This window comes from Haematobia irritans, chromosome 2, assembly GCF_050003625.1.
Source record: "Haematobia irritans isolate KBUSLIRL chromosome 2, ASM5000362v1, whole genome shotgun sequence".
Lineage (NCBI taxonomy): Eukaryota > Metazoa > Arthropoda > Insecta > Diptera > Muscidae > Haematobia > Haematobia irritans.
The window spans coordinates 223,261,626-223,333,714 of NC_134398.1; the positions used below are offsets into that span (position 1 = coordinate 223,261,626).

General features: G+C 31.9%; 1 protein-coding gene and 1 long non-coding RNA gene across 2 annotated transcripts; one reads left to right on the forward strand and one right to left on the reverse strand.

The window, feature by feature from the left end:
- Positions 1–8,680: 8,680 nt before the first annotated feature.
- Positions 8,681–19,895, forward strand: LOC142225299 (uncharacterized). Its single transcript, XM_075295076.1, has 4 exons — positions 8,681–8,804; positions 9,129–9,240; positions 18,710–19,546; positions 19,610–19,895. The coding sequence occupies exons 1-4, from the start codon at positions 8,681–8,683 to the stop codon at positions 19,893–19,895; spliced, it is 1,359 nt and encodes a 452-aa protein (XP_075151191.1).
- Positions 19,896–36,776: 16,881 nt separating this feature from the next.
- On the reverse strand, positions 36,777–37,667 carry LOC142225341 (uncharacterized). The gene is made up of 3 exons (XR_012719229.1): positions 37,334–37,667; positions 37,173–37,278; positions 36,777–37,107 (listed from the first exon to the last, which is right to left on the reverse strand). It is a non-coding gene; the product is annotated as an uncharacterized LOC142225341 (long non-coding RNA).
- Positions 37,668–72,089: the final 34,422 nt, after the last annotated feature.

A 72,089-nucleotide genomic window follows, 5' to 3' on the forward strand; every position in this document is an offset into this window, starting at 1 on the left:
ACCGCACACTAGATATGCTAGTGTTCTCGAGATGACAGATATCACTCCTGATATCTGCTATAACGGGTCGCTGCCTGATAGGCGATTTTGCAAAAACTATTGGTGCGAAGCATAATGACTATTGTATGAGCTGTCATGAAGCGGAGGAAAAGGAATCAATAAAACACCTCTTGTGTGAGTGTCCTGCATTTTGTGTAAGGCGTAAGCAAATTTTAGGGGCATATAGCTTCAGATTACTGGCGGACCTGGTAAACGTTAACTTAAGCAGTCTGCTAATGTTTTTGGAACAATCTGGTTGGTTCAACAGAAGAAAATAATCGAGAAGGTTCAACGGTTAAAACTAAAGGGTGATTTGTTAAGAGCTTGATAACTTTTAAAAAAACAAAAACGCATAAAATTTGCAAAATCTCATCGGTTCTTTATTTGAAACGTTAGATTGGTCCATGACATTTACTTTTTGAAGATAATTTCATTTAAATGTTGACCGCGGCTGCGTCTTAGGTGGTCCATTCGGAAAGTCCAATTTTGGGCAACTTTTTCGAGCATTTCGGCCGGAATAGCCCGAATTTCTTCGGAAATGTTGTCTTCCAAAGCTGGAATAGTTGCTGGCTTATTTCTGTAGACTTTAGACTTGAAGTAGCAAAAAAAATAGTCTAAAGGCGTCAAATCGCATGATCTTGGTGGCCAACTTACCGGTCCATTTCTTGAGATGAATTGTTCTCCGAAGTTTTCCCTCAAAATGGCCATAGAATCGCGAGCTGTGTGGCATGTAGCGCCATCTTGTTGAAACCACATGTCAACCAAGTTCAGTTCTTCCATTTTTGGCAACAAAAAGTTTGTTAGCATCGAACGATAGCGATCGCCATTCACCGTAACGTTGCGTCCAACAGCATCTTTGAAAAAATACGGTCCAATGATTCCACCAGCGTACAAACCACACCAAACAGTGCATTTTTCGGGATGCATGGGCAGTTCTTGAACGGCTTCTGGTTGCTCTTCACTCCAAATGCGGCAATTTTGCTTATTTACGTAGCCATTCAACCAGAAATGAGCCTCATCGCTGAACAAAATTTGTCGATAAAAAAGCGGATTTTCTGCCAACTTTTCTAGGGCCCATTCACTGAAAATTCGACGTTGTGGCAGATCGTTCGGCTATTCATGATGAAATGTCAAAGCATACTGAGCATCTTTCTCTTTGACACCATGTCTGAAATCCCACGTGATCTGTCAAATACTAATGCATGAAAATCCTAACCTCAAAAGAATCACCCTTTAGAAGTGCCCATATGTAATAGGTACTTTTAGTTAATGTGGTATCACAATGGACTGAATAGTCTAAGTGAGCCTGAATTTTAATCGGGCTGCCACTTTAACCTAACCTAACCTAATAAGATTGAAGATTTGTTTCCAATTTTGCAAGACAAATTGACATCAGTGCAATAGAATTTTCTTTTAAGTAAAGATACCCCTTCAAGAGTTGAAAATCTTAACTCTTAAAACAAAACGCATTTTTTGAAAAGCTTATTACGAATTGTCCTTTAATTATAGTTTCTTCAGTTTAAAGAAATTTTTCCTTGATATTGTGTAAATTTCGTAACCCAAAATTTAGGTTGCAATTTCTTCCATATTAGATCAAATTTGTTTCAGTGTGCAAGCCATGGTATAAGATGCATAAGATTAGGCCGATCATTCCATACTGTTTACATGTGTTTTCCCACCAATTTAATTATTTTTATACCCACCACCATAGAATGGTGACGGGGGTATAATAAGTTTGTCATTCCGTTTGTAACACATCGAAATATCGATTTCCGACTATATAAAGTATATATATTCTTGATCAGAGAGAAATTCTAAGACGATATAACGATGTCCGTCTGTCTGTTGTAATCACGCTACAGTCTTCAATAATGAAGCAATCGTGCTGAAATTTTGCACAAACTCGTCTTTTGTCTGCAGGCAGGCCAAGTTCGAAGATGGGCTATATCGGTCCAGGTTTTTATATAGTCCCCATATAAACCGACCTCCCGATTTGGGGTCTTGGGCTTATAGAAATCGTAGTTTTTATCCTATTTGCCTGAAATTTAAAATTTAGAGGTATTTTATGACCATAAAGAGGTGTGCCAAAAATGGTGAGTATCGGTCCATGTTTTGGTATAGCCCCCATATAGACCGATCTGCCGATTTTACTTCTTGGGCTTATAGAAACCGCAGTTTTTATTCAATTTATCTAGAGGTATTGTTGTGCCAAAAATTGTGAGTATCGGTCCATGTTTTGGTATGGTCCCCATATAAAATGACCTCCCGATTTGGGGTCTTCGGCTTATAGAAACCGTAGTTTTTATCCAATTTATCTGAAATTGGAAATCTAGAGGTATTTTAGGACCATAAAGAGGTGTCCATATTTTGGTATAGCCCCCATATAGACCGGTTTCCCGATTTTACTTCTTGGGCTTCTAGAATCCGAAGTTTTTATCCTATTTGCCTGAAATTGGAAATCTAGACGTCTTTTCGGGCCATAAAGAGGTGTGCCGAAAACGGTGAGTATTAGTCCATACTTTAGTATAGCCCCCATAAGAAAGATCTCCCGATTTAACGCCTTGGGTTTCTAGAAACCGTAGTTTTTATCTGATTTGCCTGAAATTGTAAATATTCTGGTATTTTAGGCTCACAAAAACGTGTATCGGATTAAGTTTTTATCGGTCCATTTGGTAATGCCTCCATATTGACCGACTTCACTTCTTGAGGGTGTAGAAGGCGCACTGATCATGAAAATTGCTTGAAACTCAATGTAAAATTTCCAGATTTTACTTCTCGGGTGAAAATCTACAGATTTAAGATTTCAAATCAAGAGGTTATTTTATAATTTTCTTGCACACTTACAAGAGATGTTAATGATTCCTCTAAAACTCAAACAAAAATGGTTCTTATAAATCCAGAATCTGATATAGTCCTCATAGGTGAAATCTTTAAATTTATCTTCGGGAAGTGTCCTCAAGTCCTCAAGCCCTCCTGAAATTTCAAAGGGAACCCTAATATTTGGTTCATGGTGGTGGGTATTTAAGATTCGGCCCGGCCGAACTTAGTGCTGTATATACTTGTTAATTTTGTTTTTACCAAATTTACCACTTTTAATTACATATGCACTCTTCAGAAGATAACCCTAATAAATTTTTAATTGTTTACGACAAACATTTGGCAACATCCAATTCTCATGTCATTTAACTAAAACGAAATTAATTGAAAAAATATATTTAAAACAGACTCATTTTTCACTGCCATCAAAAAGCACGTGATGATAAAACCAAAAATAAAGTTTAAGGTTGTAATTAATTTTGCATTAAACTAAACAAAAAAAAAGCAACATCAAACGATTTATATGCTGTTTCCTTCTTTTATGCTAAATTTGTGTATATATATCAACAAAGAAATGCATATAGTCAAAAGTTATTGCACATGTTTACAAAAGAAATCATCTCTCGCTCTCAATAGCTCTTTTGTAAAGGAAAAATGTTTTGCTCTCACATGCACCTGACCTACAACTAAAAATTTAGGTTGTATGTGTTTCCCCCAAGAAAACGGAAAACTTTTCAGTTTTCTCTTGTGCAAAAAAATGCTTATTTGTCTTTTTTTTTTTGTTTGCTACTAACAATAATTCCTTGCCACCATCACCGCCATGGTATAAGCATTTGTAGTGTGTTATGTGGTCTTGTAAAAACTTGTAGGCTAAACAATTATGAGTACAATGACTTTTAGCTTTTCACATGGCTACATGCGTGTGTGTGTGTGAGTAGAATATGTTATCCATATATATGTGTGTTTATGCCTTATCACTGTGACCATTATTTGGTTACTATCTACATTACAGACACATTTAGATTCCCCCAATTGAGAATCAATTTTGCCCACCCAACAAAAATGTCTGTCTTTGTTTACGAGCTATCTCTTTTTCTAGAGTGAGACAACAATATTAGCATTCCACATGTGACATATGTCAAAGCCCTCGGTAAAAATGCATTTGTTTATGATTTATTTTGAAACTGAGAGAAAATAATCATATGGCGGTGTTTGGTTACGATGCATCCCATTCTAACTTGTTGTACATTCTTATGCATCACTCAGCTGAGCTGTATACTAATGTGCAAAATTTCTCTTGAAAAGAGAGTTCAAATTTCTCTCATAGAGGGTATTTGCGCATTTGAAATTTCGCTCAATCCACAGATTCTCTGAGATGCCAAACTGTTCGAATATATTTTATAGCAAAATGCCTTAAGTAAATTTATTTGCTATAAATGGTGGTCGTGGTGGTGAACATAAATAAATGTGAATTTTTTTGGTAGATGTTAAAAAGTGTGCATTAATTTTTTTGATAATTTTTACCAAAGAAATTATTGACATGTTCAGAAAAAATGAAAATTGTTTTATGGGAAAAATAACAAATTGATCTGAATTATACTCAGGGTTGATAAAGTTGACACTTTTTACTTTTTTTGATACATTTCGACTGCCAAAGGCACCGTGGCACCACCGCGAGCCATTTGGTACTTTTTCATCACAATTAAAGTTATTTTGCCCTAAATGTGAACGTTTCTCAGATATCAACTCAACTCTAATAATTATAATAATTATAATATATAAATATAAAATATAAATAATTATAATATAATTATAAACAGGGTATTTTAGATTTTATTACAGGATCTCAACATTTTTGAGAGGAATATTGTCTATACCACATTCGTCCATAAATGTGAAATATGATTTTTTTCCGCCACACGCCCAAAGGAGACGAAATACACATATATAAATTTTGACTAAATTTTCTATAGAAATAAAATTTTGACAAAATGTATTATAGTACTAAAATTTTGACAACATTTTCTATAGAAATAATATTTTGATAAGATTTTCTACAGAAATAAAATTTTGACAAAATTTTCTAGAGAAATAAAATTTTTACAAAATTTTCTGCAGAAATAACATTTTTACAAAATTTTCTATAGAAATAAAATTTTGGCAAAATTTTCTATACAAACGAAGTTTTGATAAAATTTCCTATAGAAATAAAATGTTGACAAAATTTTCTATACAAATAAAATTTTGATAAAATTTTCTATAGAAATAAAATTTTGACAAAATTTTCTATACAAATGAAATTTTGATAAAATTTCCTATAGAAATAAAATTTTGAAAAATATTCTATAGAAATAAAATGTTCCACATTAATAAAAATTTTTACAAAATTTTCTATACAAATAAAATTTTGCAAAATATTTTTTTTTTTGCAAATCTAAAAAAATGTCCAAATCGGTCTAGATTTAAATATACACATAATTTTACAATGGCCTTTAAATTTGATATTATATAATTTTAGCACTTTTTGGCACTTTTGGGACATTTTTTGACACATTTGTAGTACTTTTTCGTCAACATCATCCCTGATTATAATACTCTTTTTGAAAAAAAACCAGAAAAATGTAATTATCTGGTATACTTTTTAAATGCATTTTATATGTCTTTGGAGTAAGGCAAATTTTCTTTAATCTAAAGATAAAATTTTTCGATTTAGATAAATAATCATTAAATTAACTAAGGATTAAATGTAAAAACCTTCAAATTACTCCTTGAGAGCATAAGACCTTAGTTATCAGACCATTAAAGTTATCAATTTTTATTGTAACTTAATAATGAATAAAAAACAAGTATATACGTCCGTAAGTTCGGCCAGGCCGAAGCTTATGTACCCTCCACCATGGATTGCGTAGAAACTTCTACTGAAGACTGTCATCGACAATCGAATTACTTGGGTTGCGGTAAATTTTGCCGATGACAAGGTATCTTAAAACTTCCTAATACCGTAATATATACCACGTAGTCCATACGTGGTATATATTAAACTTAAAATGGCCGATTAAATACGTATATAATTAAGTTTGACAAAATTTTCTATAGAAACAAAATGTTGACAAAATAAAATTTTGACAACATTTTCTATAGAAGTAAAATTTGGGCAAAATTTTCGATAGAAATACGATTTTCACAAAATTTTCTAAAGAAATAACATTTTGACAAAATTTTCTATAGAAATAAAATTTTTACAAAATTTTCAAAAGATTTAAAATTTTGACAACATTCTCTATAGAATTAAAATGTTTACAATATTTTCTACAAAAATAAAATTTTGCCAAAATTTTCTATAGAAATAAAATTTGACAAAATTTTCTATAGGAATAAAATTTCGACAAAATTTTCTATAGAAATAAAATTTTGACAAAATTTTCTATAGAAATAAAATGTTGCTAGATTATTTTTGCTCGAGTGGCAAGCATGATTATGAACCGATATTGACCAATTTTTTGTTTGATTGGGGATCGGCTATATATAACTATAGACCGATATGGACCAATTATGGCATGGTTATTAGCGGCCATATATTAACACCACGTTGCAAATTTCAACCGGATCGGATGAATTTTGCTCGTCCAAGTGGCTCCCGAGTTCAAATCTGGGGATCGGTTTATATAGGGGCTATATATAATTATGGACTGATATGGACCAATTTTTGAATGGTTCTTAGAGACTATATACTAATACCATATACCAAATTTCAGCCGAATCGGATGAAATTTGCTTCTCTTAGAGCAATCGCAAGCCAAATTTGGGGGTCCGTTTATATGGGGGCTATACGTAAAAGTGGGGTGATATTGACCAATTTTTGCGTGGTTGTTAGAGACCTATACTTACACCATGTACCAAATTTCAGCCGGATCGGATGAAATTTGCTTCTCTTAGAGCAATCGCAAGCCAAATTTGGGGGTCCGTTTACATGGGGGCTATACGTAAAAGTGGACCAATATGGCCCATTTGCAATACCATTCGACCTACATCAATAACAACTACTTGTGCCAAGTTTCAAGTAGATAGCTTGCTTCGTTCGGAAGTTAGCGTGATTTCAACAGACGGACGGACATGCTCAGATCGACTCAGAATTTCACCACGACCCAGAATATATATACTTTATGCTATCTTAGAGCAATATTTCGAGGTGTTACAAACGGAATGACAAAGTTAATATACCCCCATCCTATGGTGGAGGGTATAATAAATAAAATAAAACCTTCAAATATAGACTAATTCTTATTTTAAAGATTTTTATACCCTGCTCCACACTGTGTATTATAAGTTAGTGCATATGTTTGCAACACCCAGAAGGAGACGAGATAGACACATGGTGTCTTTGGCAAAAATGCTCAGGGTGGGCTCTTGAGTCGATATAGCGATGTCCGTCTGTCCGTCTGTCCGTGAACACATTTTTGTAATCAAAGTCTAGGTCGCAGTTTTAGTCCAATCGACTTCAAATTTGGCACAAGTATGTGTTTTGACTCAGAATAGATCCCTATTGATTTTGGAACAAATCGGTTCAGATTTAGATATAGCTCCCATATATATATTTCGCCCGATATGGACTTATATGGCCCCAGAAGCCAGAGTTTTACCCTAATTTACTTAAAATTTTGCACAAGAAGAACAATTAGTACTATAGTCAAGTGTGACAAATTTTATTGAAATCGGTTCAGATTTAGATATAGCTCCCATATATATCTTTCGCCCGATATGGACTAATACGGTCCCAGAAGCCAGAGTTTTACCCCAATTTGGTTGAAATTTTGCACAGGGAGTAGAATTAGCATTGTAGCTATGTGTGCAAAATTTGGTTGAAAGCGTTTCGGATTTAGATATAGCTCCAATATATAGCTTTCGGCCGATTTACACTCATATGACCACAGAGGCCAATTTTTAACTCCGATTTAGTTGAAATTTTGCACAGGGAGTAGAATTAGCATTGTTGCTATGCGTGCCAAATTTGGTTGAAATCGGTTCAGATTTAGATATAGCTCCCATATATATGTTTTTCTGATTTCGACAAAAATTGTCAAAATATCAACATTTTCCTTGTAAAATCGCCACTGCTTAGTCGAAAAGTTGTAAAAATGACTCTAATTTTCCTATACTTCTAATACATATATACCGAGCGATAAATCATAAATAAACTTTTTCGAAGTTTCCTTAAAAATGCTTCAGATTTAAATATTTCCCATATTTTTTTACTAACATTGTGTTCCACCCTAGTGCATTCATTAGCCGACTTAAATTTTGAGTCGATAGATTTTGTAGAAGTCTATCAAATTCTATCCAGATCGAGTGATATTTAAATGTATGTATTTGGGACTAACCTTTATATATAGCCCCCAACACATTTGACGGATATGATATGGTATCCAAAATTTAGATCTACCAAGTGGTGCAGGGTATAATATAGTCGGCCCCGCCCGACTTTAGACTTTCCTTACTGGTTTTTTACTAACATTGTGTTCCACCCTAGTCCATTATCCGACTTAAATTTTGAGTCTATAGATTTTGTAGAAGTCAAATTCTGTCCAGATCGTGTGATATTTAAATGTATGTATTTGGGACAAACCTTTATATATAGCCCCCAACACATTTAACGGATATGATATGGTATCCAAAATTTAGATCTACCAAGTGGTGCAGGGTATAATATAGTCGGCCCCGCCCGACTTTAGACTTTCCTTACTGGTTTTATAATGTGAATTGTTTAACTAACTTTTATTTATATATGAATAGCGTTGTTAATAAATCGCCAATAAGGGCATGAAAAATGGGTTTCATCGAGGACCTTTATACCATCATTAACGCTTCAACTCATTCGATTTTCGAATGGCGGGAAAAATCAGTCTCTCGTAAGTTGATAACTCCCAAATATGGAAAATGTGTAGGTGCCGGTGGGATTTCAGTCTCTAAGAGGTTTCACTGTATTAGAGTTTTCATCTCGTTAAGGACAAATTTTATTTTTAAATTTTTTTAGGGAAATCCATATTTGGGACGTGATAAACAATTTCATGTTCAATCTGTTTTTCATTTATTCTTTCCTTGGCGAGCTTATTCATTTTCTAATTTATTTATAGAGCAAATTATTTATGGTCTTTAAATTTTCATTAGGCTATTTTATCACAGCCTCATCAATATGCATTGTGTGCTTTCCCCTCTTTAATAGCTATAGAGTGTGATTCTATTTTTTTGGTTAAATATACATGCAAATTTCGAAGACATTCAAACAATAACAAAAGGAATCCATTTTCTGGCTTACCAGTTCTATTCCATGGAATTGGAGATAATGTCACGGAACATTGAACGCACGATGTCTCATTTATTTGAATTGTAAATTCTGATAAAAACGCCAATTTAGTAGCTTTACAATGCTGGTCGCCTTTAACTAAAATAACAAAGTCCACCGCTAATAGAGATTATCCACGATTCCATGGCTCATCATGACAAACAGTGCCAGTCAGATTCACCAGTAACTAGTTATGTAAAAATAATAATTGTATAAAAGAAAAAAAAAATAATTAGCATAAAATTTAACACAGACCAGTACTACAAAAGGATATAAAATCTACTGAATAAATAAAAATAATGGCAGTGAATAACACAATTTTACAGAGAATTCAATGAAACAAAAAAGTGAAACTGATCCTGTCATTATAACAAACTACACCAGTCTGGGGTAAACTTTGCATTTGAACGCTTGGAATTTGGGAAAAATACTCAGAAAACAAATATGTATTAAATGTGGCTGATACACTGAACAAATATTGTAGTGAGGCCACAGATTTCATGTCATTCAAATACGAATGCGAATTTTGCTTAGCATAGAAGACACAATGGATGGAATTTTTAATTTTTTGGGGGTGGTCAAGATTTAACCTTCTTTTCGCTCTAGGACACTTAGTGTAGGAGATATGAGCAAAAAAAGTTTTTTATATAAAAATTTGATTTTTTTTTAGATTTCGATGGAACTTTTGATTTTTTGGAGGTGGTCACGAATTAACCTCCTTTTTGGTCTGGGACGCTTAGTTAAGGAGATATGAGCAAATTAAATTTTTCATATAAAGTTTAATTTTTTTATGAGCGAAAAAAGTTTTTTATATAAAAATTTGATTTTTTTTAAGATTTAGATGGAACTTTTGATTTTTTGGAGGTGGTCACGAATTAACATCCTTTTTGGTCTGGGACGCTTAGTTAAGGAGATATGAGCAAAATAAATTTTTCATATAAAGTTTAATTTTTTTTGGATTTCGATGGAAATTTTGATTTTTTGGGGGTGGTCACGAATTAACCTCCTTTTCGCTCTAGGTCGCTTAGTTTAGGAGATATGAGCAAAAGAAGTTTTTCATATAAAAATTTGAAATTTTTTAAAATTTCGATGGAAATTTTGATTTTATGGGGGTGGTCACGAATTAACCTCCTTTTCGCCTTAGGACGCTTAGTTTAGGAGATATGAGCAAACGAAGTTTTTCATATAAAAATATGTTTTTTTCTAGGATTTCGATGGAAATTTTGATTTTTTGGGGGTGGTCACGAATTAACCTCCTTTTCGCCTTAGGACGCTTAGTTTAGGAGATATGAGCAAAAGAAGTTTTTCATATAAAAATTTGAATTTTTTTAGGATTTCGATGGAAATTTTGATTTTTAGGGAGTGGTCACGAATTAACCTCCTTTTCGCTCTAGGACGCTTAGTTTAGGAGATATGAGCAAAATAAGTTTTTCATATCAAAATTTCATTTTTTTTAGGATTTCGATGGAAAATTTTATTTTTTGGGGGTGGTCACGAATTAACCTCCTTTTCGCTCTAGGCCGTTTTTTAGGAGATATGAGCAAAAGAAGTTTTTCATATAAAAATTTTAATTTTTTTAGGATGTCGATGGAAATTTTGATTTTTTGGGGGTGGTCACGAATTAACCTCCTTTTCGGTCTAGGCCGCTTTTTTAAGAGATATGAGCAAAAGAAGTTTTTCATATAAAAATTTGAATTTTTTTAGGATTTCGATGGAAATTTTGATTTTTTGGGGGTGGTCACGAATTAACCTCCTTTTCGCTCTAGGACGCTTAGATTAGGAGATATGAGAAACAGAAGTTTTTCATATAAAAATTTCATTTTTTTAGGATTTGGATGGAAATTTTGATTTGTAGGGAGTGGTCACGAATCAACCACCTTTTCGCTCTAGGACGCTTAGTTTAGGAGATATGAGCAAAAGAAGTTTTTCATATAAAAATTTAATTTTTTTCAGGATTTCGATGGAAATTTTGATTTTTTGGGGGTGGTCACGAATTAACCTCCTTTTCGCTCTAGGACGCTTAGTTTAGGAGATATGAGCAAAAGAAGTTTTTCATATAAAAATTTCATTTTTTTTTAGAATTTCGATGCAAATTTTAATTTTTTGGGGGTGGTCACGAATTAATCTCCTTTTCGCTCTAGGACGCTTAGTTTAGGAGATATGAGCAAAAGAAGTTTTTCATATAAAAATTTGAAATTTTTTAAAATTTCGATGCAAATTTTAATTTTTTGGGGGTGGTCACGAATTAATCTCCTTTTCGCTCTAGGACGCTTAGTTTAGGAGATATGAGCAAAAGAAGTTTTTCATATAAAAATTTGAAATTTTTTAGAATTTCGATGCAAATTTTAATTTTTTGGGGGTGGTCACGAATTAATCTCCTTTTCGCTCTAGGACGCTTAGTTTAGGACATATGAGCAAAAGAAGTTTTTCATATAAAAATTTGAATTTTTTTTAAAATTTCGATGGAAATTTTTTAGGAAATTTTTTAGGATTTCGATGGAAATTTTGATTTTTAGGGAGTGGTCACGAATTAACCTCCTTTTCGCTTTAGGACGCTTATTTTAGGAGATATGAGCAAAAGAAGTTTTTCATATAAAAATTTGAATTTTTTTTGGATTTCGATGCAAATTTTGATTTTTTGGGGGTGGTCACGAATTAATCTCCTTTTCGCTCTAGGACGCTTAGTTTAGGAGATATGAGCAAAAGAAGTTTTTCATATAAAAATTTGAAATTTTTTAAAATTTCGATGGAAATTTTGATTTTTTGGGGGTGGTCACGAATTAACCTCCTTATCGCTCTAGGACGCTTAGTTTGGGAGATATGAGCAAAAGAAGTTTTTCATATAAAAATTTGAATTTTTTTCAGGATTTCGATGGAAATTTTGATTTTTTGGGGTTGGTCACGAATTAACCTCCTTTTCGCGCTAGGACGCCTAGTTTAGGAGATATGAGCAAAAGAAATTTTTCATATAAAAATTTGAATTTTTTTATGATTTCGATGGAAATTTTGATTTTTTGGGGGTGGTCATGAATTAACCTCCTTTTCGCTCTAGGACGCGTAGTTTAGGAGATATGAGAAGTTTTTCATATAAAAATTTCATTTCTTTTAGGATTTCGATGGAAATTTTGATTTTTTGGGGGTGGTCACGAATTAACCTCCTTTTCGCCCTAAGACGCTTAGTTTAGGAGATATGAGCAAAAGAAGTTTTTCATATAAAAATTTCATTTTTTTTAGGATTTCGATGCAAATTTTGATTTTTTGGGGGTGGTCACGAATTAAGCTCCTTTTGGCCCTAGGACGCTTAGTTTAGGAGATATGAGCAAAAGAAGTTTTTCATATAAAAATTTGAAATTTTTTAAAATTTCGATGGAAATTTTGATTTTTTGGGGATGGTTACGAATTAACCTCCTTTTCGCTCTAGGACGCTTAGTTTAGGAGATATGAGCAAAAGAAGTTTTTCATATAAAAATTTGAAATTTTTTAAAATTTCGATGGAAATTTTGATTTTTTGGGGGTGGTCACGAATTAACCTCCTTTTCGCTCTAGGACGCTTAGTTTAGGAGATATGAGCAAAAGAAGTTTTTCATATAAAAATTTGAATTTTTTTAGGATTTTTTGGGGGGGGGTCACGAATTAACCTCCTTTTCGCTCTAGGACGCTTAGTTTAGGAGATATGAGCAAAAGAAGTTTTTCATATAAAAAATTGAAATTTTTTAAAATTTCGATGGAAATTTTGATTTTTTGGGGGTGGTCACGAATTAACCTCCTTTTCGCTCTAGGACGCTTAGTTTAGGAGATATGAGCAAAAGAAGTTTTTCATATAAAAATTTGAATTTTTTTAGGATTTGGATGGAAATTTTGATTTTTTGGGGTTGGTCACGAATTAAACTCCTTTTCGCTCGAGGACGCCTAGTTTAGGAGATATGAGCAAAAGAAGTTTTTCATATAAAAATTTGATTTTTTTTAGGATTTCGATGGAAATTTTGATTTTTTGGGGGTGGTCACGAATTAACCTCCTTTTCGCACTAGGACGCTTAGTTTAGGAGATATGAGCAAAAGAAGTTTTTCATATAAAAATTTGAAATTTTTTAAAATTTCGGTGGAAATTTTGATTTTTTGGGGGTGGTCACGAATTAACCTCCTTTTCGATCTAGGACGCTTAGTTTAGGAGATATGTGCAAAAGAAGTTTTTCATATAAACATTTGAATTTTTTTAAAATTTCGATGGAAATTTTTTAGGAATTTTTTTAGGATTTCGATGGAAATTTTGATTTTTAGGGAGTGGTCACGAATTAACCTCCTTTTCGCTCTAGGACGCTTAGTTTAGGAGATATGAGCAAAAGAAGTTTTTCATATAAAAATTTGATTTTTTTTTTTGGATTTCGATGGAAATTTTGATTTTTTGGGGGTGGTCACGAATTAACCCCCTTTTCGCTCTAGGACGCTTAGTTTAGGAGATATGAGCAAAAGAAGTTTTTCATATAAAAATTTGAAATTTTTTAAAATTTCGATGGAAATTTTGATTTTTTGGGGGTGGTCACGAATTAACCTCCTTTTCGCCCTAGGACGCTTAGTTTAGGAGATATGAGCAAAAGAAGTTGTTCATATAAAAATTTCATTTTTTTTAGGATTTCGATGCAAATTTTAATTTTTTGGGGGTGGTCACGAATTAACCTCCTTTTCGCTCTAGGACGCTTAGTTTAGGAGATATGAGCAAAAGAAGTTTTTCATATAAAAAATTGAAATTTTTTAAAATTTCGATGGAAATTTTGATTTTTTGGGGGTGGTCACGAATTAACCTCCTTTTCGCTCTAGGACGCTTAGTTTAGGAGATATGAGCAAAAGAAGTTTTTCATATAAAAATTTGAATTTTTTTAGGATTTGGATGGAAATTTTGATTTTTTGGGGTTGGTCACGAATTAAACTCCTTTTCGCTCGAGGACGCCTAGTTTAGGAGATATGAGCAAAAGAAGTTTTTCATATAAAAATTTGATTTTTTTTAGGATTTCGATGGAAATTTTGATTTTTTGGGGGTGGTCACGAATTAACCTCCTTTTCGCACTAGGACGCTTAGTTTAGGAGATATGAGCAAAAGAAGTTTTTCATATAAAAATTTGAAATTTTTTAAAATTTCGGTGGAAATTTTGATTTTTTGGGGGTGGTCACGAATTAACCTCCTTTTCGATCTAGGACGCTTAGTTTAGGAGATATGTGCAAAAGAAGTTTTTCATATAAACATTTGAATTTTTTTAAAATTTCGATGGAAATTTTTTAGGAATTTTTTTAGGATTTCGATGGAAATTTTGATTTTTAGGGAGTGGTCACGAATTAACCTCCTTTTCGCTCTAGGACGCTTAGTTTAGGAGATATGAGCAAAAGAAGTTTTTCATATAAAAATTTGATTTTTTTTTTTGGATTTCGATGGAAATTTTGATTTTTTGGGGGTGGTCACGAATTAACCCCCTTTTCGCTCTAGGACGCTTAGTTTAGGAGATATGAGCAAAAGAAGTTTTTCATATAAAAATTTGAAATTTTTTAAAATTTCGATGGAAATTTTGATTTTTTGGGGGTGGTCACGAATTAACCTCCTTTTCGCCCTAGGACGCTTAGTTTAGGAGATATGAGCAAAAGAAGTTGTTCATATAAAAATTTCATTTTTTTTAGGATTTCGATGCAAATTTTAATTTTTTGGGGGTGGTCACGAATTAACCTCCTTTTCGCTCTAGGACGCTTTGTTTAGGAGATATGAGCAAAAGAAGTTTTTCATATAAAAATTTGAATTTTTTTTGGATTTCGATGCAAATTGTGATTTTTTGGGGGTGTTCACGAATTAATCTCCTTTTCGCTCTAGGACGCTTAGTTTAGGAGATATGAGCAAAAGAAGTTTTTCATATAAAAATTTGAATTTTTTTAGGATTTCGATGGAAATTTTGATTTTTTGGGGGTGGTCACGAATTAACCTCCTTTTCGCTCTAGGACGCTTAGTTTAGGAGATATGAGCAAAAGAAGTTTTTCATATAAAAATTTGAATTTTTTTCAGAATTTCGATGGAAATTTTGATTTTTTGGGGTTGGTCACGAATTAACGTCCTTTTCGCTCTAGGACGCCTAGTTTAGGAGATATGAGCAAAATAAGTTTTTCATATAAAAATTTGATTTTTTTTGGATTGCGATGGAAATTTTGATTTTTTGGGGGTGGTCACGAATTAACCCCCTTTTCGCTCTAGGACGCTTAGTTTAGGAGATATGAGCAAAGAAGTTTTTCATATAAAAATTAGAAATTTTTTCAGGATTTCGATGGAAATTTTGATTTTTTGGGGGTGGTCATGAATTAACCTCCTTTTCGCTATAGGACGCTTAGTTTAGGAGATATGAGCAAAAGAAGTTTTTCATATAAAAATTTAATTTTTTTCAGGATTTCGATGGAAATTTTGATTTTTTGGGGGTGGTCACGAATTAACCTCCTTTTCGCTCTAGGACGCTTAGTTTAGGAGATATGAGCAAAAGAAGTTGTTCATATAAAAATTTCATTTTTTTTAGGATTTCGATGCAAATTTTAATTTTTTGGGGGTGGTCACGAATTAACCTCCTTTTCGCTCTAGGACGCTTAGTTTAGGAGATATGAGCAAAAGAAGTTTTTCATATAAAAATTTGAATTTTTTTTGGATTTCGATGCAAATTGTGATTTTTTGGGGGTGTTCACGAATTAATCTCCTTTTCGCTCTAGGACGCTTAGTTTAGGAGATATGAGCAAAAGAAGTTTTTCATATAAAAATTTGAATTTTTTTAGGATTTCGATGGAAATTTTGATTTTTTGGGGGTGGTCACGAATTAACCTCCTTTTCGCTCTAGGACGCTTAGTTTAGGAGATATGAGCAAAAGAAGTTTTTCATATAAAAATTTGAATTTTTTTCAGGATTTCGATGGAAATTTTGATTTTTTGGGGGTGGTCATGAATTAACCTCCTTTTCGCTATAGGACGCTTAGTTTAGGAGATATGAGCAAAATAAGTTTTTCATATAAAAATTTGATTTTTTTTGGATTGCGATGGAAATTTTGATTTTTTGGGGGTGGTCACGAATTAACCCCCTTTTCGCTCTAGGACGCTTAGTTTAGGAGATATGAGCAAAGAAGTTTTTCATATAAAAATTTGAAATTTTTTAAAATTTCGATGGAAATTTTGATTTTTTGGGGGTGGTCACGAATTAACCTCCTTTTCGCTCTAGGACGCTTAGTTTAGGAGATATGAGCAAAAGAAGTTTTTCATTTAAAAATTTGAATTTTTTTAAAATTTCGATGGAAATTTTGATTTTTTGGGGGTGGTCACGAATTAACCTCCTTTTCACCCTAGGACGCTTAGTTAGGAGATATGAGCAAAAGAAGTTTTTCATTTAAAAATTTCATTTTTTTAGGATTTCGATGGAATTTGTGATTTTTTGGGGGTGGTCACGAATTAACCTCCTTTTTGCTCTAGGACGCTTAGTTTAGGAGATATGAGCAAAAGAAGTTTTTCATATAAAAATTTGAATTTTTTTAGGATTTCGATGGCAATTTTGATTTTTTGGGGTTGGTCACGAATTAACCTCCTTTTCGCTCTAGGACGCTTAGTTTAGGAGATATGAGCAAAAGAAGTTTTTCATATAAACATTTGAAATTTTTTAAAATTTCGATGGAATTTTTTTTAGGATTTCGATGGAAATTTTGATTTTTAGGGAGTGGTCACGAATTAACCTCCTTTTCGCTCTAGGACGCTTAGTTTAGGAAATATGAGCAAAAGAAGTTTTTCATATAAACATTTGAAATTTTTTAAAATTTCGATGGAAATTTTTTAGGAAATTTTTTAGGATTTCGATGGAAATTTTGATTTGTAGGGTGTGGTCACGAATTAACCTCCTTTTCGCTCCAGGACGCTTAGTTTAGGAGATATGAGCAAAAGAAGTTTTTCATATAAAAATTTGAAATTTTTTAAAATTGCGGTGGAAATTTTGATTTTTTGGGGGTGGTCACGAATTAACCTCCTTTTCGCTCTAGGACGCTTAGTTTAGGAGATATGAGCAAAAGAAGTTTTTCATATAAACATTTGAAATTTTTTAAAATTTCGATGGAAATTTTTTAGGATTTCGATGGAAATTTTGATTTTTAGGGAGTGGTCACGAATTAACCTCCTTTTCGCTCTAGGACGCTTAGTTTAGGAGATATGAACAAAAGAAGTTTTTCATATAAAAATTTGAATTTTTTTAGGATTTCGATAAAAATTGTGATTATTTGGGGTTGGTCACGAATTAACCTCCTTTTCGCTCTAGGACGCTTAGTTTAGGAGATATGAGCAAAAGAAGTTTTTCATATAAAAAATTGAATTTTTTTAGGATTTCGATGGAAATTCTGATTTTTAGGGGTTGGTCACGAATTAAACTCCTTTTCGCTCGAGGACGCCTAGTTTAGGAGATATGAGCAAAAGAAGTTTTTCATATAAAAATTTGAAATTTTTTAAAATTTCGGTGGAAATTTTGATTTTTTGGGGGTGGTCACGAATTAACCTCCTTTTCGATCTAGGACGCTTAGTTTAGGAGATATGTGCAAAAGAAGTTTTTCATATAAAAATTTCATTTTTTGTAGGATTTCGATGGAAATTTTGATTTTTAGGGAGTGGTCACGAATTAACCTCCTTTTCGCTCTAGGACGCTTAGTTTAGGAGATATGAGCAAGAGAAGTTTTTCATATAAAAATTTCATTTTTTTAGGATTTCGATGGAAATTTTGATTTTTAGGGAGTGGTAACGAATTAACCTCCTTTTCGCTCTAGGACGCGTAGTTTAGGAGATATGAGCAAAAGAAGTTTTTCATATAAAAATTTGAATTTTTTAGGATTTCGATGGAAATTTTGATTTTTTGGGGGTGGTCACGAATTAACCTCTCTTTCGCCCTAGGACGCTTAGTTTAGGAGATATGAGCAAAAGAAGTTTTTCATTTAAAAATTTGAAATGTATTAAACTAATTGGTTCTAAATCTGTATTATTTATTATTGTATCATATATACCACCTGGTTCTCATCAAACTTTATATGATGCTCATATTTCTAATATCACTAGCCTGGTCCCTGATAATGATTCAGCTGGCTCTTTAATTTTAGGTGATTTCAATTTATGTAATTTAGATTGGTCTAATTCAATAAATTCAAATATTTTTTATCCAAATAATGTAAATTCTACTATTGAAATAAGTTTTATTGATAACATGTATGCTTTGGATCTTTATCAAATTAATCCTCTATTTAATGCTCGTGGTAAACTTTTGGATCTGGCTTATATAACTCAAAACTTAAAATTTCTTGTAGAGCAGTGTGCTCATCCAATCAGTTCTTCTGATAGACATCATGTACCTATGTCTCTCAAAATTGAATTTTACTGTTTTCCTAATACTACTTGTCAAATTGATGATATTTTTAATTATTCTATTGCTAATTTTGATTTAATTAATGAAATTATTAATGCAATTGATTGGTTTCATTTGTTTAGAGATAAGTGTGTTTCAAGTTGCTATACTTTATTTCTTGGGAAATTGAAGGATATCATTAATTTGCATATACCGCGGCTTAAGCATTGTAATCATAAACTTCCATGGTATACAAATGGTTTGAAAAAGCTAAAAAATCTAAGAAATAAATTCCATAAAATTCATAAATCCACTAATTCTGCTGAAAGTAAAAGGCTTCATGAACACTATTCACGGGAATTTTTATTCTTAAATAAGTTTCTTTATAAACAATACATCTCTGATTATGAAGGCAAAATAAAAAGTAATCCAAAATCGTTCTGGCAATTTATTAAATGTAAGAAAGGACATAGTGATTTTCCTTCTTCAATGCATATGGATGAAGTGTTTGCAGATTCATCGCAATCCCAGGCAAATTTATTTGCTAAATATTTTAGTTCTAATTTTCAGAAATTCGATTTAAATGAGTTGGATTCTAGAATCTTAGAAAATGTTAGCTCTGTTCTAGATATGGGTTTGATCCAGTTCTCACTGGATGATGTTTGGAATTCATTGTTAAATCTTAATGATTCGGTGAGGTCAGACATGGATGGCCTTTCTTCTTTATTTTTGAAGAAATGTGCCTCATCTATTTCTGGACCTCTGCAATATATTTTTAATTTATCTTTAAGAAATGGTTTATTTTTAGATAATTGGAAAACTGCGTCTGTTACGCCTGTCTTCAAGTCTGGTTTGAAGGGGGATATTCGTAATTTTAGGCCAATTTCCAAATTGTGTAATATATCTAAAATCTTAGAACATTTAGTTTATGAAAGAATAGTTTCGACAGTACGGCATCATATCTCAGATGTTCAACATGGGTTTGTAAAGAATCGCTCGACAGTTTCAAATTTATTAGTATTTACTAATTTCTGTTTAAATAGTCTAGAAAAGGGGAACCAAGTTGACACTATATACTTGGATTTCTGCAAAGCTTTTGATAAAGTTGTACATAATATTTTGCTTGCAAAGCTTTACAAAATGGGTTTCCACTCGAGTTTACCGCAGTGGTTACGATCATATTTAAATATGAGAAAATGTTTTGTTTATGTGGATGCTTCAATATCGGAACCCTATATATATGTATACCAATACATTGTTTGCGAAAGCATGATTATTTTGCAATTCCTGCTCATAGAACAAACTATGGATCTTCGGAACCAATTTTAAGATCTCTTAAAGAATTTAATAATTTAAATAATAACTTTGATTTAGATTTTTCAATTTCCCTAAATAGTTTTAATTCTATTTTAGACTTAATTTATTTTAAGAATTGCTAGTCTGTAAGGAATGTATTCCATAGACTGAATAAATAAATAAATAAAAATAAATAAATAAAATTTGAAATTTGTTAGGATTTCGATGGAAATTTTGATTTTTTGGGGGTGGTCACGAATTAACCTCATTTTCGCCCTAGGACGCTTAGTTTAGGAGATATGAGCAAAAGAAGTTTTCAATATAAAAATTTGAATTTTTTTAGGATTTCGATGGAAATTTTGATTTTTTGGGGGTGGTCATGAATTAACCTCCTTTTCGCTCTAGGACGCTTAGTTTAGGAGATATGAGCAAAAGAAGTTTTTCATATAAAAATTTGAAATTTTTTAAAATTTCGATGGAAATTTTGATTTTTTGGGGGTGGTCACGAATTAACCTCCTTTTCGCTCTAGGATGCTTAGTTTAGGAGATATGAGCGGAAGAAGTTTTTCATATAAAAATTTCATTTTTTTTAGATGAAAATTTTTATTTTTTGGGGGTGGTCACGAATTAACCTCCTTTTCGCTCTAGGACGCTTAGTTTAGGAGATATGAGCAAAAGAAGTTTTTCATATAAAAATTTGATTTTTTAGGATTTCGATTGAAATTTTGATTTTTTGGGGGTGGTCACGAATTAACCTCATTTTCGCCCTAGGACGCTTAGTTAAGGAGATATGAGCAAGCGAAGTTTTTCATATAAAAATTTGAATTTTTTAGAATTTCGATGGAAATTTTGATTTTTTGGGGGTGGTCACGAATTAACCACCTTTTCGCTCTAGGACGCTTAGTTTAGGAGATATGAGCAAAAGAAGTTTTTCATATAGAAATTTGATTTTTTTAGGATTTCGATGGCATTTTTTGTTGTTTTTTTGTAAGATTTCAATGGAAATTTTGATTTTTTGGGGGTGGTCACGAATTAACCTCCTTTTCGCTCTAGGACGTTTAGTTTAAGAGATATGAGCAAAAGAAGTTTTCCATATAAAAATTTGAATTTTTTAGGATTTCGATAAAAATTGTGATTTTTTGGGGGTGGTCACGAATTAACCTCCTTTTCGCTCTAGGACGCTTAGTTTAGGAGATATGAGCAAAAGAAGTTTTTCATATAAAAATTTGAATTTTTTTAGGATTTCGATGGCATTTTTTGTTGTTTTTTTTTAAGATTTCGATGGAAATTTTAATTTTTTGGGGGTGGTCACGAATTAACTTCCTTTTCACCCTAGGACGCTTAGTTTAGTAGATATGAGCAAAAGAAGTTTTTCATATAAAAATTTAATTTTTTTTAAGATTTCGATGGAAATTTTGATTTTTTGGGGGTGGTCACGAATTAACCTCCTTTTCGCTCTAGGACGCTTAGTTTAGGAGATATGAGCAAAAAAAGTTTTTCATATAAAAATTTGATTTTTTTTAGGATTCCGATGAAAATTTTGATTTTTTGGGGTTCGTCACGAATTAACCTCCTTTTCGCTCTAGGACGCTTAGTTTAGGAGATATGAGCAAAAGAAGTTTTTCATATAAAAATTTGAAATTTTTTAAGATTTCGATGGAAATTTTGATTTTTTGGGGGTGGTCACGAATTAACCTCCTTTTCGCTCTAGGACGCTTAGTTTAGGAGATATGAGCGAAAGGAGGTTTTCATATAAAAATTTGAATTTTTTTAGGATTTCGATGGAAATTTTGATTTTTTGGGTGTGGTCACGAATTAACTTCCTTTTCGCCCTAGGACGCTTAGTTTAGGAGATATGAGCAAAAAAAGTTTTTAATATAAAAATTTGAATTTTTTTAGGATTTCGATGGAAATTTTGATTTTTTGGGGGTGGTCACGAATTAACATCCTTTTCGCTCTAGGACGCTTAGTTTAGGAGATATGAGGAAAAAAAATTTTTAATATAAAAATTTGAATTTTTTTAGGATTTCGATGGAAATTTTGATTTTTTGGGGGTGGTCACGAATTAACCTCCTTTTCGCTCTAGGACGCTTAGTTTAGGAGATATCAGCAAAAGAAGTTTTTCATATAAAAATTTGAATTTTTTTTTTTTGGGTGGACGATAAAAATTTTGATTTTTTGGGGGTGGTCACGAATTAACCTCTTTTTCGCCCTAGGACGCTTAGTTTAGGAGATATGAGCAAAAAAAGTTTTTCATATAAAAATTTCATTTTTTTAGGATTTCGATGGAAATTTTGATTTTTTGGGGGTGGACACGAATTAACCTCCTTTTCGCACTAGGACGCTTATTTTAGGAGATATGAGCAAAAGAAGTTTTTCATATAAAAATTTGAATTTTTTTAGGATTTCGATGGAAATTTTGATTTTTAGGGAGTGGTAACGAATTAACCTCCTTTTCGCTCTAGGACGCTCAGTTTAGGAGATATGAGCAAAATAAGTTTTTCATATAAAAATTTCATTTTTTTTAGGATTTCGATGGAATTTGTGATTTTTTTGGGGGGTGGTCACGAATTAACCTCCTTTTCGCTCTAGGACGCTTAGTTTAGGAGATATGAGCAAAAGAAGTTTTTCATATAAAAAATTATTATTTTTGGGATTTCGATGGAATTTTTTGTTGTTTTTTTTAAGATTTCAATGAAATTTTTGATTTTTTTGGGGGTGGTCACGATTTAACCTCCTTGTCGCTCTAGGACGCTTAGTTTAGGAGATATGAGCAAAAGAAGTTTTTCATATAAAAATTTCATTTTTTTAGGATTTCGATGGAATTTTTGATTTTATTTATTTTTTTCTCATATATTCTAAACTAAGTGTCCAAGAGCGAAAATGAGTTTAATTCGTGGCCATCTCCAAAAAATCAAAAATCCCATCCAAATTTTAAAAAATTTCAAATTTCACTTTAAGATTCCTTGAGAGAAAATTCCTGTATTTGGAAGACTAAGCCTAATTTCTTAAGGATACCATCCGCGTTGCAGTGATGAGGCTTTCATAATAGAAAAAGGTGTAATTACAAAATATTAATTTATTGTTGTTTTCTAAACTAAGCAAAAATTGTTCACAGCTTACAATCCAATTGTCTTAGGTTCTAGTTAGTGTTATTGCCATTTTTTTTGTAACGCTGACCTCATAAGTATAATAAGAAATAGTCCCAAAGTCCTATCAGTCAGTCAGACAGTAAGCTAAAGTAAAACATTTTACAAATATTGTGTTTAACCGCCATAAATTTGTAAACAAAACTCCCAGAGGATTTTTATGAATGAAAAATTTTAAGACAACACATAAGTGCGCATGAATTAAAGCAATATTGTTGCTGGCAACATTTTGTTAGCAACATGTTGCATATGTATACAATCATTGAGGCTGCCAGCTGACTGTGATGCTGCAAAAGGATGGATGGGATGTAAGGATGTTCAAATCGAATCAGTTGTTAATAAGGATTAAAAGGCTATAGATTGGAAAAACGGATAAATTTCGATAAAGAAAATAATTTACAATTTAAACAAATTACAAAAAAATAAGAAAAAAATAGAACGAGGATAATGGTATCAAATTTTCAAATAATTAGAAAAATGTTTTAATGTTTTCCGGTTACATTAATTCTCATAAATTATTCAATCGTTTCACCTGGTGTAAATAAATCTTTAATATACTTTAAGAAATCTTATTAACAGAAGAAATCTTAAGCCCATTTGTGTGTGTGAGAGAGTTTGTGAACATGAAAGTCCTTTAGCATCATCCTTATCACGGCAAACTTGAAATGAAATGAGACTTCTTTTTAATGTTCATCAACAAAAAAAAAAACAAGTATATACGGCCGTAAGTTCGGCCAGGCCGAATCTTATGTACCCTCCACCATGGATTGCGTAGAAATGTCTACTAAAGACTGTCATCCACAATCGAATTACTTGGGTTACGGTAACACTTGTCGATGACAAGGTATCTTGAAACTTCTTAACACCGTCTTCTTAATTGTAAGTTAGTCCATACTGCGTATATATTAAAAAAAAAACAAAAAGCCGATTAAATACGTATATAATTCAGTTTGACAAAATTATCTATAGAAATAACATTTTGACAAAATTATCTATAGAAATAAAATTTTGACAAAATTTTCTATAGAAATTAGATTTTGTCAAAATTTTCTATAGAAATAAAATTTTGACAAAATTTTCTATAGAAATAAAATTTTGACAAAATTTTCTATAGAAATAAGATTTTGTCAAAATTTTCTATAGAAATAAAATTTTGAAAAAATTTTCTATAGAAATAAAATTTTGACAAAATTTTCTATAGAAATAAAATTTTGACAAAATTTTCTATAGAAATAAAATTTTGATAAAAATTTCAATAGAATTAAAATTTTGACAAAATTTTTTATAGAAATGAAATTTTGATAAAATTTTCTATAGAAATAAAATTTTGATAAAAATTTCAATAGAATTAAAATCTTGACAAAATTTTTTATAGAAATAAAATTTTGACAAAATTTTCTATAGAAATAAAATTTTGACAAAATTTTCTATAGAAATAAAATATTGGCAAAATTATCTATAGAAATAAAATTTTGAAAAAAATTTCTATAGAAATAAAATTTTGACAAAATTTTCTATAGAAATAAAATTTTGGCAAAATTATCTATAGAAATAAAATTTTGAAAAAATTTTCTATTGAAATAAAATTTTGACAAAATTTTCTATAGAAATAAAATTGTGGTAGATTTGGTAAATTTGGTGTGATTGGAGATCGGCTATATATAACTATAGACCGATATGGACCAATTGTTGCATGGCTGTTAGCGGCCATATATTAGTGCTACGTACAAAACTTCAACCGAATGGGATTAATTTTGCTCCTCCAAGAGGTTCCGGTGGTCAAATCTGGGGATCGATTTATATGAGGGCTATATATTATTATGCACCGATATGGACCAATTTTTGCATGGTTGTTAGAAACCATAAACTAACACCACGTACAAAATTTCAACCGGATCGGATGCATTTTGCCCCCTCCAAGGGGCTCCGGAGATCAAATCTGGGGATCGGTTTATATGGGGGTTATATGTAATTATGGACCGATATTGACCAATTTTTGCATAGTTGTTAGAAACCATATACTAACACCACGTACCAAATTTCAGCCGGATCGGATAAATTTGCTCCTCCAAGAGGCTCCGGAGGTCATACCTGGGGATTTGTTTATATGGAGGATATATGTAACTATGGACCGATATCGACCAATTTTTGTATGGTTGTTAGCAGGGCTGTGGAGCCGGAGTCGGAGTCGGAGTCTTGGAGTCGGAGTCTGAAGATTTTGCTGGAGTCGGAGTCGGAGTCGTAAAAATTTTGCTCGACTCCGACTCCGGCTAAACCACATTTTTTAAAACACTTCACATTTTTGTAACTAAGCAAATTTTTACGCAAATTAGTTTCCATTGTGTTATTCATTCGATCAGTGTACAGCATGATTATAAATGAAAATCAACTTCCAATTACGTCTATCTTTTTATGTTTCCTATAATGTTAGACTAGCAGATGGGCTGAATCGATCCATTTTAATGCCCATATCAATTTATTTGAAATATTTCGAACAATCGAAATTATTTTTTTTTATTTTATTTTAAGGCCATATACATATGTGGAATGTTGACAGAAAATTTTTTCAAAGTTGTTTTTTATAGAAAATTTTGTCAAAATGTTATTTCTATAAAAAGTTTTGTCAAAATTTTATTTCTATAGCAAATTTTGTCAAATTTTTATTTCTATAAAAATTTATTCAAAATTTTATTACTATAGAAATATTTTTTCTATAGAAAATTTATTCAAAATTTTATTTCTGTAGAAAATTGAGTCAAAATTTTGTTTCTATAGAATATTTTGCAAAATTTTATTTCTATAGAAAATTTTGCAAAATTTTGTTTGTTATACAAAATTTTTTTCAAAATTTTATTTCTATTGATAATTTTATAAAAAAAATTAAATTTAAGTCAAACTATAAAAATTTAAGTCAAACTTTTATTTCTATAGAAAATTTTGCCAAAATTTTATAGTAATTGAATTTTTTATTAGAAAATTTGGTCAAAATTTTATTTCTATAGAAAATTTTGCCAAAATTTTATAGTGATAGATTTTTTATTAGAAAAATTGGTCAAAATTTTATTTCTATAGAAAATTTAGTCAAAATTTTGTTTCTGTAGATTTTTTTTTCAGAATTTTAGTTACTACACAAAAATTTTTCTAAAATTGTATTTTTATTGATAATTTTTTCAAAATTTTATTTCTATTAAAAATTTTGCCAAATTTTATTTCTATAGCAAAATTTTTTTACTGTAGAAATATTTTTTTCTATATAAAATTTAGTCAAAATTTTATTTCTATAGAAAATTTAGTCAAAAATTTGTTTCTATAGAATATTTTGCAAAATTTTATTTCTATAGAAAATTTTGCAAAATTTTGTTTGCTACACAAATTTTTTTTAATTGTATTTCTATTGATAATTTTTTCAAACTTTTATTTCTATAAAAATTTTATTTACTAGATAAAAAATTTTCCAAAATTGTATGGTCACAGATACTCACTGCTAAGTCGAAAACATGTAGAAATGACTCAAATCTTCAAATTTTCCAATGAATGAATCATAAATACATTTTTGCGAAATTGTCTAAACAATTATAAATATTTCCCAAATATTGCCCGAGATTTTGTAGAAGTCTGATTTGAGATTTTATCAAAATGTAGATCTAAATACAAAGTTGTGCAGAGTATATAATAATCGGCCCGCCCGACTTTAGACTGTCCTTGCATTTTTATTTTTTGTTAAAATTGTGTTACGTCCAATAACGTTAAATTTAAATTTTAAGTACATAGATTTTGTAGAAGTATATACAAATTTGTCTAAATCGATTCAGATTCAAATTCATGCATATGGGAATATAAACCTTTATATAGCTCGCAAAAAATTTAAAGGATTTGAGATAGTAACAATAATTTTGGTCCACAAATACATATACTGTTGGTATCTTCTCATATTATGATGGGTATTTATATCATTATTTTATTTATTAAACATTGCCCTAGATTTGAAATATAGAGTTCAATTGGTATCTAATGTGAAATTAAGACCTTTTTTTTGCACACATAAATATATACGATACTTTATATCGATCCACTTACGGTACCCCCACAATAGAACTACAAATTAGTGGTATTAAAATGAGATTTAGTTATATTACCCGGAGTCGACTCCGGAGTCGGAGTCGAGTTGATGAGAAATGCTGAAGTTGGAGTCGGAGTCGAGCAAAATTGGCTCGACTCCACAGCCCTGGTTGTAGTGACCATATACTAACACCACATCCCAAATTTCAACCGGATCGGATGAAATTTGCTCCTCCAAGAGGTTCCAGAGGTCACATCTGGGGATCGGTTTATATGGGGGCTATATATAAATATAGACCGATATGGACCAATTTTGGCATGGTGATTAGAGACCATATACTAACACCATGTACCAAATTTCAGCCAGATCGGATGAAATTTGCTTCTCTTAGAGGCTCCGCAAGCCAAATCTTTGGGTCCGTTTATATTGGGGCTATACGAAAAATTGGTCCGATATGGCTCATTTGCAATAGCATCCGGCCTACGTCAATAACAACTACTTATGCCAAGTTTCAAGTCGATAGCTTGTTTCGTTCGGAAGTTAGCGTGATTTCAACAGACGGACGGACGGACATACTTAGATCGACTCAGAATTTCACCACGACCCAGAATATAAGGAATGACAAAGTTAATATACCTCCCATCCTATGGTGGAGGGTATAAAAAAAACACAATACGGAATAGAAGCAACAATGCAAGGCAAAAATAAGAAACCAGCTTAACAGACAAGCCCATTATGACTGAATAACAAAGACAAAACAATTCGCCTATCGCACATGAAAAATTAATGTCGAATTTGAATTTATTTACATATTTCTAATTGAATTGTATTTCATTTTTAATAAAAAAGTTTAAAAAAAAGTTACATTCAAATGTCTACATCAAAATCAAATAACACACAAAGCCATCGGTGTCTGAGATTGTTGTTTTGGCTTTTAATGCCTGCAGGTTAGGTTTTTAAGGCCTTTGCATAATTATCCATTGTGGATTTTCATTTAATTTCGATTGAGAATTTAAATATTGACCAAATCCGATTAATTTTATAAATATTTAACAACATCATTTAACTAATTGAGATGTCCCAATAACGTCTCAAGTATTGCCATCTTCCGTGATCTATGGCGAACGAAATAAGTTTTTATGTATGAATGAAAATTTAATGAATAGCAAATGTTACGACAAAACTAATTCACAAATTGGATTTTATTTTCCAAAGACTTAAGATGCTAACGTGACATAATATGTTGACTAGGGTCAAATTAAATTAAATGAAGATAATTATACCCTGCGCCACGCTGTGGAACAGGGTATTATAACTTAGTGCATATGTTTGCAACACCCAGAAGGAGACGAGATAGACACATGGTGTCTTTGGCAAAAATGCTCAGGGTTGGCTATAGCCATGTCCGTCTGTCCGTGAACACATTTTTGTAATCAAAGTCTAGGTCGCAGTTTTAGTCCAATCGACTTAAAATTTGGCACAAGTATGTGTTTTGGCTCAGAATAGAACCCTATTGATTTTGGAAGAAAATTTAGATATAGCTCTCATGTATATATTTCGCCCGATATGGACTTATATGGCCCCAGAAGCCAGAGTTTTACCCTAATTTGCTTAAAATTTTGCACAAGAAGAACAATTAGTACTATAGTCAAGTGTGCCAAATTTAGTTCAGATTTAGATATAGCTCCCATATATAGCTTTCGCCCGATATGGACTAATACGGTCCCAGAAGCCAGAGTTTTACCACAATTTGGTTGAAATTTTGCACAGGGAGTAGAATAGCAGGGAGTAGAATAGCGTGCCAAATTTGGTTGAAAACGGTTCAGATTTAGATATAGCTCCCATATATAGCTTTGGCCCGATTTACACTCATATGACCACAGAGGCCAATTTTCTGCTCCGATTTAGTTGAAATTTTGTACAGGGAGTAGAATTAGCATTGTAGCTATGCGTGTCAAATATGGTTGAAATCGGATCAGATTTAGATATATAGCTTTCGCTCGATTTACACTCATATGACCACAGAGGCCAATTTTTAATTCCGATTTATTTGAAATTTTGCACAGGGAGTAGAATTAGCATTGTAGCTATGCGTGCCAAATTTGGTTGAAATCGATTCAGATTTAGATATAGCTCCCATATATATGTTTTTCTGATTTCGACAAAAATGGTCAAAATACCTACATTTTCCTTGTAATATCGCCACTACTACTCTAGAAGCCAGAGTTTTTCCCTGATGTACTTTAAATTGTGCAAAAACATTACAACTGTTTCGTTTCGTAAAATGATCCAAATTTGATTATAATCAGTTCAGGTTTAGATATTGCTCCCATATATATGCGAGCTAAAATTAATCTTAATCGATTTCTTTCAAAATCAAAAATGTTCTATTCTAACCAAAAACACATACTAGTGCCAAATTTAAAATGGATTGGACTAAAACTGCGAATGATTGAAAATTTTAATTAAACTTAACTTTTTAATCAAACTCAGAAAACTAAGTCAGTTAAAAAATGATTGTTTTTTTTTTATACTGTTATTTAAAAAAATATATATTTTTAATAAAAATTAATCAAAACAAGTATATACGGCCGTAAGTTCGGCCAGGCCAAAGCTTATGTACCCTCCATCATGGATTGCGTAGAAACTTCATCTAAACACTGCCATCCACAATCGAATTACTTAAGTTGCGGTAACGCTTGCCGATGGCAAGGTATCTTAAAACATCCTAACACCATCCTCTAAATTGTATGTAAGTCCATACGTGGTATATATTAAATCAAAAAAGATCGATCCAATACGTATATAATTCAGTTTGACAAAGTAGACAACATTTTGACAAAATTTTCTACAGAAATAAAATTTTAAATTTAATTTTCACAAAATTTTCTTTAGAAACAAAAATGTTGACAAAATTTTCTATAGAAAGAAAATTTTGACAAAAATTTCTACAGAAATAAAATTTTAACAAAATTTTCTATAGAAATAAACTTTTGACAAAATTTTCTATAGAAATAAAATTTTGACAAAATTTTCTATAGAAATGAAATTTTGACAATGATGACAATTTTATTATGAACCGAATAAAATGTTAACAAAATTTTCTCTAGAAATAAAATTTTAACAAAATTTTCTCTAGAAATAAAATTTTGACAAAATTTTCTAAAGAAATAAAATTTTGGTAGATTATTTTTGGCTCTAGTGGCAACCATGATTATGAACCGATATGGACCAATTTTTGTGTGATTGGACCAATTTTGGTATGGTTGTTAGCGACCATATACTAACACCACGTTCCTAATTTGAACCGGATCAGATGAATTTTGCTCCTCCAAGAGGCTACGGAGGTCAAATCTGGAGAATGTTTTATGTGGGGGCTATATATAATTATGGACCGATGTGGATCAATTTTTGCACGGTTGTTAGAGACCATATACCAATACCATGTACCAAATTTCAGCCGGATCGGATGAAATTTGCTCCTCTTTAAGGCTTCGCAAGCCAAATCTGGAGATCGGTTTATATGAGGTCTATATATAATTATGGACCGATATGGACCAATTTTTGCATGGTTGTTAGAGACCATATACCAATACCATGTACCAAATTTCAGCCGGATCGGATGAAATTTGCTCCTCTTTGAGGCTTCGCAAGCCAAATCAGGAGATCGGTTTATATGGGGTCTATATATAATTATGGACCGATATGGACCAATTTTTGCATGATTACTAGAGACCATATACCAACACCATGTACCAAATTTCAGCCGGATCGGATGAAATATGCTTCTTTTAGAGGCTCCACAAGCCAAATCTGGGGATCGGTTTATATGGGGGCTATATATAATTATGGACCGATATGGACCAATTTTTGCATGGTTGTTAGAGACCATATACCAACATCATGTACCAAATTTCAGCCGAATCGGATGAAAGTTTCGTCTCTTTGAGGCTCCGCAAGCCAAATCTGGGGATCGGTTTATATGGGGGCTATATATAATTATGGACCGATGTGGACCAATTTTTGCATGATTGTTAGAGACCATATACCAACACCATATACCAAATTTCAGCCGGATCGGATGAAATATGCTGCTGTTAGAGGCTCCACAAGCCAAATCTGAGGGTCCCTTTATATAGGGGCTATACGTAAAAGTGGATCGATATGGCCCATTTTCAATAGCACCCGACCTACATCGATAACAACTACTTGTGCCAAGTTTCAAGTCGATAGCGTGTTTCGTTCGGAAGTTAGCGTGATTTCAACAGACGGACGGACGGACGGACATGCTTAGATCGACTCAGAATTTCACCACGACCCAGAATATATATATTTTATGGGGTCTTAGAGCAATATTTGGATGTGTTACAAACGGAATGACAAAGTTAATATACCCCCATCCTATGATGGAGGGTATAAAAAAAAATTCTAAAAAACCAAAACGGCCCAAAAATCACAGTCTTGGTCCAGAAACAGTTAGTTAAATATATTTCGAACAAATAGAATTTTATTTCATTACAATGGGTGCACAACTTTTGATTTTGTTCACGATTTACTGAATTGATATAAATCGCGATTTCCATACAAAAATAACATTTTCTAATGGGTAAGTGTTTGTACATACAAATAAGTTAGTTTTTTTTATGGTTCTGTTGATTAAGAACTGAATACTATTTTTAAGGTTATTTGAGACGCTGAATTCAAATCTGCACTTGGCTTTTTCTATCAGCTCGACTTTTCGAGATATACTGTTTTGTTCAAAATTAAGGCACTTCCGCTACATATATTGGAATAACTTCAAAACGGTTCACCATATTAAATTAAAAAAAAAAAATTCCAAAACTCCCAAACAATATTCTCTTTAAGCCGTGCTTACATTGTTTTTAAATTTCGCTGAATCCAAAAAACAGACTTGGATTCAGCGTCTCAAATAACCTTCAAAAACTATATTCAGTTATTAATCAACAGAACCACTGTTCCCCTGTGTTATCAAACGAGAGAAAAGTATTCAACTACAAGAACGTATTGTACTTTATCGTCCAACTTTCTTCGGAAGTTTTCAATTTCTTTAATTTGTCTAATTTTTCACTTCCACAAAAAGACCGGACATTCTAAAGTTCTTGAAAGTTCATAACACTTATACGCTTAAGTGAATTCAATTATGATCGTAAAATAGTATTCCCACCATTTTGTTGTTTCGTTTACCTTGCCGTTTTCAAAGGCCAAAGCCATTGGGGAGAATAAACTCGAAACCTTTTACACCTCACTAAGGGAGAGGTTGGGGATAAACATGGCCAAATGAGAATTTAATAGAAAGAATGAACCACCAAGGAAATCAAGCATGAAGCAATGGAGGAGAAACTCTTACGCACACACACACACACTCATATACACGCATAACAAAAGTTTCTCCATACAGTGTTCGAGGGTCATGATTTGCGAAAAAAAACAGTGAAGCAAAATAAAATCATATTACCACCAGTGAGTCCATGTACAAGCATTGATGATGATTTACAAAATGTAACGCCATAAAAAAGCATTGTTCCGGAATGGTATTTCCTGTTCCCGGGGCTTGTAAAAGAGGATGTTCTGCATTGAGCATGGTAGACATTGAGAGAACGTGTTAGACGGTATGTTTCAGTGTGTGATTGTGTTGCGTTTGGGTAAATGTGTGTTAATGCCATCATTGCATGCTTCGGTTTTATTGTCTTCTCTTGGTTGCGTTGTCGTAAATGCGAATTCTTCTTCACGCTTTCCTCCGTTTCCAAAGCCTAAATTAGATTTTGCAAATTTCTGATTTTCCCCTGGTGTTTGTATGCGACGTGGGAGGAACTATACGAAGCATTCTCTTGGCCAAAGGAAGTGCGGCATTGTTTAGTGTGTAACATAATAATTACTGCAGTAATTTTCCTGAGTACCACCCCATACTGCCCCCCCCCCCCCCATTAAACGATTATCGCACTTTTAATGATATTTACGAACGATTCCTTTTGAATGTGTTTTGGTGAGTGTTATTTGCTATGCTCTTGCATTTTAAATCTATCGAAAATTGTTTGGGCAAAATCTTGGTATAGTATGTCAATATCTACGAGTACAATAGAAACGACAACTTTCGTAAGGGGGATAGGTTTACTATCACCATACACGCAAAAAAATAATTCTTTCCTCCCAAACGAAATTTTAGACAAACAAAGTTCGTTTCTCATTTGCTTTTCGCTGTAAGGAAGTGTATTTGGAAGAAAAGTATATACTAGAGCATTGCATCGGTCATATATTTTTGTGTTCGAGAACATCTCGAAGCCCAACAAGTAACGTAGAGATTTGTAGTCGTTCCCGTTTGGACCGATGTTTGTAAGTTCGAATACAACCATAACTCGTTCTCATTTGTGTTGTGTGAAACGGTCAATCAAACAACTTCAGTCTTCAGGATCAAACACAATGAGTCAAATTGTTTTCGAAAACAAAGTGTAGGAATCGAGGATTTCGAATCTTTTTTTGCCCTCACTTAGTAACAATAACAACAACTTTTATATGTATTGTACGTTTGTTTAGTTGTAAGTTGATGGAAAGGCGCTTGTGTATGAAGTAAAAAAAAATAACATAAAGTGGACAAAACCTTCTGCATTTCTATGTAAAAAGGTATTAACAGCAAAACTAAATATTGCTCTACTTTTTAGGAGAAACATTTGGGATGATATTTTTGGGCATTATAGTAAGTAATCGTTAAAATCCAATTCACTTTTTCGTATAAAAAATAAAGGGCATTCGTATTTAAAGGAAATAAAATATTTTTCCTTTTTCTATAGAAATAAAATTTTGACAAAATTTTCCATAGAAATAAAATGTCGACAAAATTTTCTATTGAAATAAAATTTTCACCAAATTTTTTATAGAAATAAAATGTTGATAAAAATTTTCTACAGAAATAAAATTTTGACCAAATTTTCTATAGAAATAAAATTTTTGATCAAATTTTCTATAGAACTAAAATTTTGATTAAATTTTTTATACACCCTCAAAAAAAATCGCTTCTCTAACATATGTTCCAAACATATTTTGCAGGAAGCACATATATTATTGGATACTGCCGAAACATTAATATGTTTGTTTTATGTGAGCATATTATATGTTTGGAAGCATTTTGAATCCAAAAATATTATATGCTTGGAAGAATTCCTCAAAGAAGATTGTGCTCATTTCCTCAGATAATTTTCACTTCCACGAAATTTTTGAGTTCTTCGCATCTTTTTCTGTAATACAAATATGCTGTTTTTTTCAAATGTCTATTCTCTTGGTTCCGAATGTCTATTCTCTTTATTCCGAATACTCATTCTAATATTCAAATTAAATAATATTTAGACTTCAGCATATTACATTTTTGGCCTTATCATAAAACAGTTTTCCGAAACAACATACAAGCGGTTTCACAGAAATTGCTCCATTTCGATTCTTTCCCTGTGTTATGTGGATATCTTTCATCAACCCTCCCGGTTTCCATCTCTATTTCTTTCTCTATACTCTCTCTCTCTCTCTCTCTCTGTCGCTCTCTGAATAAATTATCACAACATATATATGTTTACTCGAAATTTGTAAATTTATATATGTATACATTCACACATATTATTTTTATGAAACATTCATGCCCCAAACATAATATATTCTAACATATTAACATATGTGTCCCAAACATTTTGTGTTAGTTTAGGAACATTACATGTTTGCACTTAAATATATTGTGTTTAAAAATTGTGTCCGAAACACATTTTGTTTATAACGGAACATATGAAAAACATATTTTTCTAACAGTGTAGAAATACGATGTTGACAAAATTTTCTATAGAAATAAAATTTTGAGAAAATTTTTTATAGAAATAAAATGTTAATAATTTTCTATAGAAATAAAATTTTTTATAGATTTACTCGTTTGCGAATAAGTTCATTGTTCTTTACTTCTAAAAAATTTCCCTGAAGACGAACATCGGAGATGTTTCGAAATATTGGATAATATTAAATAAAAATACAACTCAAAAGAAAAAAAAAAACAACATCTGTTTTTATTCATATGACCTCAAGCAGAACTATACAAATATAATGTTGATAAAATTTTCTATAAAAATAAAATTTTGAAAAAATTTTCTATAAAAATAAAATTTTGAAAAAAATTTTCTATAGAAATACAATTTTGATAGAATTTTCTATAGAAATAGAATTTTGATAATTTTTTTTATAGATGTTAACAACATTTTCTATAGAAATAAAATTTTGACAAAATTTTCTATAGAAATAAAATTATGACAACATTTTTTATAGAAATAAAATTTTGATAAAATCTTCTATAGAAATAAAATTTTGATAAACATTTTTATAGAAATAAAATTTTCACAAAGTTTTCTATAGAAATAAAATTTTGATCAAATTTTCTATAGAAATACAATGTTGATAAAATTTTCTATACAAATAAAATTTTGATAAAATATGTCCCGTTTGCAATACCATCCGACCTACACAATGACAACTACTTATGCCAAGTTTCAAATCGATAGCTTGTTTCGTTCGGAAGTTAGCGTGATTTCAACAGACGGTCGGACGGACATGCGTATATCGACTCAGAATTTCACCGCGGCCCAGAATATATATATACTTTATGGGGTCTTAAAGCAATATTTCGATGTATTACAAACGGAATGACAAACTTAATATACCCCCTTCCTATGGTGGATGGTATAAAAAACAGACGAAAAATACAAAAATAAATTTACTTTTGCTAGTTACATATAAAAACATAACAAATTTAAACATTTACCTTGTTAGAATTACTCATTTTATCGTCAATAAGCTTAACTATTAATTACACACTTATATCTACAGAAACACAAACTGTATGACTTCTTTTCTCATTAAGCATGATTCCATTTTTTGTCATAACATACTCGAGAACTTTGCAAATTCCCGAAACTCCCGCTAAATGTTCGAGTATTCTCGATTATCCCGTTTCACCAAATGCAATCGAATGTTTGCTTGCGACCGAGAATGGAAACAAATGCACAACTTCAATGATGTGACGTCACAACAACATTCACTCGATACTGAATTATTGGGTGTGATTCAAACCATGTCTCATTCATACATTTACATTCATTCGAACCGATTCGATCAAGCCAGCCCAATAAACACAAACGTTTGAAAAATGCTAAATTTCAACAATTTTTCAAACATTTTTTCAAAGTATTAGGGTAATATTCAAGTTGAGAAATTGTTGAGAAAATCGCGTTCTCAACAAAAAACAGACATTACCCTCAACAGTGAAATTCAACACATTAGCAATAATATCTCAAGTGTTATCCTCAAATTGAAATGCATCGCTACTCAATAATTTGTCAAACAATTTTCGATGCGAGTCAAATTCAAAATTAACATCGTTGCAAATACTTTTCAACCTAAATTTGTATGAATGATATCCCCACTTCAAATCGAAAGTCAAAGCCAAAATTCAATGAATTTTGTATAATTTATTCATTTTCATCAAAATAAAATATATAATAATACACTACACTACATAATACACTACAATACCAATTGATAAATAATAATCTTATTAAACATAGCAACAAATAAGAACAAAAAAAAAAAAAACAAACAACAAAACTTTAAATATCTTAAACATTATTAGTAAACACTTTTGCATTGATAATTCGTTTTCCTTCCTTTTGGTGTCATAAAACAGCATTAAAATTTATTAACAAGCGGGCAATTTGAAATTAGGAACGTACTGGACCGCGTGTTAGAATTGATTTCCAGCAGAAGAAATTCACAAAATATCCATTTTAAACTGATAATAGCATATGAATTAAACTGACGATGTGATGTCCATTTTCATCCAGAAGTTGTTGATTTCAACAATTTGTTGTTTTTAACAATTCTAATTGGTTGCACTTGTAATGTTTCTGGAAACTTTTTCTTGTCGATAAGCCACTCATTTTTCATTGGTCAGCTTCTTAATGTTTGCAAGAATGTAGAATCCAAAGATTTTGGTTTTCTGCAAAGAGATTTAATTTTAGTGACTTCTCTAAATTGTTGATTTAATTTTTCATATTGACGTACCAATTATTATAAACTATTTGAAGCAATTCCAGTTAATTATCCACCATTTTTTCATCGGTCAGCTTTTTAATGTTTTCAAGAACGTAGAATCCATAATTTTAGTTTTCTGCAAAGAGATATACATTCCTTAAAGTTTTATTTCATTTTTTATTTTCACTTACCTATTTTTATAAACTATTTGGTTATTTGTCTAAAATTTTCCATTTTTTTATTTCTTGCAATTGACCACGAACTTCGTTGCACAAATAAGTATTGAAAACCACATGGTTTTTTTCGTTGCATTTTAGGGTAGTGTTTTGTCAAAGTTTTCTCATATTATCTTCAACAACTTTTCAAAGATTTCGTCAACATTTTTGCAAATTAGAAGTAATTCGCAAACAATTTGAAGATGTATTGAAGATAAGCTATTTCAAGTCAAGTTGAATTTATGTTGAAAATTATATTTACCCTCAAACTGAAAAGTTGTTGCATTTGAAAAACGCTCATCCTGTGTTTATTGGGAGTGTTCTCATTCTATTCATTCGATCAATGAAGATTATTCAGTCTTCTCGAACCGTTTCGTGAGTGCAGTTGTGTGCGCTATGAATGAATGTTCTCATGCAATGCTCTAGTATATACTTTTTGTGATAAACGTTTATTCTTTTCCAGGATGTAAAAACAATTTCATAAAGACAAACTAAAAAAAAACATTATTTTCTTGCTAATTGCATTTTCCCTCACATCTTTCTCACATCCACGAGGTTTTTTAGTTCTTAGCACCTTTTCCTGTAATACCAAAAATGTAGAAGAAATTATACGATTTTATAAATTTTTAAAATTTTTTACCTGTCGCCTGGACGGAGAATCGAACCGCGGACCATGCACTTTGTAAGCCAACACACTAACCACTGAGCTATGTACCTGTTATGGTCATCAATAGATAAATATCCATATAAGTTATATTTATATAGCATAGCTTGCGGCGCCCACGAACCGAATAAACAAAGTTTATTTAACATAAACAAACATTTAGTTTGGCACCGTGGAGCAGTGGTTGCTACGTCCGACTTGCATGCCAAGGGTCGTGGGTTCGATCCCTGCTTCGACCAAAGTTTTTTTTTGTTTTTTTTTTACATATATTCCAGATATGTTCGGAAGATTCCGAAAAAATGTTCAACATTACATTATAGTATATTAAATTTTGAACTGTAAAATATGTCTTATTAAAGGCCTAAAGTCAGAAAAGAACAGTGTTTGATATAAACGAAATGGATTGTGTTGTTGTTTCAAAAATAACTTTTTTTATTGAAAAAATAAAAATTTTGTAACAAACGAATTTTTTTGGTGATAAAAATTTTAAATTTTCGAAGCAATTCAAAAAACTCTAACAAAAGAAAAACGTTTCCAGATCACGTTTTCCAAACGTTTTTTTTTTCTTTGCGTGTATATTCTATAGAAAATGAATGCAAATATTGTATCGATAAAATTAATACAGATGAAAGTTGTACTCTGCCGTAACTATACCCACCGCCATATGATGGAATTATAATAAGTTTGCCATGCTGCTTGTAACAAATCTAAATATCAAATATTGAGTTTTCACCACATAAAATATATGCTGTCACTGTTGGTACACTGACACAAAATATTGACCTAATATAGAAGATTATGCAATCTAAATTGTATGACACTCAATTTACATAATATTAAGTACAAATATCTTTAAAATAATGAAATTTTTATTAAAGGAAAGTTTGTAATCTTTATATCAAACATTTTTTTCATTAGATTTAGGATAGAAATTTAGGAAATTGATATCCCTCCGTTAAAGTCATTGAAGTAAGCCAATTTTCCTCAAGGTAAAGAAAAACATTTTTAAGCTAAAGAAATCGTCTTTAAATTAAGGATAAAAAAATGTCAAATATAGGCTACGGCTTATTACGAGGATTTTGCATCCTTGTCTTAAAGTTCTGTTTTCGAATTAGGAAAACAATTGATTTTGAAGTATTTTTATTATTTGGATTTTGTTTTTACATGAACAGCTTTACTAATATATCGCAAAAAGAGCGTGGAAATTCTATAAATGAGATCCGTATCTTAATTTTAATGTTATTCTAGATTTAAAGCCAGTTATGTCGCTGCAATTGGACTTTATTTTAAAGAAGCTACATCTTTGGCTTGGAATCTATACCAAAAATCTTCAGGGAAGGTCAAAATTTTGGATGCAGGTTATCATGGTTTTTACAAAAAATACTATAATTTCTATAGTATTGTTTGTCAAAATTTTTGAAATAAATTTTAGAGAAATAAAATTTGACAAAACAATTTAAAATAAACTTTAGAGAAATAAAATTTAACAAAAACTTGCCCAGAAATAAAATTTTAAAAATTTTTTATAGAAAAACATTTTGAAAAAATTTGTATAGAAATAAAATGTTGACAAAAATTTTACAGAAATAAAATTTTGAAAAATTTTTATAGAAAAAAAACATTTTGAAAAAATTTGTATTGAAATAACATTTTGACAAAGTTTCCCCTAAAACAGAGTTTTGACAAAATTTCTATACAAATAACAAGTATATACGGCCGTAAGTTCGGCCAGGCCGAAGCTTATGTACCCTCCACCATGGATTGCGTAGAAACTTATACTGAAGACTGTCATCCACAATCGAATTACTTGGCTTGCGGTAACACTTGCCGATGGCAAGGTATCTTAAAACTTCCTAACACGGTAATATATACCATATAGTCCATACGTGGTATATATTAAACTAAAAAGGCCGATTAAATACGTATATAATTAAGTTTAAAGTTTCTATAGAAATAAAATTTTGACAAAATAAAATTTTGACAACATTTTCTATAGAAGTAAAATTTGGAAAAAAAAATTCTCTATAGAAATAAAATTTGGAAAAAAATTTCTATAGAAATAAAATTTGGCAAAAATTTTCTATAGAAATAAAATTTTGACAAAATTTTCTATAGAAATAAAATTTTGACAAAATTTTCTATAGAAATAAAATTTGGAAAAAATTTTCTATAGAAATAAAATTTTGACAAAATTTTCTATAGACATAACATTTTGACAATGTTTTCTTTCAAAATACAATTTTGGTAGATTATTTTTAGCTCGAGTGGCAACCATGATTATGAACCGATATAGACCAATTTTTGTGTGATTGGGGATCGACTATACATAACTATAGACCGATATGGACCAATTTTGGCATGGTTATTAGCCGTCTTATACTAACACCACGTTGCAAATTTCAACCGGATCGGATGAATTTTGCTCCTCCCAGAGGCTCCGGAGATCAAATCTGGGGATCGGTTTATATGGGGGCTATATATAATTATGAACCGATATGGACCAATTCTTGCGTGTTTGTTAGAGACCACATTCTAACACCATGTTCCAAATTTCAACCAGATCGGATGAATTTTGCTCCTCCAAGAGGCTCCAGAGGACAAATCTGGGGAGCGATTTATATGGGGGCTATATATAATTATGGACCGATATGGACCAACTCTTGCATCGTTGTTAGAGACCATATACTAACATCACGTACCAAATTTCAACCGGATCGAATGAATTTTGCTCCTCTAAGAGGCTCCGGAGGTCAAATCTGGGGATCGGTTTATATGGGAGTTATATATAATTATGGGCCGATGTGGACCAATTATTGCATGGTCATTAGAGAACATATACCAACACCATGTACCAAATTTCAGCCGGATCGGATGAAACTTGCTTCTCTTAGAGGCTCCGCAAGCCAAATCGGGGGATCGGTTTATATGGGGGCTATATATAATTATGGACCGATGTGGACCAATTTTTGTACCATTGTTAGAGACCATATACCAACACCATGTAACAAATTTCAGCCGGATCGGATGAAATTTGGTTCTCTTAGAGGCTCCGCAAGCCAAATCGGGGGATCGGTTTATATGGGGGCTATATGTAATTATGGACCGATATGGACCAGTTTCTGCACGGTTGTTAGAGACCATATACTAACACCATGTACCAAATTTCAGCCGGATCGGATGAAATTTGCTTCTCTTAAAGCAATCGCAAGCCAAATTTGGGGGTCCGTTTATATGGGGGCTATACGTAAAAGTGAACCGATATCGACCAATTTTTGCATGGTTGTTAGATACCATATACTAACACCATGTACTAAATTTCAGCCGGATCGGATGAAATTTGCTTCAATCGCAAGCCAAATTTGGGGGTCCGTTTATATGGGGGCTGTACGTAAAAGTGGACCGATATGACCCATTTTCAATACCACCCGACCTACATCAATAACAACTACTTGTGCCAAGTTTCAAGTCGATAGCTTGTTTCGTTATGAAGTTAGCGTGATTTCAACAGACGGACGGACGGACGGACGGACATGCTCAGATCGACTCAGAATTTCACCACGACCCAGAATATATATACTTTATGGGGTCTTAGAGCAATATTTCGATGTGTTACAAACGGAATGACAAAGTTAATATACCCCCCCATCCTATGGTGGAGGGTATAAAAATATGAGAAAAATTTCTATAGATATGAAATATTGAAAAAATTACTTATAGGAACAAAATTTCCTATAGAAATAAAATTTTGAAAAATTTCCTATAGAAATAAAAATTTCATATAGAAATAAAAATTTTTGAAAAATTTTCTTAAAAAAAATTATAAATTTTGTATAGAAATAAAATTTTGACAAAAAAAAACTTTGTACAGAAATAAAATTTAAAAAAAAAAAGTATATACAGCAGTAAGTTCGGCCGGGCCAAATCTTAAATACCCGCCACCATGAATCAAATATAATAGTTTACTTTGAAAACTATTCGTGGTAGCGCGTTACTTGATAATATATACAATTTTAGGGGGTCTGATGACAAATCTTCAAGTAAATCAGTTCAACCAGTACGCTTCCCGAAAAAAAAATTTAAAGATTCTACCTATGAAGACTAGATCAGATTTTGGATTTATGAGAACCAATTTTGTTTAAGTTTTAGAGAAATCATAAACATATCGTGTATATGATGAAATAACGCCTTGATGTGAAATCTTAAATCTGTAGATTTTTTCCGCCATTATTTAAATGAATACGAGGAGTAAAATCTGGAAATTTTACTTTCAGTTTCAAGCAATTTTCATGATCAGTGCGCCTGCTATACCCTGAAAGAAGTGTTTTCTTTTCTGAGGAACGAAATTTTAGAGACTATCGTTGAATCGCTTATCAAAAGTTTTGATTAGTGTGCTCTAAACGAATATACTTCATACGAAAGGGGAATTTCGTTTGTCTAAAATTTCGTTCCGGAGAAAAATATTTTTTCTTTGGGTGTACCCTCAAGAAGTTAAATCGGTCTATATCGATGACTTACCAAATGGACCGGTAAAAATAAATACGAAACAGATTTTTAAGGTCTAAAATACCAGTATATTTACATTTTTGTGCAAATCGGATAAAATCTACGGTTTCTACAAGCCCAAGGTGTTAAATCTGGATATCGGCGTATGTGGAGGCTTTACTAAAACATGGGTCGACACACACCATATTCGGCTGACCTATTTCTGGTCAGCCGGATTCTAGAAGTCCTAGAAATAAATTCGGGAGCTAGGTCTAGGTTAGGTTAGGTTAGGTTAGGTGGCAGCCCGATGTATCAGGCTCACTTAGACTATTCAGTCCATTGTGATACCAGATTGGTGAACTTCTCTCTTATCACTGAGTGCTGCCCGATTCCATGTTATGCTCAATAACAAGGGAACTCCTTTTTATAGCCGAGTTTATAGAGAAGCTTTTAAAACCCTCAGAAATGTCACCAGCATTACTGAGGTGGGATAATCTACAGCTGAAAAAACTTATTGGTGCAGGAATCGAACCCACGACCTTGTGTATGCAAAGCGGGCATCCTAACCATTGCACCGAAGAGACGGACATCGTTAGACCATTCCTGTTCAGAAATCAATATTTCCCTGTGTTACAAACGAAATGGCAAACTTATTATATCCCCATCACCATCATCATCCTATTGTAGTGGATATGAAAAAAAAACAAGTATATACGGCCGTAAGTTCGGCCAGGCCGAATCTTATGTACCCTCCACCATGGATTGCGTACACGCTCACAAAAAATCGCTTCTGTAACATATACTCCCAAACATATTTTGCTTCAAGCATATACATTTTTGGGTATTGCCCAAACATTTATATGTTTGATCTCTTCCAATATATAATATGTTTGAAAGCATATTGGTCTAAAAAAATATATGTTTGGGTAGTCAATTTCCAAACATTTTGTATTTTTGCATCCAAATTCAATAATGTTGTCTTCCAAAAAACAATATGTTATTATGTGACCATATAATATGTTTGGAAGTATTTTGCACCCAAAAATATTATATGCTTAAAAAAATTCTCCCAAACAATATTGTGCTCAAAATTTTATTTATTTATTTATATATTTACAATCATAATGAATTATGAAAATAAACAGGTAATATAGGTGCTAACAACATAGGTTTTCGACCTGAATGCTCAAAATTTTGTTTCTGCCCAATTGTATATTCCCCCACATCTTTCTCACTTCCACGAGATTTTTTAGTTCTTAGCACCTTTTTCTGTAATACAAACATTGTAGAATAAATTATTCAATTTTATGATTTTTATACCCTCCATCATAGGATGGGGGTATATTAACTTTGTCATTCCGTTTGTAACACATCGAAATATTGCTCTAAGACCCCATAAAGTATATATATTCTGGATCGTGGTGAAATTCTGAGTCGATCTAAGCATGTCCGTCCGTCCGTCCGTCCGTCCGTCCGTCCGTCCGTCTGTTGAAATCACGCTAACTTCCGAACGAAACAAGATATCGACTTGAAACTTGGCACAAGTAGTTGTTAAAGATGTAGGTCGGATGTTATTGAAAATGGGCCATATCGGTCCACTTTTACGTATAGCCCCCATATAAAGGGACCCTCAGATTTGGCTTGTGGAGCCTCTAACAGAAGCATATTTCATCCGATCCGCCTGAAATTTGGTACATGGTGTTGGTATATGGTCTCTAACAACCATGCAAAAATTGGTCCATATCGGTCCATAATTATATATAGCCCCCATATAAACCGATCCCCAGATTTGGCTTGCGGAGCCTCTAAGAGAAGCATATTTAATCCGATCCGGCTGAAATTTGGTACATGGTGTTAGTATATGGTCTCTAACAATCATGCAAAAATTGGTCGACATCGGTCCATAATTATATATAGCCCCCATATAAACCGATCCCCAGATTTGGCTTGCGGAGCCTCAAAGAGAAGCAAATTTCATCCGATCCGGCTGAAATTTGGTACATGATGTTGGTATATGGTCTCCAACAACCATACAAAAATTGGTACATATCGGTCCGTAATTATATATAGCCCCCATATAAACCGATCTCCAGATTTGGTTTGTGGAGCCTCTAAGAGAAGCATATTTCATCCGATCCGGCTGAAATTTGGCACATGGTGTTGGTATATGGTTTTTAACAACCATGCAAAAATCGGTCCATATCGGTCCTTAATTATATATAGCCCCCATATAAACCGATCTCCAGATTTGGCTTGTGGAGCCTCTAAGAGAAGCATATTTCATCCGATCCGGCTGAAATTTGGTACATGGTGTTGGTATATGGTTTCTAACAATCATGCAAAAATTGGTCCACATCGGTCCATAATTATATATAGCCCCCATATAAAACGTTCTCCAGATTTGACCTCTAGAGCCTCTTGGAGGAGCAAAATTCATCCGATCCGGTTCAAATTAGGAACGTGGTGTTAGTATATGGTCGCTAACAACCATACCAAAATTGGTCCAATCACACAAAAAGTGGTCCATATCGGTTCATAATCATGGTTGCCACTAGAGCCAAAAATAATCTACCAAAATTTTATTTTTATAGAAAATTTTGTCAAAATTTTATTTCTAGAGAAAATTTTGTTAAAATTTTATTCGGTTCATAATAAAATTTTCATCATTGTCAAAATTTTATTTCTATAGAAAATTTTGTTCAAATTTTATTCGGTTCATAATCATGGTTGCCACTCGAGCCAAAAATAATCTACCAAGATTTTATTTCTATAGAAAATTTTGTCAAAAGTTTATTTCTATAGAAAATTTTGTTAAAATTTTATTTCTGTAGACATTTTTGTCAAAATTTTCTTTCTATAGAAAATTTTGTGAAAATTTTTATTTCTATAGAAAATTTTGTGAAAATTTTATTTCTATAGAAAATTTTGTTAAAATTTTATTTCTGTAGAAAATTTTGTCAAAATTTTATGTCTACTTTGTCAAACTGAATTATATACGTATTGGATCGATCTTTTTTGATTTAATATATACCACGTATGGACTTACATACAATTTAGAAGATGGTGTTAGGAGGTTTTAAGATACCTTTCCATCGGCAAGCGTTACCGCAACTTAAGTAATTCGATTGTGGGTGGCAGTGTTTAGAAGAAGTTTCTACGCAATCCATGATGGAGGGTACATAAGCTTCGGCCTGGGCGAACTTACGGCCGTATATACTTGTTTTTATTTTAATTTTACCTTTTGCCGGACGGGGATTCGAACAGCGGACCACACAGTTTGTAAGGATCAAAGAAGTAGCTGATCAATTGCCCAAGGAAAAATAAAATGTTAATTTTGTAATAACAAGCAACAACCCCCAACTTAATTCAATATCGCTCCCTGTTAAATAGCGCTCCAATCTACTAAACACATATATGTTTATAGGCTATTTCTAAATTAATATATATTTGCATTCAAGCATATTATATTTACAAACATTTTATGTCCCAAACATAATATGTTCTAACATATTAACATATATGTCCCAAACATGTTATGCTAGATTATGAACATTATATGCTTGCACTCAAAAATATTGTGTTTAAAAATTTGTGTTCCAAACATATAATGTTTATAGCCAAACATATGAAAAACAGTCTTTTTCAACCGTGTAGGAACTTCTACTAAAGGCTGTCATCCACAATCGAATTACTTGGGTTGCGATAACACTTGCCGATGGCAAGGTATCGTAAAACTTTTTAACACTGTCTTCTAAATTGTAAGTTAGTCCATAAGGGGTATATATTAAACAAAAAAAAGGCCGATTAAATACGTATATTATATAGTTTGACACAATTCTCTATAGAAATGAAAACTTGACAAAATTTTCTATAGAAATGAAAACTTGACAAAATTTTCTATAGAAATAAAATTTTGACAAAATTTTCTATAGAAATAAAATTTTGACAAAATTTTCTATAGAAATAAAAACTTGACAAAATTTTCTATAGAAATAAAATGTTGACAAAATTTTCTATGGAAGTAAAATGTTGACAAAATTTTCTATAGCAATAAAATTTTGACAAAATTTTCTATAAAAATAAAATGTTGACAAAATTGTCTATAGAAATAAAATGTTGACAAAATTTTCTACAGAAATAAATTTTTTACAAAATTTTCTATAGAAATAAAATTTTGACAAAATTTTCTATGGAAATAAAATGTTGACAAACATTGCTATAGAAACAAACTTTTTACAAAACTTTCTATAGAAATGAAATTTTGACAAAACTTTCTATAGTAATAAAATTTGACAATTTTTACATGGCTGTTAGAGGCCATATACTAACGAAATGTACCAAATTTCAACCGCATCGGATGACTTTTGCTCCTCCAAGAGGCGCCGGAGGTCAAATCTGGGGATCGGTTTATATGGGAGCTATATATAATTATGGACCGATATGGACCAATTTTTGCATGGTTGTTAGAGACCATATACTAACACCACGTACTAAATTTCAATTGGATCGGATGAATTTTGCTCATCCAAGAGGCTCCAGAGTTCAAATCTGGGGATCGGTTTATATGGGAGCTATATATAATTATGGACCGATATGGACCAATTTTTGCATGGTTGTTAGAGACCATATACTAACACCACGTACTAAATTTCAATTGGATCGGATGAATTTTGCTCATCCAAGAGGCTCCAGAGTTCAAATCTGGGGATCGGTTTATATGGGAGCTATATATAATTATGGACCGATATGGACCAATTTTTGCATGGTTGTTAGAGACCATATACTAACACCACGTACTAAATTTCAATTGGATCGGATGAATTTTGCTCATCCAAGAGGCTCCAGAGTTCAAATCTGGGGATCGGTTTATATGGGAGCTATATATAATTATGGACCGATATGGACCAATTTTTGCATGCTTGTTAGATACCGTATACTAACATCAGGTACCCAATTTCAAACGGATCGGATGAATTTTGCCCCTCCAAGAGGCTCCGGAGGTCAAATCTGGGGATCGGTTTATATGGGAGCCATAAGCGTAGGAAGGCCTCTGGGGAGGGGGCTTAGACCCCCCAGAAAAATTTTAGCCCCCCCCCCAGAATTTGAAACCTATTTACAATTTCACATTTTTATAAAAATTAAACAAGTATATACTCGTACAACGCACAAAGTTCCACTAAAGACTTTCATGCCCAATTGAATTACTTGGGTTGTGGTAGAAGTCTGATATTTATGAAATAAAGCTGTGGTTGAACTTATGATTTAGTTGAATAACTGAAGCTTCTTTATTATTTTGTTTAGTCTGGTTTAGTCAATTTAATCAAAAAATAGTAATTGATATTAAAACTATTCTTTCATAAATTAATATCTTAATAATGCTGCAAAAAAGCGTCGCCAAAAAAGAAGTGAAAATGTTCTTTTTGGGTCTGGAAGTGGTACAAAATTGGCGGAGAAGCGATGAATGTAATATGAACTTGTCATAGAACGAATGTCCACCGTTTCAACAGCGTTGCAATGAATTTGCATCACTTCTTAAGGTGTGATCTGAATTCAGTGTTTTGAATGTGAATTGTGATATTTTCCCAAATAAATAATTTTTATACTTATTTATGATTTTTAATTTGATTTATGATTTTAACGCTTGTTTGAAACGTTTTCCCTCGAATATTTTCAAATATTATCGATTTTTCTTTAATGGATGTAGCATTTTTGTGGCAAAATTTGAATAATTTGTACCATTTTATTTATTCTTACTGTTTTTTATAAACTATTTGAAAAAAGGAAACAAAAAATTACGCATTAAAATATGAAAAAAAATTAAGTAAAAAAACTTCCTGTGTAGTTAAAATAGTTAACTTCTTTGTGAGGACAGTTTTGTAAGTGCTTTTAATGTTGTGCCTTTAGAACAACTCCCAATTTTTTGCTGGAAAAAGTATGGAACTACCCTACGGGAAATGGATCAACCACAGAACTGGTACAGGACTAGTCCCTGGTGTGTATGGACCAGTCCCAGTTTTGGTCAAAACGTATGGAAGGGACCGTCCACTTTAACATGGGTTTGTCATTGACGGAGTAAATTTACATTTTAGGACGCGTCTTGGACTCATCCCAAAGGACACGTCCTGGGACAATTTAGCAGGAGCACCCCATAAACAGGTCCTCAGGAACCAGTCTCGGACAAACTCTTAGAAATATCTTTCAATTTGGGCTCCTAATCGAACCCGAAATGCAAAAAAAAACTTTTGAAATATATCGAACAAAAGGTCATTCTGATAATTTTATTTCACTAAATGTGAAAGTTGCAACTAACTGGAGCACAGGCACCAGTTCTGTGATAGGTCCGTCAGTGGCAATTTGCACCAATTTCCCGTAGGGCACTTTTAGTTGCTTTATTATAAATTGATTGTCGAGTTAATTTGATGTCTATTATTTATTCAATTTTATGAAATAAAACATTAGTTGAACCTATAAGTTCAGTCTATAAAGTTTTAGCTAGGGGGGCTATAGCCCCCCCTAGGAAAATTGTCTAGCTACGCTAATGATGGGAGCTATATATAATTATGGACCGATATGGACCAGTTTTTGCATGTTTGTTAGAGACCATATACTAACACCACGTACCAAATTTCAATCGGGTAGGATGAAGTTTGCTCCTCCAAGAGGCTCCGGAGGTCAAATCTGGGGATCGGTTTATATGGGAGCTATATATATTTATGGACCGATATGGACCAATTTTTGCATGGTTGTTAGAGACCGTATACTAACATCAGGTACCAAATTTCAACCGGATCGGATGAATTTTGCCCCTCCAAGAGGCTCCGGAGTTCAAATCTGGGGATCGGTTTATATGGGGGCTATATATAATTATGGACCGATATGGACCAATTTTTTCATGGTTGTTAGAGACCGTATACTTAGACCACGTACCAAATTTCAACCGGATCGGATGAATTTTGCTGCTCCGGAAGGCTCCGCAAGCCAAATTTGGGGATCGGTTTATATGGGGGCTATACGTAAATGTGGGCCGATATGGCCCATTTTCAATACCATCCGACCTACATTAATAACAACTACTTGTGCCAAGTTTCAAGTCGATAGCTAGTTTCGTTCGGAAGTTAGCGTGATTTCCACAGACGGACGGACAGCCGGACAGACGGACAGACGGACGGACGGACGGACATGCTTAGATCGACTCAGGATTTCACCACGACCCAGAATATATATACTTTATGGGGTCTTAGAGCAATATTTCGATGTGTTACAAACGGAATGACAAAGTTAATATACCCCCATCCTATGGTGGAGGGTATAAAAAAATACTGTAAATAGTGTTAAATACTGTTAACATTCAGATTACCACAGCTTTCATTAGAGCATGACACCCCAAATACCCTATAATCCGATGGTAAAAAAAATCTGCAAAATCAGCTATGTGAATCTGTTCAAATGATTCACACACACACACACAAACGAAAAATGCTACATACAAAAAAGAGTTATTTTCAAAAGAATTCGAAATCATTGAGATACGCGCTTGGCACTGCTAATCCAATGAATGAGCACATGAGCATCTGTTCTTTGGGCTTTATCGGAATCCAGTGAATGTTAACTAAAGGATACAACAGCTTCCCGCTTGTTCGGCAAGAAGCCATTGTCGCATTTTCGCTATTTATATAAACAACTACAAGGTTGACTGGTTATTTAAGAGGAGATAAGTAATCCTTGGAATAGTCGAATAATTATAACACAGATAACTGGTTGCCTGTAAAATCGACGCGGGAGAACTCTCTTATTTGCTGGACAATTTTTACAGCACTCTGAGATAATTATCCGTTATTTTGAAGAACAACAAAAAACAACAAAGCTCATCTCAATACTTTAGAATTTTCAGAAACTCATAATTTAGTTAGTTTTCTGTTGGTTTCGTAGCAAGACGTTTTTTGCAGAGCATTAGAAAACAATTTAATAAAAACGTGTTTGGATATATTGCGGAAGTTTTTTTAGTAAGTACACTAATAATATTATATACATTTTGCATTATTTTGTTAATTATATTCTTTATTTTCAGGTACCACTATCATTCAGATGTACATGCTATGCGGTGCGTTCCCGTAAAGACACCTTTCTATTATGTATTTAAATTAAGTTTTATGTTTTGTATTTTTTAATTTTACCTTTAAATATATTTGTGAAATATATATATATATATATATATATATATATATATATATATATATATATATATATATATATATATATATATATATATATATATATATATATATATATATATATATATATATATATATATATATATATATATATATATATATATATATATATATATATATATATATATATAATTTTTTATAATTCATGTTAATAAATAAATTAAAATAATCAAATTATATTTTAATCGATTTGTGGTATAATTATTACAATACTGAAATGAAGGTATTTATATATGTATCCCACAGTTACTACTTATTTCTTGTGCTAAACGTAATGCTAAGGATATCCAATTGGCTCCCTCCAATGACATCCCCATGTTAAATTCACCAGTTAAATACATGTCGAGTAGATTTGGGAGTAACTAGTGGTACTTATTGGTGATAGGTGAATTTAATAGTCAATAACTAGTTACTTGAACAAGCGGGTTGTTACACATCACACACACACGTACACACACGCATGCAACGCTACACTAGTATATGTAAACTTTAGTGCTACCAGCATCGACAGCAATTGTTTTCCACAAGTGTGCCACTGGAAGGAAACAAAGTTGGTTAAAAAATAGACTCTGGTATTTTACGCCTCCATTGTTATAACGATGACTGCATATTCAGAAAAAACCAAAAAAAAAAAATGTCGAAACAAAACAAAAATGACTGTTGGTGTTATTATTTCGTTTGTGTAATGTCCTTTTCGGTCTCTTCAATTGTTATAGTAGTGCTTGTTTTCTTTTTGCCACATTTGTTTCTCTTTTTCTTTTTGTGGAATGGCTAAGTGAGAATGTGTGTGGATTGCCTTTTCATAAAACATCCGGTAGCTCAATGCATTGTTCACGGAGACCATACCAAAAACTTAAAGGATGCTGAGGAGAGGGAAAACACTTTAACACTTTTAAATAGGATCAACGCTAGCCAAATAAGAGAGAACAGAAATCAGGTGTATAAAATATCAGTGGTGCATTATCCCCTCCCAGTAATGCTGGTGACATTTTTGAGTGTTCCAAAGTTTCTCTAAATATTTTACTGTAATTTAAAACTCCTTTTGGAGTTAGCTATAAAATGAAGGTCCTTTGTATTTGAGTGAGTCTAAACAAATAACAAGCCGCCATTTTACCCAAGCTACCGTGGTGCAATGGCTAGCATGCCCGTGGTGGATTATCCCACCTCAGTAATGCTGGTGACATTTCTGAGGGTTTCAAAGCTTCTCTAAGTGGTTTCACTGCAATGTGGAACGCCGTTCGGACTCGGCTATAAAAAGGAGGTCCCTTGTCATTGAGCTTAACACGGAATCGGGCAGCACTCAGTGATAAGAGAGAAGTTCACCAATGTGGTATCACAATGGACTGAATAGTCTAAGTGAGCCTGATACATCGGGCTGCCACCTAACCTAACCTACCCAAGCTAACCTTCGAACTTTCCTTGGCAAATCGATAGAATATGCCCATATACACCAAAATCAAAGTAACTATAGCTTTAAGATAAAAACGCTTTAAATGTAGGCTAAGAGTTAATTTAAGGATTTAGTGTCTTTGGTTTAAAGTTTTTTATACCCACCACCATACAATGGTGATGGGGGTATAATAAGTTTGTCATTCCGTGTGTAACACATCGAAATATCGATTTCCGACTATATAATGTATATATATATTATTGATCAGGGAGAAATTCTAGGACGAAATAAGCATGTCCGTCTGTCTGTCTGTTGTAATCACGCTACAGCCTTCAATAATTGCGCTATCGTCCTGAAATTTGGCACAGATTCGTTTTCTTGGTTGCAGGCAGGTCAAGTTCGAAGATGGGCTATATCGGTCCAAGTTTTGATATAGTCCCCATATAAACCGATTTCTCGATTTTGCTTCTTGGGCTTCTAGAAACTGTATTTACTATCCGATTTGCCTGAAATTGGAAATTTAGAGGTATTTGGGGACCCTAAAGAGGTGTGTCGAAAATGGTTCGTATCGGTCATTGTTTTGGTATAGCCCCCATATAGACCGATCTCCCGATTTTGCTTCTTGGGCATCTAGAAACTGTATTTTTCTATCCGATTTGCCTGCACAGAAAAAAATATCACCAAAATATTTCCAATTAAAAAGTTAATTGAAGTTGGAATTTTTTTCAATTAATAAATTAATTGATACAATTAACTTTTTAATCATGATAGAAACATTAAGTTAATTAAGTCAATGATTAAAAATTTTAAAATTTTTAATTAAAAAAAATAATTGATACAATTAACTTTTTAATCAAATTCGGAAGACTAATTCAGTTAAAAAAGTGCTGATTTTTTTTAATTTTTAATTAAAAATGTATTTCAAACAATCATTTGTTAATCCAAAAAAAAAAACTCTAAGCCAATTCAGAAAGTAATTAAAAATAGTTATCTTTTTTAATTAATAAATTAATTGAGTTTTGCAATCAACATCAATTAAATTTTTAAGTGAATCAATTAAAAAATTAATTGAAATTTGCTGAAAAAATCAATTAATTTTTTAATCAAGAATTTTTCTATGCCCAATTACAACTGTGATTGATACTATCATTTTCGTGATTGAAGACATTTCAATTAAAAAATTAATTGGATCAATTAATTTGGTGATTGAATCAGAAATATTTTTTTTTGTGTGTGAAATTGGAAATCTGGAGGTATTTTGGGACCCCAAATATGTGTGCCGAAATTGAGGTGTATCGGTCCATTTTTTGGTATAACCCCCATATAGATCGATCTCTCAATTTTATTTCTTGGGCTATATATATTGAGACTATATTTTCTAGCCGATTTGCTTGAAAAAAGAAAAACAAATTTTTTTGTAAAAATTCGTTTTTATTATTCAACATAGTTCCCTTCAAGAGCGATACAACGATTATAACGACCTTCCAATTTTTTGATACCATTTTGGTAGTACTCCTTCGGTTTTGCCTCAAAATAGGCCTCAGTTTCGGCGATCACCTCTTCATTGCAGCCAAATTTTTTTCCCTGCGAGCATCCTTTTGAGGTCTGAGAACAAGAAAAAGTCGCTGGGGGCCAGATCTGGAGAATACGGTAGGTGGTGAAGCAATTCGAAGCCCAATTCATGAATTTTTGCCATTGTTCTCAATGACTTGTGGCACGGTGCGTTGTCTTGGTGGAACAACACTTTTTTCTTCTTCATATGGGACCGTTTTGCCGCGATTTCGACCTTCAAACGCTCCAATAACGCCATATAGTCACTGTTGATGGTTTTTCCCTTTTCAAGATAATCGATGAAAATTATTCCATGGGCATCCCAAAAAACAGAGGCCATTACTTTGCCAGCTGACTTTTGAGTCCTTCCACACTTCGGAGACGGTTCACCGGTCGCTGTCCACTCAGCCGACTGTCGATTGAACTCAGGAGTGTAGTGATGGAGCCACGTTTCATCCATTGTGGCATATCGACGGAAAAACTCGGGTGTATTACGAGTTAACAGCTGCAAACACCGCTCAGAATCATCAACCCGTTGTTGTGAGCTCGCGCGGCACCCATTTTGCACAGAGCTTCCGCATATCCAAATATTGATGAATGATATGACCAATACGTTCCTTTGATATCTTTAAGGCCTCTGCTATCTCGATCAACTTCATTTTACGGTCATTCAAAATCATTTTGTGGATTTTTTTGATGTTTTCGTCGGTAACCACCTCTTTCGGGCGTCCACTGCGCTCACCGTCCTCCGTGCTCATTTCACCACGCTTGAATTTTGTATACCAATCAATTATTGTTGATTTCCCTGGGGAAGAGTCCGGAAACTCATTATCAAGCCAAGTTTTTGCTTCCACCGTATTTTTTCCCTGAAGAAAACAGTATTTTATCAATACAAGAAATTCATTTTTTCCATTTTTTCACAATAACAAATGTTGCTTCACAAAAGACGCTATATCTCACAAACTAATTGACTTACAGACGTCAAATTTTGACACGAATCATCTGAAGGTTGGTACTATATAAAAATAATATGCATTTAATACTAGCAACGCCATCTATGTGTCAGGCCGGGGACTTATCAGCCAACCTGTTAGTTTCACTGAACGACGTTCGGACTCGGCTATAAAAAGGAGGTGTCTTGTCATTGAGCATAACATGGAATCGGGCAGCACTCAGTGATAAGAGAGAAGTTCACCACTGTGGTATCACAATGGACTGAATAGTCTAAGTGAGTCTGATACATCGGGCTGCCACATAACCTACCCAAGCTAGCATTCCTTGACAAATCGATAGAATATGCCCATATACACATACAAAAACAAAGTAAACTGTTTTATTCGAGGAATGGACTAAATTGTACTCCAGATTATGACTTTTCGGCAAAGCGTTGTTAAAACCAGGATAATTTAATGTCCTGTTGTACTTTTTATTTTGTACACTGAAATAAAATATTTACGTAAAGATTACGCAACTTAAATTTTGGGATGCAAAATTTACAAAATATTAAGAACAAATTTCTTTAAAATAATGAAATTTTAATTAAACTAAAGTTTTTAATCTTTGCTTCAAAAAATTGTCTCATTAAATTTAGGACACAAATTTTGTAAATTTGCGTCCCTCCGTTAAAGTCGCATGTCTGTGAACTAAGGCTAATTTTCCTTAAAGTAAAGAAACACATTTTTGATTTAATGAAATTGTCCTTAAATTATCTGAAATATTGAAACTTTAGCTTTAAGATAAAAACGCTTTAAATTTAGGCTAAGAGTTAATTTGAGGATTTAGCGTCTTTGGTTTATTTTTTTTATACCCTGCGCCACACTGTGGAACAGGGTATTATAAGTTAGTGCATACATGGTGATAGTATATGTTAGTATATAAATTTCATACCATCCGGCTGAAATTTGGTACATGGTGTTAGTATATGGTCTCTAACAACCATGCAAAAATTGGTCCACATTGGTCCATAATTAAATATATCGCCCCCATATAAACCGATCCCTAGATTTGGCTTGCGGATCCTCTAAGAGAAGCAAATTTCATCCCATCCGGCTTAAATTTGGTACATGGTGTTAGCATATGGCCTCTAATAACCGTGCAAAAATTGGTCAACATCGGTCCATAATTACCATACAAACCGATCCCCCAAACCATAACCATTTCAACCACACGGTACTTCATTCTTCTTATTTTTGGGAATCGTACGAACATTTTCTTTTGCTTTAGTTCATATTGAATTTATTTGCACGACCATTGAATTTTATACCCACGTTTAGCTCATAAAATGTTTGAGACACACATAACAAAAGGCAAATTTCATTCGGCTATGGTAAATTTCGAAAAAAAAAAAACAAGTATATACGGCCGTAAGTTCCGCCAGGCCGAAGCTTATGTACCCTCCACCATGGATTGAGTAGAAACTTCTACTGAAGCCGATGGCAAAGTATCTTAAAACTTCCTAACACCGTAATATATACCACATAGTCCATACGTGGTATATATTAAACTAAAAAAGGCCGATTTAATACGTATATAATTAAGTTAAAAGTTTCTATAGAAATGAAATTTTGACAAAATAAAATTTTGACAACATTTTCTATAGAAGTAAAATTTTTACAAAATTTTCTATAGAAATAAAATTTGGAAACAATTTTCTATAGAAATAAAATTTTGACAAAATTTTCTATAGAAATAACATTTTGACAATGTTTTCTATAAAAATAAAATTTTGGCAGATTATTTTTGGCCCGAGTGGCAACCATGATTATGAACCGATATGGACTAATTTTTGGGTGATTGGGGATCGGCTATATATAACTATAGACCGATATGGATCAACTTTGGCTTGGTTATTAGCGGCCTTATACTAACACCACGTTGAAAATTTCAACCGGATCGGATGAATTTTGCTCCTCCAAGAGGCTCCGGAGATCAAATCTGGGGAACGGTTTATATGGGGGCTATATATAATTATGGGTCGATGTGGACCAATTTTTGCATGGTCATTAGAGAACATGTACCAACACCATGTACCAAATTTCAGCTGGATCGGATGAAATTTGCTTCTCTTAGAGGATCCGCAAGCCAAATCGGGGGATCGGTTTATATGGGGGCTACATATAAAATCTGGGGAACGGTTTATATGGGGGCTATATATAATTATGGACCGATATGGACCAATTCTTGCGTGTTTGTTAGAGTCCAAATTCTAACACCATGTTCCAAATTTCAACCGGATCGGATGAAATTTGCTTCTCTTAGAGGCCTCGCAAGCCAAATCGGGGGATCGGTTTATATGGGGGCTATACATAATTATGGACCTATGTGGACCAATTTTTGCATGGTTGTTAGAGACCATATGCTAACACCATGTACCAAATTTTAGCAGGATCGGATGAGATTTGCCTCTCTTAGAGGCCTCGCAATCTAAATTTGGGGGTCCGTTTATATGGGGGCTATACGTAAAAGTGGACCGATATGGCCCATTTTCAATACCATCCGACCTACATCAATAACAACTACTTGTGCCAAGTTTCAAGTTGATAGCTTGTTTCGTTCGGAAGTTAGCGTGATTTCAACAGACGGACGGACGGACATGCTCAGATCGACTCAGAATTTCACCACGGCCCAGAATATACCCCCCAAAATAATAAAAATAATAAAATTTAACTGAAAACAAATATGTTTTTTTGCAATAAAAATAAGTTAAATTTACCGTTAGTTTAACTTCAGGTTTTATTTCAGTGTGAAATTTTCAATTTTGAAATAGCAACAAGAACAACTGCGGGAATTCTTCTCATATATCAACGAAAGTTCAAAATCCCTAACCCCACTTGTACCTTCCCATGGGAGGATACACAGATTTCCGTCATCTTCTTGCAATTTAATTTCATTTAGAAATTTCCTACAGTATATGATGCATTCTACAACAACAAAAATGTATTGCAGACATGCCAAACTACTGGCATTACATAACAAATGAATACCAGTATGTATGTCAACAACATCGGCAGCAGCAACAGCAGTAACGACATCATCAACATTCCTGAGACCCCAAGGAACACTAGCAAGAAACCAACCAAAAACGAAAAAAGGAAAAACAACAAAAGTTGACATGAATATTTTAAAGGACTATGTCGTAGTACTTTCTCTTAACAAAATTTTCACTAGTTTGTTCCCCCATTTTTCTTAGTAAAATGCTTATTCTGCACACCATGCACTTGAATTTAAAGATTTCCTCTGATGAAAAGCAAATAAAGAGAACACTTATATGTTGGTACGCAAAAAAAAAAAAAAACAAATATGGGAATGTCCAAAACCATTTTAAAGGATCAGAAGGAGTATGTTAAATTCAGGAAAATCGTTGGGTTAGATATTAAGTAATATAATGTTGCTACTGTTGAAGAAATGTGGTCGTTATCCGACTATAGACATACATTGAATGACTATTTTCTAGAAATTAAAATGAGATCGTTTGCTAAAAATTAGCAAAATAGTTTTTCTCGGAGAGGGGAGAGTATATTAACTTCCTTGTACAACTTCAAAAACTTTATAATTAAATCGATTTTCATAAAAATAGCCCGAGTAGCTCAACGCCAACATTCTGTTAGGAAGTGGTTTCTGAGTACATTGTATAATTTTGTAAGATATATTTTCTGATACTGCAGTATAGTACCCTACGGAGTAACATTTAAAATGTAAAATTTTTCAAACATTCACTCGCATATATATCTATTTCCGGGAACACAGGGTGTCACATGAGATCCATATACGAGTATTCATACATTTCCGGACATTTCAATCATATGCCTAGTATGACAAAAAGCAATCATGGCAAAAGCTTCTTGTTTTCCATAGAGTGATGCAACCACAAATATTGACAAATTGGTAGAGCATGAAAAAAGCCAGATAAAAGTTTGTAACTACCACAAGAAAAACAAAAACCTAAAAAGAGAAAATGTATAGAAAATATTTTTATCCTAAAATATATTCGAACTCAAAAGGGCTGAAATTCATATACCGATAGAGAGAGAGAGAGTGAGATACTTTATTTATTTTATTTTGGTTAAATGTATTTTTACTGTATCCCACATCAGGCATAGCAAAAGTTAGGCAAACACACATACATATACAGGCATTGAATGTTAATAGTGACTCAGTCATATGTTGATCTTTCCATTGGAAGTGTAAATGTTGCTGAGCTCAAAAACAAAAATATCAAAAAATACATACACCATTGGAATAACAAAGTAAAAAGGCTTAAATTTGTTAACTTTTGAAAGGAAGTCAATGTGAGTAATAACCTCAAACAAACTGCAAAGAGATTTGTAACTTTTGAAGTGATCAATTTTATATGAAACAGGAGTTTAGAGTCACTGCACCAAAATCGATGATTTGACTTTGGCAAAGGAAAAGCGGAATATTTGTACAAATTTTTTTTAGGTGAAGCCTAAAATAAAAACCTTGTTGCGGGAGCTACGAGTGTAATTTACGTTGGGTTTAGTGAATAACCTGAATTTACAATTTTCTATAGAAATGAAATTTTGACAAAATTTTCTATAGAAATAAAATTTTGACAAAATTTTCAATAGAAATAAAATTTTGCAAAATTTTTTATAGAAAAAAACTTTTGACATTTTCTATAGAAATAAAATTTTGACAAAATTTTCTATAGAAATAAAATTTTGACAAAATTTTCTATAGAAATAAAATTTTGACAAAATTTTCTATAGAAATAAAATTTTGACAAAATTTTCTATAGAAATAAAATTTTGACTAAATTTTCTATAGAAATAAATTTTTGACTAAATTTTCTATAGAAATGACATTTTGACAAAAAATTTTCTATAGAAATGACATTTTGACAAAATTTTCTATAGAAATGAAATTTTGACAAAATTTTCTATAGAAATAAAATTATGACAAAATTTTCTATAGAAATAAAATTTTGACAAAATTTTCTATTTTTGTTTTAAATAAAACTTTGACAAAATTTTTTATAAAAAAAATTGAAAAAATTTTGTATAGAAGTAAACTGTTGACAAAATTTTTTATAGAAATAAAAATGTTGTATAGAAATAAAATTTTGGCAAAATTTTCTATAGAAATAAAATTTTGACAAAATTTTCTATAGAAATAAAATTTTGACAAAATTTTCTATAGAAATAAAATTTTGACAAAATTTTTTATGGAAATAAAATTTTGTGCAAAATTTTCTATAGAAATAAAATATTGACAAACATTTTTATATAAATAAAATGTTGACAAAATTTGTTATAAAAATAAAATTTTGACAAAATGTTCTATAGAATTAAAATTTTGACAAAATTTTCTATAGAAATAAAATTTTGCCAAAATTTTCTATAGAAATAAAATTTGGACAAAATTTTCTATAGAAATAAAATATTGACAAATTTTTGTTTATAGAAATAACATTTTTACTGTTGTTTTTAATCTTAGCTTAAAACCATAAGCTGAGATCAAAAACAACAATAATGATTGCAGAGAAACCAACATTAATTCTATAGAAATAAAATGTTGACAATATTTTCTATAGAAATAAAATCTTCTATAGAAATAAAATTTTGACAAAAATTTCTATACAAATAAAATTTTGACAAAATTCTCTATAGAAATAAAATTTTGACAAAATCTTCTATGAAAATAAAATTTTGATAAAATTTTCTATAGAAATAAAATATTGACAATTTTTTTTATAGAAATAGAATTTTGGTAAAATGTTCTATAGATATAAAATGTTGACAAAATTTTCTATAGAAATAAAATTTTGACAAAAAATTCTATAGAAATAAAATTTTGATAAAATTGTCTACAGAAATAAAATATTGACAATTTTTTTTTTTTATTAGAAATAAAATTTTGATAAAATTTTCTACAGAAATAAAATATTGGCAATTTTTTTGTTCATAAAAATAAAATTTTGATAAAATTTTCTATAGATATAAAATGTTGACAAAAATTTCTATAGAAATAAAATTTTGACAAAATTTTCTAAATTTTTTTAAACTAAAACTTTGACAAAATTTTTTATAAAAAAAATTGAAAAAATTTTCTATAGAAGTAAACTCATGACAAAATTTTTTATAGAAATAAAAATGTTCTATACAAATAAAATGTTGGCAAAATTTTCTATAGAAATAAAATTTTGACAAAATTTTCTACGGAAATAAAATTTTGACAAAATTTTCTATAGAAATAAAATTTTGACAAAATTTTTTATAAAAAAATTTGACAAAATTTTCTATAGAAATAAAGTTTTGACAAATTTTTTATAGAAATAAAATGTTAACAATTTTTTTTTATAAAAATACAATTTTGACAAAATGTTCTATAGAAATAAAATTTTGACAAAATTTTCTACAGAAATAAAATTTTGACAAAATTTTCAATAGAAATAAAATTTTGACAAAATTTTCTATAGAAATAAAATATTGGCAATTTTTTTTTATGGAAATAGAATTTTGATAAAATTTTCTATAGATATAAAATGTTGACAAAATTTTCTATAGAAATAAAATATTCTAAAAATTAAATTTTAACAAAATTTTCTGTAGAAATAAAATTTTGACAAAATCTTCTACAGAAAAAAAAATTTTTGACAAAATTTTCTATAGAAATAAAATTTTGGCAAAATTTTCTATAGAAATATAATTATGAAAAAATTTTCTATAGAAATAAAATTATGACAAAATTTTCTATAGAAATACAATTTTGACAAAATTTTCTATAGAAATAAAATTTTGACAATATTTTCTAAACAAATAAAATTTTGACAAACTCTTCTAAACTTTGGCAAAACTTTCTATAGAAATAAAATTTTGACAAAATTTTCTATGGAAATAAAATTGTGACAAAATTTTCTATGGAAATAAAATTTTGACAAAATTTTCTATAGAAATATAATTATTATAATTATATAGGAAAAGAGATATGTTTGTTTCGAATTTATTTCGGCATAAGCCAGCTATCAATGTAAAACCTTTTTTCGGAGGGTTCAAGTGTGGTTTTTGTTGGGTTTAATAAACTGCCTGAATTTATTCTGATAATTGGTTGATAGTTTTGCTGCAAGTAGAGGATGCTGATGAGGAATGTGGTAATTCCGAAACGTGCGTCCATCCAACCATCTTGCAGTCTATAGGGCTTTGCCCAAATAAATTTGACAAACATTCTTTTCCTCTGTTGGTTAAGCTACTCTTGTAGTTTAGTCAATATATGGTTTTAAGCTGAAATAAAAAAATAACAACAATGCTTAAAGAACAAAACCAACAATAACAAAACAAAACAAATATAATTATGACAAAATTTTCTATAGAAATACAATTTTGACAACATTTTCTATAGAAATGAAATTTTGACAAAATTTTCTATAGAAATAAAATTTTGACAATATTTTCTAAAGAAATAAAATTTTGACAAACTCTTCTAATTTTTATAAGTTTTTAAAATAAATTTTGGCAAAACTTTCTATAGAAATAAAATTTTGACAAAATTTTCTATGGAAATAAAATTTTGGCAAAACTTTCTATAGAAATAAAATTTTGACAAAATTTTCTATAGAAATAAAATTTTGACAAAATTTTCTATAGAAATAAAATTTTGAGAAAATTGTCTATAGAAATAAAATTCTGAGAAAATTGTTATAAATTAAATTTTACTAAATAAGATTTTTTGTTTAGTAAGGTTTTGGTAAAATTTTTTCCAAATTTTGGAAGATTGTTTTTGTCTCAAGTGGCCATCGTAATTGAGATTCGGAATTTTGTTGGCCATTGTGTGGTAGAAATTAAGCGAGGAACCTCCTTTTCACACGAAAGCTGATTGTAATGGTGATGAGTCCTTTTGGAATGTCCATGATCTGCAGCGTAAATGTGTCTGCTTCTGACCTCACGGTCGTTAAATACGAACGGGGATTGACCATCGGCCATTGAGGTGGCCCACAACATAATCGTGGGTGGGGGCGCTTGAGTTCTGTTGGCCAAAAGATGCCGGACAATAATATCGAAATTTAGAGCCAGTTTAGTCTTGTTCGAATAGGCTACATTTGTCAAGAATTATGTCCTTGAAACAGCCGAAAAAAACTATTCCACGCTGTACGAAATTGACTCTTTGCGATATTTTGGGCCCTTCTCGCCGAAGCGCCGTCTTGAAGTGATCGACAGTATGCCAACCTTGCTCTTCAAAGTGTTCCAGGCGCAAAAGTCTAACGGATTGAGATCCGAAGATTTTGATTGCTATTGAATGATAGAAATTTTTGAGGAACCTCCTTTTTAAACCATTCTTGGTTGATGGTGTTGAGTCCAAGGTGTGAGGCCGAAGAGTTTGTCTGCACAGAGCTTCAATACTGTCTTTAGGATATTTGCCCAATATTATTCCACATTATTCCTCGATCCATGTATATATGCGGGGAGAGACCATCGGCCGTTGGTGGCGACCCACAACATTGCAGTCGGCGATACAAGAGTTCTGGTGGCCAAGGTTAGGTTACGTTAAATAAAGTCGCAGGTGCTTAGGTATAGCCCGATATTAAAGCTCACTTAAAGTATTCACTCCATTATGATGCCACAGTGGTAAACTACTCTCTTATCACTGAGTGCTGTCCTATTCTATGTTTATCTCAATAACAAGGACCTCCTTTTTATAGCCGATCCGAACGATGTTCCAAATTGCGGTGAAACCACAATGTGTTTCTCTATGCTTGGAGACATTCAGAAATGTCACCAGAATTACTGAGAGTGTATAATCCACAGCTGAAAAACTTTTTGATATTTTTTCGAAACTTGGATTTAACCTAATGTATACAATGCGTGCGTTCTAACCATTCCATTTTCTCGGCTTGCTGGAGACCAATCGGAAATGTAAAATTTTAGGTGACCTCTTTGGCAAGTAAACCCGATATTTTTTTTTATTCACAAACTGGTCAATTTGGAATGACTTCTTTTATGAAAAACCCAATTCGGTAATTGGCCACTTTCGTGCAAGCGAGGCAATTCCTTGGCTCTTTCCCGTCTAATATTTTGTGCATCGGTGACCCGTTTGGTTAGGTTAGGGAAAGTGGCAACTCCATATGCTGGGCTCACTAAGACTATTCAGTTCATTTTGAGACCTGAAGTGGTGAACTTCTCTCTATTCTGAAGGAGTGCTGCCCGACTTTATCTTAAGTTCGTTAATAGGGGACCTCCTACTTATAACCGAGTCCGAACACATTACGCTGAAACCACATAGCTTTGTAACAATCGGAAATGTCACCAGCATTACTGAGAGGGGAAAATCTACCGTTGAAAACGATTTTTGCATTTGGTTTAAACTGGGGTTGAACCCACGGTTGGCATGCGTACCAATGCTCTACTGTGGATACCATCGGTGAGCTGTTGATCTTTTTGAAAATTCCAATGGCTTTAGCTCAAGCTCATTTTTCAATAGCAACTTTTCTACCACTGCATAGTGAATCTCGATTAAATCGTATCATTTGGGATCTCGGATGTCTTTTTTATACCCTGCGCCACACTGTGGAACAGGGTATTATAGGTTAGTGCATATGCTTGTAACACCCAGAAGGAGACGAGATAGACACATGGTGTCTTTGGCAATAATGCTCAGGGTGGGTCCCTGAGTCGATATAATTATGTCCGTCTGCCTGTCCGTCCGTCCGTCCGTCCGTCTGTCTGTCTGTCAGTCTGTGAACACATTTTTGTGATCAAAGTCTAGGTCGCAATTTAAGTCCAATCGCCTTCAAATTTGGCACATGTTCCTAATTTGGGTCAGAATATAACCCTATTGATTTTGGAAGAAATCGCTTTAGATTTAGATATAGCTCCCATATATATCTTTCGCCCGATATGCACTAATATGGACCCAGCAGCCAGAGTTTTATACCGATTTGCTTGAAATTTTGTACAAACATAACACTTAGCCGTATAGTCAAGTGTGCAGAATTTTGATTGAAATCGGTTCAGATTTAGATATAGCTCCCATATATATCGTTCGCCCGATATGGACTTATATGGCCCCAGAAGCCAGATTATTGGCCGAATTTGGTTGAAATTTTGCACTAGGAGTACAATTAGTAGTATAGTCAAGTGTGTAAAATTTGATTGAAATCGGTGCAGATTTAGATATAGCTCCCATATATATCTTTCGCCCGATATGGACTAATATGGCCCTAAAAGCCAGTGTTTTGGCCCTACTTGGTTGAAATTTTGCACAGGGAGTAGATTTAGCATTGTAGCTATGGGCGCCAAATTTGGTTGAAATCTATTCAGATTTAGATATAGCTCCCATATATATCTTTCGCCCGATATGGACTAATATGGTCCTAAAAGCCAGAGTTTTGGCCCAATTTGGTTGAAATTTTGCACAGGGAGTAGATTTAGCATTGTAGCTATGCGTGCCAAATTTGTTTGAAATCGGTTCAGATTTGGATATATTTCCCATATAAAGCTTTCGCCCGATTTACACTCATATGACCACAGAGGCCAATTTTTAACTCCGATTTAGTTGAAATTTTGCACAGGGAGTAGAATTAGCATTGTAGCTATGCGTGCCAAATTTGGTTGAAATCGGTTCAGATTTAGATATAGCTCCCATATATATGTTTTTCTGATTTCGACAAAAATGGTAAAAATACCAACATTTTCCTTGTAAAATCGCCACTGCTTAGTCGAAAAGTTGTAAAAAGACTCTAATTTTCCTAAACTTCTAATACATATAAAACGAGCGATAAACCATAAATAAACTTTTGCGAAGTTTCCTTAAAATTGCTTCAGATTTAAATGTTTCCCATATTTTTATACCCTTCACCACTACTGTGGTACAGGGTATAATAAGTTTGTGCATTTGTATGTAACGCCAAGGAGTAATCATAGACCAACCTTTGTTACTAACATTGTGTTCCACCCTAGTGCATTAGCCGACTTAAAATTTGAGCCTATAGATTTTGTAGAAGTCTATCAAATTCTTCCAGATCGAGTGATATTTAAATATACTTATTTGGGACAAACCTTTATATATAGCCCCCAACACGTTTGACGGATGTGATATGGTATCGAAAATTTTGATCTACAAAGTGGTGCAGGGTATAATATAGTCGGTAGCGCCCGACTTTAGACTTTTCTTACTTGTTATACCCTCCATCATAGGATGGGGGTATATAAACTTTGTCATTCCGTTTGTAACACATCGAAATATTGCTCTAAGACCCCATAAAGTATATATATTCTGGGTCGTGGTGAAATTCTGAGTCGACCTAAGCGTGTCCGTCAGTCCGTCAGTCCGTCCGTCCGTCTGTTGAAATCACGCTAACATCCGAACGAAACAAGCTATCAACTTGAAACTTGGCACAAGTAGTTGCTATCGATGTAGGTCGGATGGTATTGAAAATGGGCCATATCGGTCCACTTTTACGTATAGCCCCCATATAAAGGGACCCTCAGATTTGGCTTGTGGAGCCTCTAACAGAAGCATATTTCATCCGATCCGGCTGAAATTTGGTACATGGTGTTGGTATATGGTCTCTAACAACCATGCAAAAATTGGTCGACATCGGTCCATAATTATATATAGCCCCCATATAAACCGATCCCCAGATTTGACTTGCGGAGACTCAAAGAGAAGCAAATTTCATCCGATCCGGCTGAAATTTGGTACATGGTGTTAGTATATGGTCTCTAACAATCATGCAAAAATTGGTCGACATCGGTCCATAATTATATATAGCCCCCATATAAACCGATCCCCAGATTTGACTTGCGGAGCCTCAAAGAGAAGCAAATTTCATCCGATCCGGCTGAAATTTGGTACATGATGTTGGTATATGGTCTCTAACAACCATGCAAAAATTGGTCCACATCGGTTCATAATTATATATAGCCCCCATATAAACCGATCCCCAGATTTGGTTTGTGGAGCCTCTAAGAGAAGTATATTTCATCCGATCCGGCTGAAATTTGGTACATGGTGTTGGTATATGGTCTCTAATAACCATGCAAAAATTGGTCCATATCGGTCCTTAATTATATATTGCCCCCATATAAACCGATCCCCAGATTTGGCTTGTGGAGCCTCTAAGAGAAGCATATTTCATCCGATCCGGCTGAAATTTGGTACATGGTGTTGGTATATGGTCTCTAACAATCATGCAAAAATTGGTCCACATCGGTCCATAATTATATATAGCCCCCATATAAACCGATCTCCAGATTTGGCTTGCGAAGCCTCAAAGAGAAGCAAATTGCATCCGATCCGGCTGAAATTTGGTACATGGTATTGGTATATGGTCTCTAGCAACCGTGCAAAAATTGGTCCACATCGGTCCATAGTTATATATAGCGCACATATAAACCGATCCCCAGATTTGGGTTGCGGATCCTCTAAGAGAAGCAAATTTCATCCGATCCGGCTCAAATTTGGTACATGGTATTGGTATATGGTCTCTAGCAACCGTTCAAAAATTGGTCCATATCGGTCCATAATTATATATAGCCCCCATATAAAACGTTCTCTAGATTTGACCTCCGGAGCCTCTTGGAGGAGCAAAATTCATCCGATCCGGTTCGAATTAGGAACGTGGTGTTAGTATATGGTCGCTAACAACCATACCAAAATTGGTCCAATCACACAAAAATTGGTCCATATCGGTTCATAATCATGGTTGCCACTAGAGCCAAAAATAATCTACCAAAATTTTATTTCTATAGAAAATTTTGTCAAAATATTATTTCTAGAGAAAATTTTGTTAAAATTTTATTCGGTTCATAATAAAATTTTCATCATTGTCAAAATTTTATTTCTATAGAAAATTTTGTTCAAAAGTTTATTTATATAGAAAATGTTGTTAAAATTTTATTTCTGTAGACATTTTTGTCAAAATTTTCTTTCTATAGAAAATCGAGCCAAAAATAATCTACTAAGATTTTATTTCTATAGAAAATTTTGTCAAAAGTTTATTTCTATAGAAAATTTTGTTAAAATTTTATTTCTGTAGACATTTTTGTCAAAATTTTCTTTCTATAGAAAATTTTGTGAAAATTTTTATTTCTATAGAAAAGTTTGTGAACATTTTATTTCTATAGAAAATTTTGTTAAAATTTTATTTCTGTAGAAAATTTTGTCAAAATTTTATGTCTACTTTGTCAAACTGAATTATATACGTATTGGAGCGATCTTTTTTGATTTAATATATACCACGTATGCAATAGATCAAAATGCTTTCGTAAACTTGTATACAATCACATTAACTGTCACTGAATTGAATCTGTCAGCTTTCAGACGACCGGTTTATAAATTATAGGAACCTGACATCGTTTGCAACACATATCAGCCGCACTGTATTCAAGTCATACCGTGCATTTTATAAATTTCATTTTCAGTATGTGTGCGATTTGCCTGGAGTGTAAACAACATAGTTTTTGTGACTCTCTGTATGTCAAGGTTCGTGCCCAGAAAACAGCATTTGTGGGAATCTTGCGAAGCAGCTGCTCCAAAGATAACAAAGGAGGGAGTTTTTTTTTCTGCTCAGTAGCATGGATCTTTAAATGTACTTCTGGTGTCTCTTTCACCTCTAGTTTATAGTAATTCTTCAATTTGAGATCTTCATATCGTATTTTTTCAAATTTCACTGTATATTTCTTAAGATACTCCTGTGTGTTTTTGTCTATATTCTTTACACAATTGATGCTCCTTTCTTTTACTTATTTCCAATACAAGCTAAATTGTTATGCATTATATCCGGAAGAAGTAAACGAGCCAATAAACTTTTACCAATTTCAATTGTATAATGGCCATTCAATAAACCTTGGGAAAAAAGCTAATATATCTTTCGACGGTAAAATTTATTCAAATAAATTTCAATGGAACACAACAAACAAAAGGAATATAAAAGTTCTTCTGCCAATAAATTCTTGTTCATAGTTTCTTCGAAAAATATAAGAGAAGAAATGTATATTTATTCTTTTTTTTCGTTGATTCCATTCAGATGTGTTATCTTGTTTTGGGCAATTGGGTATTGAATTTGTTTTTCTCGAATTATTTTCAAATTTGTAGAATAGGTTTCCACTTCATTTCCATTTCAAAGGAACCGAGAGAGTTTTTTGCTTTTAATTCCCTAAACAGATATTTGACTTTTAAGGAAATAGCAAGGAAATGCCAAAGGACTTCATATGCAACATAACTGTCAGATTGTCTGGTGAGTAGGGGGCTGTCATGATATCTCTTTAATGGATGCAATGTTCAACAAAAACAAAAAAAAAAATAAATATCATCTGGGAAAGTTTGAGTTTAAAATGACATGAACAAATAATTACATAATTTTTTATAAGCAACGTATATGACAGGTCGACAATTTTTAACTGCTCACCAATAACGTAAAACAAATAATTTTAAATATCACCTCAAATGAATTTCTTGTAAAAAATAAGGGCATCTCTGGAATACCATTCGTAGATGAACAAGAAAAGTAATTACTTGGTAAGAACTTGTAAAATTTTTTGTTGCGTATGAAAAGAAGGTGCCGTGTCATTGAGCTAAGCATAGAATTCGGCGGTACTAATCGATGAGAAAGAAGCCCAGCAACAGTGATGTCATAATGGACTGAATAGTTTAAGTGAGTCCAAAATATCGCACTGACACTATTTCTATATATAATATAACACCCATTCCCCCACTTAACCATTGGACCTATAGTTTCAACGATGAGGCCTTTGGGCCTCAGTCCACTCTGTCCATTGCAATTCTCCCACTGAGATATTGAAGCTTAAAAATGCTACCAACTTCCTTCATCACATCATTAGAACATTCTAATTATATTTTGGCATATGTCCGGCCCTCTAAGTGGAACCAAAACTAATTTTCAAAGGACATACGTACATATATAGTACATTCCTTATTTTGAAAATATCCTAACCCATATTTGCTAATGAGTTTGATATTATAAAGAAGAAGAAGAATGCATATTCCTTCCCATGAACATTAAATTCAATATTTTCTAATAATAAAGCAAAAAACACATTAGCATAGAACTTTAACAATGTACATGAAACTTAAATAAAACCAAACAATTTCACTTAAACTTGAAAAAAAAAACAAAGTTTTCAAATAAAAATGAAGTGACAAAAACTTAAATATTGTATGTCATAAAACTATCCCCAGCCATCAGCATAAGCATACTCTAACACAAAACTTACAGACACACTTCCGCCACAAAACTATTCCAGCTTAGAAGAGTTGAATTTTTTCCTATCATTGTGGTAAGGGTCAATCAGTGTTGCCATTTTGGTCCGATCGGACCAAAATTGTTTCAAAAAATTATTAATTTTTAAATTTAATAAGATGGTCGGACCAAATGAAATTTGCTTTATTTTGGTCAATTTTTGTCAAATTGGTATTTTGACAAACTAATTTTCTATAGAAATAAAATTTTGACAAAATTTTCCATAGAAATAAAATGTTGAAAAAATTTTCCATAGAAATAAAATTATGACAAAATTTTCTATAGAAATAAAATTATGACAAAATTTTGTATACAAATAAAGTTTAAAAAATTTTGTATATGTAGAAAATCCTGTAATAATTTTATAAAGAAAAACATTTTGTGATAACATTCTATAGAAATAAAATTTTGGCTAAATTTTCTATAGAAACAAAATTTTGGCTAAATTTTCTATAGAAATAAAATTTTGACAAAATTTTCTATAGAAATAAAATGTTGAAAAAATTTTCCATAGAAATAAAATTTTGACAAACTTTTCTATAGAAATAAAATTTTGACAAAATTTTCTATAGAAATAAAATGTTGACAAAATTTTCCATAGAAATAAAATTATGACAAAATTTTGTATAGAAATAAAATTTTGACAAAATTTTCTATAGAAATAAAATTTTGTTTTGTTTTGTTATTGTTGGTTTTGTTCTTTAAGCATTGTTGTTGTCTTTTATTGCAGCTTAAAACCATACATTGACTAAACTACCAGTGTAGCTTAACCAACAGAGGAAAAGAATGTTTGTCAAATTTATTTGGGCAAAGCCCTATAGACTGCAAGATGGTTGGATGGACGCACGTTTCGGAATTACCACATTCCTCATCAGCATCCTCTACTTGCAGCAAAACTATCAACCAATTATCAGAATAAATTCAGGCAGTTTATTAAACCCAACAAAAACCACACTTGAACCCTCCGAAAAAAGGTTTTACATTGATTTTGACAAAATTTTCTATAGAAATAAAATTATGACAAAAATTTCCATAGGAATAAAATTATGACAAAATTTTCTATAGAAATAAAATTTTGGCAAAATTTTCCATAGAAATAAAATTATGACAAAATTTTCTATAGAAATAAAATTTTGACAAAATTTTCCATAGAAATAAAATTATGACAAAATTTTCTATAGAAATAAAATTTTGACAAAATTTTCCATAGAAATAAAATTATGACAAAATTTTCTATAGAAATAAAATTTTGACAAAATTTTCCATAGAAATAAAATCATGAAAAACTTTTCTATAGAAATAAAATTTTGACCAAATTTTGTATAGAAATAAAATTTTGACAAAATTTTGTATAGAAATAAATTTTTGACAAAATTTTTTATAGAAATAAAATGTTCAAAATTTTCCATAGAAATAAAATCATGACAAAATTTTGCATAGAAATAAAGTTTAAAAAATTTAGTATAGGAAGAAAATTTTGTAATAATTAATATAGAAATAAAATTTTGTGATAACATTCTATAGAAATAAAATTTTGGCTAAATTTTCTATAGAAATAAAATTTTGACAAAATTTTCTATAGAAATATTTTGACAAAATTTTCTATAGAAATAAAATTTTGACAAAATTTTCTATAGAAATAAAATTTTGACAAAATTTTCTATAGAAATAAAATTATGACAAAATTTTGTATAGAAATAACATTTTGACAAAATTTTCTATAGAAATAAAATTTTGACAAAATTTTCTATAGAAATAAAATTTTGACAAAATTTTCTATAGAAATAAAATTTTGACAAAATTTTCTAAAGAAATTAAATTTTGACAAAATTTTCTATAGAAATAAAATTTGGATAAAATTTTCTAATGAACTAAAATGTTAACAAAGTTTTCTACAGAAATAAAATTTTAACAAAATTTAATTTCTGTAGAACTTGCGATAACTTTCTATAGAAATGAAATTTTGACAAAATATTCTACAGAAATAATATTTTGACAAATTGTTCTATAGGAATGAAATTTGGACAAAAATTTCTATAGAAATAACATTTTGACAAAATTGTCAATAGAAATAAAATCGTAACAAAAAAAAACATTTTAACAAAATGGTTTATAGAAATAACATTTTGACAAATTTTTCTATAGGAATAAAATTTTGACAAAAATTTCTATAGAAATAACATTTTGACAAATTTGTC

What these genes read in the sequence shown, in the direction of transcription:
- LOC142225299 (XM_075295076.1), top strand. Translation starts at nt 8,681, where the DNA reads ATGGGTTTCATCGAGGACCTTTATACCATCATTAACGCTTCAACTCAT. An exon ending in TGGAAAATGTGTAGGTGCCG is followed by an intron (nt 8,805 to 9,128) that starts GTGGGATTTCAG and finishes CAAATTTCGAAG; the next exon opens with ACATTCAAACAATAACAAAA. An exon ending in ATCTCAGATGTTCAACATGG is followed by an intron (nt 19,547 to 19,609) that starts GTTTGTAAAGAA and finishes CTGTTTAAATAG; the next exon opens with TCTAGAAAAGGGGAACCAAG.